We start from the raw sequence: 72,089 nt of genomic DNA, 5'->3' as shown, positions 1-72,089 counted from the left end.
CGGTAAGTGCGCCCGCCACCATGCCGGTGCTCTAGTTACTCGTTAGCCTTCAACTGGTCAAGATCGCTGCCATATCTACTGCTCATTTTTATCAAACTACATAATTTTCCTTGATAAATTACTATCATAATTATGGACAAAAAGGGAAGAAATCTAAATATAAGGAGAGAAAGAAATCTAATACTACTGTGCAATTGAAATTGGATTTGTTTTTCAGTAAAAAATAAATGTTACTGGTAATTCATTTGCATTTCTTTTATTTATTTCCCCTATTATTTAGAAAAAAAATAGGTATGATGAATTTTAGTGAAAAAAAAAATATTATGTAACTTTGCTACTTTTGAGGATTCATTATAATTATTCCCATATATTCTTAAGTTTGATTAGCCTCATTAGCACAGTTTTGCTTAACACGGTAAAACTTGGGGATTTATTAACCGCGTTATTTAACATAGGCTAGTGGCAAAGCAGAGAGTTTTTTAGACTCTCCCTCAAGTTCATTTTTGAGTCCTATAAGTAGACCAGTAAAGTATCATGCATAGTGGCAAAGCAGAGAGTTTTTTAGACTCTCCCTCAAGTTCATTTTTGAGTCCTATAAGTAGACCAGTAAAGTATCATGGATACCAGCCTTATCATACATAAGAAATTGATTAAATCTTGAGAAAATTAGGAAATTAAAAATGAACTGATTCTAAAAAATCTCTGGTTTGTCACTATGCGCGTTAATCAAGTGATTGCTGTATAAGTATATCGAGAGGTTGAGATTGTAGTATTGACCTTTTAGGCAATTAGAAAGATTTTCCACCCTAATTATAATACAAGTATTCTAATTAAAATATTTAATTTCAATCTTTAAATATGTGAATTTAAAACTAGAAACAAAACAATCACAATTATAAAACTATATAGGTATATCAAATAAATGAATGCAGTGAATGGAAATAAAATGTTTGAATTGTGCACATGTTTATTTCAAACAGTGTTAGCTTTTCTTATAACTCCAGTCTCGTTTCAAGTCGTTTGAGGTTTGTTTGGTTATCGTTCAGTTTATGTTTAGTATTGGTTTATTGATCTGAATTGAATGGGAACAGTGCAGTCAGTCACGTCACTACTAGTCGGTGTGTAAGTCCCACACTAATACAGTAGGTAGTAAAGAAGTGGCTAGCGTAGCGACTAGACCGTACGCTAGAACTACAACTCTACAAGAAAGCAAGGCTGTCAAATTATTTTTTGACACATTTACCGATCCAACTGAAAGCTGATTTCTACGGAATATCATATAACCAATCAAAATAAATTTTTGCGGAGGGCAATTTCTGTAATAACACATTATGCAACAACGAGCCACAATTTCCCTAGCCAACGACAGCGAATTTGTATACAATTTGACGTTTCTATACGTGGCTGAACGTATTGCCACTTAGAGGTGAAGGCCCCTTTCCTGACACTTCCTCTGTATGGGTCGCTAAATCGCCAAATTATTAGGCCTCGTATGAGTTTTTCTCCGTTGATTTCAAAGTTTGAGGTTTCTGAAAAACTCAGCCAAGCAATATTTGTTATGTGATTTTTCTTCATAAGTAAATCTTTGAGTTAAAATAGCCTTTATCTTCTGAATTGTTCGTAATTTTCGACATTTTGAGACTGGCGACATATGAATGCTTTACAATCATAACATTTGCGGCATGACAGGTGTCAGCTTAATAAAATCAAACACTAATCACAATCTGGGTGATTAAGCGGTAGAAAATATATGTACCAATAGAAAATTGCCCTTCGTATAAAACGCAGGTATTAGAATATAATAGAATAGAAGTGTCGGCACAGAAGAAATAGGCCCGTGGCCTGTTGCCGATTCTTGAATTTTTCGTGACTTGATTCACAAGGGATCCGGCCTTATGAACCCGATCTTTCCATAACTGACGATTGATTGAGATAGCTGCTGGACTTATTGCCTGGCCCGTAATTTGCTAGGCATTTTTAAACGGAACATATGCTCCTGCATAGCTTCGTCTATTCTTTTCTTGAAGGCGTTCATACTCGGAGCGTCAACGATGCTATCAGGGAGGCTGTTCCACATGTCGGTGACTTGAAGCGAGAAGAAATGTTGTCGCATGGATGTGTTACAACGCAGTTTTTTTAGTTTATAGCCGTGGCCCCTGGTGTTGGTTCCTGTTTCAAATTCTAGTAATCCTTCTGGGACCTTGTATACGCCATGAGTGTATAACTTGTATAACTCACACCAAAACACATTTTAATAGATTTCCAGTTAATTTTTACGGTGCTACTAAATTAAGATGAAACAGCTCCTTCTCTTTCATTTATCTATTTTAACATTTGATTTAAGCGGGTATATGCCCCCATATTTTCCTCGAAAATAGATCAATTATGAAAAAATTAATTTACGCCTAAATCAACGATCTGCACGATGACAAACAGAAATTACAAACAGGCAGCCTGGCACATATCCCAGTGAAAATTTACAGACGCGGCAGCTTCTGAGTTTGATTACCAGAAGCTGGGGCGACTCTAAATTTTGTTAGGGATTAGGATTAAACAATGTGTAGCACGAAATGGTAACGGCAACATGGCTAGTTAGATATATTAAAATATCATGCCCATCTTGAATATTTTTCAGATGAGCCGTAGATATGATTACAAATTAACTGGAAATAATGACTGTAATAAGTGTTTATATGAACTGCCGACCACAGCTGTAGCCAAAGGGACGGGAAGGTGAAATTTAAAAAATTTTCACGAGCTAAACATCACCGTTGGGATCCTATAAATACAGTACGTGCACCAAGTTTCATCAAGCTACGTTCATTTGGGAGATATTTTTTAAAATCATTGAATCTGGAGACAGGCCGCGAGTTCGGACGTAAATTTGTCCGGCACAAAGAAGGGAAGAGCTTGCAAACTGTGAAATCGGTTCATGTTTGTGTCTGTGACTGCGCTGCTTCATTTCGCAGTTTAATGCAGTTTGGAAAGTGGCTCACGTAATCTATTTATTTATAATAGAGATATTCTGAGATATATAATGTTTCCGGATATACGATATTTTCCGTCTTTGTTTTATCCTGTAACATAACTTTATGTGGGTAAACCTGATTAATGCACAGTCAATGAGCCTTGATGAAATGCAACATAGATGATAATAACAGTATTGCTTATATATGTAATAGTTAATCATATGCGTTCAAAATTACTTTTTAAAGACAACACTTCTAAAGAATCCAGTGTCTTTGATGTTACACATGTACAATGAATTTCAAATTTTATTATCAATATTGAAAACAATTTAAATTTTACTTAAAATTTTTTTAAATTTTTCCAAATTATTTATCCTGTCAATTTATACATGCATTGTCTCCGACTTTACGCAAGTGTGCAAAATTTCAGATCGATCAGACAGGTAGAAGTGTGTCAAATATCGATTATAAGAGACGTAGCAGACAAAATTATGTTTTTTCACTTTTTTAATATCAAAAATAAAATTTTTTAAATTTGCAAAATTATTTATTCTGTCAATTGATTCATGCATTGTCTCCAACTTTATGCTAGTATACAAAATTTCAGATCGATTGGAGAGATAGAAGTGTGTTAAAAATTGATTGTAAGATTTGTAGCAGACAAACAGACAAACAAACAACAAGAAGTGAAGTTAAAGAGAAGTGCTGTAAAAAGCGGCGTCAGCTTTGCCTATGCCATGTCGGCGTGTTGTCAAGTCTTAACACTTACGATTTCCAACAAAATTCTTACAATCAGTTGCGGGTTTCGAACCCCCGACTCGCTGATTGAACTGAGATCATATAGAGCGTCTACTGACAACCTGTGTGCATAGATTCTTCCAGGTGGATGCGGGCTGTCAACAATATTTAATCCGTTTACAGAAAAGGGAAGTTAGTCATTGTCCACCTTCCTTCCTCAACCTGAAGATCAGAGCCAAACATCGGAGTCGATCATCGGAGCAGAACATCGGAGCAAAACATCGGAGCCGAACATAAGAGCAGAACATCGAAGTCGAAAATCAGAGCAGAACATCGGAGTCGAACACCGGAGCAAAACATCAAAACATCATATCATATCATATCATATCATATCATATCATATCACATCATATCATATCATATCATATCATGTCATATCATGTCATATCATATCATATCATATCATATCATATCATATCATATCATATCATATCATATCATNTCTAAATGTAGCGGGCGCTACCGCTACATGCTCTAGATGTAGCGGGCGCTACCGCTATATACCTGCTCTAAATGTAGAGGGTGCTACCGCCAAATGCTCTAGATGTAGCGGGCGCTACCGCTACATGCTCTAAATGTAGCGGGCGCTACCGCTACATGCTCTAGATGTAGCGGGCGCTACCGCTACATGCTCTAAATGTAGAGGGTGCTACCGCTACCGCTACAATTGCTTAAATGTAGCGCCGCTACCGCTACTGAAAATGTAGCGCCGCTACCGCTACCGCTACTGAAAATGTAGCGGCCGCTACATGTAGCACGCTACTGCCCACCTCTGGACTAACAACTAACATGTTGGACTAACAACTAACATGTAAACAACAGGCTGAGGTTGATAACATTACACAGAAATCTTTCGTACAGTTTTATTCTGTAATTTATATTATGTATGTATCATGCTGGTTTTTAAATAATATATAATACTATTAAGTATAATCTAAAGGCTTTATCTATAAATGTAGCGGTAGCGCTGTAACGGCAAAACCTCGTATCGCTACTTAAATATGTAGCGGGCGCTACCGCTACCGCTACAATTGCTTAAATGTAGCGCCGCTACCGCTACCGCTACTGCCCACCTCTGCAAAAGAGTATATAGGCACACATTTAAGTTGAGGCAATAATTGTACTAATGTTCATTACAAGTTTAATAATTTCATGAATACAAATCTACAGGTTATAATGGATTGTTCGTCTAACGACCTTCAGTACAATCAGAGGAGAGAAGTTAGTCATTGTGCACCTCTCTTCCTCATTAATGACGATACTTCAGATTAATAATTAACTTCATAAATAATTAGATTAATAATTTATTTACTACGTCAATACTTCAGATTATTAATATATAGATGCTGCAGGTTGCGGCAATGATAGTTCGTGGTTTCTTGGTAACGGCGCGCTTGTTTTAAGCTGCAGTTAAAAAAAATATAACTCAGTACTCACTGCAGTGAGTGACAGAGAGCGCATTTTCTCGTCGACGAAAATCTTAGGTCACGGACGGACGGACGGACGGACGGACGGACAGACAGACTGACATGGCGAGCACAATAGTGCATTTTTCCATAAATGAGAACCTGCGCTTCGATTTATCTTCACTTGATCTTCAATCAATTAAATGAGCTTCAATTGATCTTCAACCGGTTTAGGAGGAGCTTATTAATTTACTATAATTTATTGTTCTTCACGTATTTGTAATCGATCTCAAGTAACATATTCTATATAAAATATATATTATTATATAAAAACTAAACTATATATACTAGTATAAAATATTCCTATATAAAATAAAGTAATATAAACTGGAAATGACCAATGAGTAGCTTCTCAGTAGTTATTAATGATTAAATGAATCAATGTGACGTTGATTTATTGACTGTGCAGACATGCAGAGCAGGTTTGGTCCACAATTAAACGATGTAATTATTAAGAATGCTTTATTTAACGACGTTCAATAATACTTGGAATATATATTGATTATATATTCTACAATATATATAACTACAAAAGATTAAAACTACAGTAGATTAAAAGCACGGAATATTAATGGTAGAGCAATTCAATCATTCTTATGCAAACACGACATAGAAAGTCTAACGCAGAACGAAATATCTCGTTCAAAGTTAATATATTTAATTAAATTACATAGTTTTATTCATAGTACTGCATCATCTGCTGAGACGTACGTACAGTTAACGACGATAGTTCCATTTATAATTAATTGTAAATGGTGGACCATCCATATAAAATCAATAATAATATAGTTCAATAGTTGGTGGACCATCCGTATTGATGCTTGCTATACTCGTGAATTTATAAAAAAGCTTCACACGAAAAAACCCTCCCACAATATTTGTTTCGTATTTTTTTTGCCAAAACAATTGTTTCTTGTGACGCTGAAGCTTTTGTAAATGACAAGTTACAGTGTAATGGAAAAATTCAATATGCCGATTTAAGAATAATAATAATTAAAAAAATATATAGCGATCGAGTGTGGAACAGTTGGTCTATTAAAATGTCTGACTTGGAAATCCATGCCGGAAAATAACGTCGTCTCCGAGTAACACGATCCGTTAATTCAAATTAAACTTATCATTATGGCAGGGTGGCCCAGTGGTTACAGTTCTGGGGCCATACTTTCAAAATTCGCTAAGTGAACGTAAGTACTTACGCTCTATTTCTTGTCTATGATTGGTGGATTTGACTTGAGAGGCCGTCAATGATTGGCTGATGAACTCACGATGTCATAACTTTTTTTGAAAGTATGGGCCCAGAGTACCAAGATTGGCGCAGAGAGGCGCGGGTTCGATCCCAGCTCTGTGCGCCAGTTTATGGTCAGAATCGGCAAGGAGGCCGGGCGGTTAAGAAAACAAAATTGGGGCAGTGAGTTGCGAGTTCGAGACCCGCAACAAGCTGTGAATATTTTGCGATTTTAAGAATTGGCGACAGGCCTACGGCCTAATAGACGCTGAAACAGCTATATTAATATATTTATTTTAATTATTTACAAAAGTTTGGTCAGATGCTTGATGTCACTACGAATGCCAGGCGGCATGGACGAAACGGACCTCCGTCCAGAAATGTTAGAATGAAACTGTCTTTATATGGGTTGCAGCGGCATAAAGTTGCTTAAACGCAATATCCTGATACTGGCGCAAAAACATTTTCTGCACAACATTACAATTGCAGAATAATTAATACTTCTCATCCAACAATATCAATTGACCAGTGCCTTCGACGGTGCAGCTATCAGAACTCGCTAGGTGTACGTGGCGGTTGATTTCTCGTCTGTGATTGGGTGGTTCGTCTTGCTAGCTGACAGAGTTACAAACAATTATTTGCAATAATAAAAATAATATAGTAGACCATAACATGCTATAATATAATATAATATAATATAATATAATATAATAAAATATAATATTAGTCTCACCCTGAGCAGCAGCTGGTAGTCGTTGAGGCGCTGTATGGGCAGCTGTAGGTGCTCCTGCAGGCGCTTCTCGTCACCGATAGAGCTGCTTAGATCCTGTGATATGATATAATATAATATAAAATAATATAATATAATATAATATAAGATAATTTAATATAATATAATATAATTATAATTTCACAATAATTTTGTAAGGTTGACCCCAGAAGCCATATACCCCGCTGTAGGTATCATTCAGAGTCAAGCTATGCTAATTTTTCCCAGAGAAGTGATTATGAATGAGTGGATGAGGTAAGTTAGAGCAGTTCCAGCGATGCTAAGTACGGTCGTGCACTTACAACATGATAATAACACGTCCTATTTCAACCAATGTCAGCCACAGTTAAACCAGAATAATTGAACCGTGATAATACACGGTAAGTCACCGTTATTTCACACGGTAAGTTACCGTGATACCACGAAAGGTTAAAAATCGATGTATTAATTTCGCACCATCATTGGACAGTATATTTCTAAAGTTATAAATGACATCCTTCACAGTGGACAAATCACATTAGTTCAACATTATTCATTCTCTTTCAACAGTAAACAAATACAATCTTATAATGTTTGAAGTCCATTAATCCAGCGTTGATTAAAACTTCCCGTAGATTTTAATTGGCCCTCAGTAATTCACGGACGGTCTCAGGACGGCCAACGATACCCGCTTGGTTGGCCACCGTTGATCCGCTTGTTGTTTTCAATAGGGTGCGCATACATAGCGGTTTACACTTGGAGTTTGATACATGAATTGTTTGAGTTTTAAGATTGGAAAATAATTGTGTCGAACTCGCAGCAAATTTTGGTTCAAAAGAAGGTTGATATACCCAGTCTCGCTTATATACGCTCGTGGTGACGGGAGCCACTATCGCGATGTTGATTTGTTCGTATTTCCTCATGACATCATTTCTTCAGATGCCTTGGTTACTGCACTTTAAAATACAATCGGTAAAAAGCGCGTTGTTAAAGAGTATCGCAAATGATAGATAAATGCATAAAATAAGATCTTGAGAATAAACAACATTATCAGAAATGTATAGGAAATAAAATAAAAATGTACAGGACACATTAAATCAATGAATAATTGGTGAAGTAATGGGGAGTGATATGAATATATTATTTAAACCATCTGTACAACATTCAAATGTAGAAGTGTCGGCACTGAAGAAATAGGCCCATGGCCTGTTGCCGATTCTTGTACTTTTCGTGACTTGATTCACAAGGGATCCGGCCTTATGAAGCCAATCTTTCCACAACTGGCGATTGTTTGAGATGCTGCTTGACAATAATAGAACTGAAAGAATATTCCACCAAAATTAAAGATTAAGTAGTCAACATTAGTGAGCCTAACTTACGAATATTGAGCATTTTTGCAATGGCCCCTACAAAAAAGTCGGAGCTCTCCATGAGGCCGGTGTAGTCTATAAATTTTGCTCCAAAGAAAGTTGTAGACTTTGTTGAAGAAAGAAAAGTAATTTCGTCTTTTTGACTGCATAGCAATACTAATAGGACTAACAACTACACGACATTGAGTAAAACAAACAAGCAACTTCATCAGGCGTCGTTGATTGTCTTCCGGGAAAATGATTCAACAGAACTTCGGTACTCTTGTTAAAAATGAAAGATGAATAGGTTCAGCAGATTGGGTCAGCTTGGCTGGTAATGGCTAATATTGAGTAAAGGTAATGAATGAGTCGGTCTCGTTTTTAGCGCATTTTCTCATGTATGGAAAAAAGGCGTTATTGTGCTCGTCATGTCGGGGTGTCTGTCTGTCCGTCTGTCCGTGATTTCACGTTTTCATCGACGAGAAAATACGCTCCCTGTCATTCACTGCAGTGAGTACTGAGTTATATTTTTTATTATTAAGCAGTTCGGGCACTGCTGCCGAGTATAACAAATAAATAATAACTTTGCCCCAACCATAGCGAGTCTGTGGCAGAGTCTCTATAATACCTTAATTTTTGTCAAGGAATGGGTAGCAGGGCATGGTGGGTCTGAAGCCAATACTCCTAATATCAGACGTGCCGCATTATTAGAGGTACATGAAGCCTGTATTGATCAAAACATCACCAAGGGACTGGCGCTGCGCTGAACATCGAATCATTTCATTGTACACTTTAACAAGCACTTAGATTAATTAGGGCACATTTCACTTAGATTAATTAGAGCATATTCCAATTAGATTACTGAGGGCTGACTAGACCTAGACTAATTAAGACTAAGTTCACCTTCATTACTCAGGACTCATTTCACCCGTATTAACTGTGGACAATATGGCACGGCTCTCCACGTGTGTTCATAGACCCACAAAGTTCCGCTAGTGATTGTAATGCATAGAGCTAACAGGCACTGAAAGAAATGAACGATAATTTGTCCACATAGCGATGCGCTTATTAACATGTGTGTCTCATCCTGACTCTGTTTTGCCTGATAAAAAAGCGTATCACTGCTACTCGCAGGAAGTGTGTCATTATTTGGAAAATGTGACCCATTACTTTCGCTGGGTGTCATAACATACATGTATACTATCCTACGTTAACTCATGAGTAGCACATGTTAATAGTCGAAGTTACTTAAAATACTAAACAATATATTATACATACATGCATCTCAATACAGTTTATTACAACACAAGCATGGTGGAAAATGTGACCCATTACTTTCGCTGGGTGTGGCGAGCTGATGACCATGCCGAGAAGTTGATGAAACCAACAATAGTACATACAAGTGGCACTAATGAAACTTAGTAATTATAACTCACACTTGTGGGTAAAAATGAGTTGAAATGCAGTGTTAGACTGGCGCGTGATGAGGTGGAGAAGCCAGCAGCTTGTTCAAGAGTTCACACACCTTTGACCGAGTACGAAGTTCCCTTGATTATTGCAGTTAAATAAATTGAAAACGTTTAGGAGATCATTTTTCACATTAGATCGTATTATTTTAGCAATAAAAGGTTGTTTTCAAAAGCTCAAGAAAAGTGTAAAGATTCGTGAGACTTGTAAATAAATATAATTCAAACAAAAATGTTATGCTATAAATACATAATAATAAACCATATAGTATCAATGTTTAAAAATAAGAGCTAAAGATGTACCACGCAGCTGTCTCATGCCAAAACCAGAAGTTTCTTGCTGAAAGTTTTTCTTAAATTTATGGACAATCTGCGATTCCAGCAATCGAGTGACATTAATTTCAGTATAAGGATTAGTATGCAAATTCTCTCCTTGGATGCATGTCTGATTTTAACCATCATCTAGCACTGTCTGTCACTATTAGATCAATTACCTTATAGCTCGACCTCTCTGCCATCACGTAATAAACTTGTTATCCTGAAGGCTGTTTGCACGAGAACAATCAGGGTCGTATTACAAATTAAATAGTTTCAATTAATTGAAGGTATTTTCTTTCGGCAACAAGAACCGACAACAAGAGACAACATGCAGGATCATTAATGTTTTTGATGTTGACTCAGAATCTTGTCGTCAGCTGTAACAACTACTTGGAAAAAAATTAATTTGGCAAAAAGCCGGCCAAATAAAGTATTTGTTTTTGCGAAATCCACACTCAATGAATTGGGGGCGGATATCGCAACATATGAGATAGAGGCTCATTGTTCCAACTAAAGAATCTATCCCGTTTTCGGAATCTTTCCTCTTTTGCAGAGTCCTTTTATAATAAAAAAGTTACCGCGAAAATAAGTTATAATGCCGACCCTCAAACTGCTTACGTTAGCCATACTTGCAGTAGTGAAGGAAACTCTAGGAGGTGCTGGTAAGTACACCTCTGTACCCTCTGTACCAGTTGAAAAACTCTTCGAAATCGGCGTGGCCTCGAAGAACTTCTCAGGCATGGATGCCATCCACTGCGCTGCCCGCAACTCCATGTCCGGCGTCCTTTACCCCACCGTGTGCGTGCACAGCACCAGCGGGCTGTGCCTGCTGTTGAACGCCACCTACCCGGCCTGGTTCAACCGGACTTATCCGGGCTCCAACGACTACACGTGCTTCATATACGAAACTTATCCTCGTTTGGAAGGTGTAGGTACGTTGACTAAAGGTGAAGGTAAGTTTAGTTAAGGTATAAAATATATAACTCAGTACTCACTGCAGTGAGTGACAGAGAGCGCATTTTCTCGTCGACGAAAACGTGGTCACGGACGGACAGACAGACATGACGAGCACAATAGCGCCTTTTTTCCATAAATGAGAAAATGCGCTAAGAAGTTGAATAAATGTGTAGGGAAGTTAGATGGAGCTTAGCACTTAACCTCAAAAGATTGTTTATGATGAATGCAGTATTTTGTCGTTCAGTTATTAGCATTTTGTGGACTTTTCATTTCACAGGATTTCATGTATTCCAAGATTTGGTTTTATCAATTTAATTTGTAGAATTTATTCTTATTTCAATTGACTTGGCTGCTTAGGTAGCGATAGTGACGCTGATATATTATGGCATGTTAATAGATTGCAGAAAAGAAATATCTTTTCAAATTATTAACTGTGTAAAGATTGTTAATATAAATCTTGAAGCTATGTATTATGCATGTATACTGTAAATACGAATTTAATTTTGTATAACATCAAATGCAGTGAGCGTAGTGACCGAATTTGAAAAATTATTCAATCGAGATTTGCGCCATATACTCATTTAAACAAAAATTTTGATAAATGCTTGGGAGTAAATATATCATGGAACAGCCTTGGGAAACACTTCTTTTAAATGACTCAGAAATTTTAAATTATGAGCATTCTTCTGCCATCCCGCCAAAGTTCTAAAGTTAAATCTCGCATCAATTCGAAATGACTTCACTAAAATCGGTCATTCTAAAAATCTAAACAAAGTGAATATTAGAGTTTTAATATATGAACGAATGGGCAAAAAGTGATATCTTAATAATCTTAATTCTTCCTACAACGTTATTTTTAACTAACCGATAAACGCCTTAAGAAAATTTGGATGCGGCCCGACTCTGCGATAGGTGCCGCCTAGGATTCCGGGAACACGTAAATCAGCCGCTAATATCCGCTTCGGTTGGGCTTGAAGTTCAGCTTTTGAACCGTTGGCAAGCTCGGTAGTACTCAACTTCAGCCAACCCTTGCCGTACTGTCAGGACACTATAAAGTCAGAAAAGAGATTTTGATCATGAGCTGAATTCGATCGAGTAATCAATCGGACCGACATAAACTCCAAGTCAAGTTTAGTGACTGCATTAAGAAATATGGCCAGCAAAATCAGCCTTCCCGAAAAGAGATGAATTTCGAGCTTGTGGCTAATTTCACGAACCCTACCAAGCCTATACCCACAGCTCCACCCTGCCCGGCCACTTTTGACTGGGTTACAGATGTCAGTTGTTGGTTGTGGTGAAGACTTTTGTGACGTACTTTAACCATACAAACTCTACCCACAGCCCCACCCTGCCAGCACCCTTCAACTGGGTTACAGTCGTCGGTTGTGTTGTTGCGGTGGAAACCTCCGTCATGTACATTAACCATACCAGGTTTACCCACAGTCCCACCCTGCCCGGTTACAGATGTCTGTTGGTTACAGATGTCTGTTGGTTACAGATGTCTGTTGGTTACAGATGTCTGTCCCCACTTCGGCTGGGTTACAGATGTCGGTTGTTCGTTGTGGTGGAGACTTTCGTGACGTAAATTAACCATACCAGCTCTACCAACAGCCCCACCCTGCCCGGCCCCCTTCGACTGGGTTGAGTACGTCGGTTGTGTGGTTGTGGTGGAGACCAACGTGACGTACGCCGTCGCCCAGGCCTCGTGCCCTGGCGGCTCCCAGCTCGTCTCTCTCTACGCTGACAACTTCTTCGAGCTCGGCGACTACGTCAACCAGAAATTCTTCCAACCATGTATGGATTTATGTACTTCGAATAACTTGCTGTGAATTCAAATTGTTACAAGGAAGAAATAAGTTCTGCTTTTTGCGGAACCTAACTTGTTAATAATTCTATTTTTTCGTACTTTCTATTCAAGATTTTTTTTCGGTTCAAGTTTGACCTAAGCCTTACTCACGAGTGTACATTTAAATTGAAGTTTTTTTTTCAAAAAGTGTCTTAATGTCATCCTGTTTTTTTGGGACTTATTGTTTGAAACTATAGTGACAAATTGTTTGAAACTATGGTGACATTGCATATTGAAACTATGGTGACATATTGCATATTGAAATTATGGTGACATATTCCATATTGAAACTATGGTGACATATTGAAACTATGGTGACATATTGCATATTGAAATTATGGTGACATATTCCATATTGAAACTATGGTGACATATTGCATATTGAAACTATGGTGACACATTGTTTCGTTCATGTCAGCGGGGAGGACATTTGCTCACTACCACGTGGGGGTTCACCGCTACAACCTCGTGTGGACTTGGCGTACTGGACAAGTTATGTTCGGCGTGCCCGGCTCAGAAACGTGGCAGTCCAACGATCCTAATGACAACTCGGACTGTGCGGTCATTATGTTCAATATGAACATGACTGTTTCTCTGGGTGACACTCCATGTACCACAACGGTAGGGTATATATGTGCACTGCAGTGATGACTGGGGAGAAACGGTCAATTAAGTACAGGCAAAAAACATTGTAAACCAATTACCCGTGTCATTGGTGAGCAAGGGTCAAGGCAGTGATGAAATGTTCATGAAGGAGCAAGTAAAATAAGCACATTCATCAAATAAAATATGCACATATGCACATATTGGGCAAAAATGTGCACAATAGGCGGCGTAAAACTGTCAGAGTCCAATCAGGGAGAGGCCATATACTGACCGAGACAAGTGCAGTTATTCTTAGCTCTCACTATGAAGGTATTAGTAATACAGTAAGTATTAGCTCTCTCACAAATACAATACCTATTAGTGCAACTGTGATTAACAAGAAAGTAACAATATATTTTGTGTGTCATAGCAACTTGGAAAAGTGGCCTCCATAACATCTCTTTGTCCAACGGCAATTATAGAGTAATTAAAAATGCCTATAATGTGGTATATCACTTGGAGAGCGTAGCCTCCATAAAACTATTTAACCAACTGAAATAAAAGCGTATTTACCAATGATTAGAATGTGTTATGACATTTGGAGAACGTATAGCCTCCATATAACTATTTACCCAATAAAAGTGTATTTACCGATGATTATAATGTGTGATGACACTTGGAGAACGTATAGCCTCCATAATAACTATTTACCCAATAAAAGTGTATTTACCGATGATTATAATGTGTGATGACACTTGGAGAACGTAGCCTCCATAATAACTATTAACCCAATAAAAGTGTATTTACCGATGATTATAATGTGTGATGACATTTGGAGAACGTAGCCTACAAAATAATTATTTAACCATTAATAAAAAAGCGTATTTCCCAATGATTATAATGTGTGATAACACCAAGTGAACATGGAGTGTGCCCACTGCAGCTATCCACACGTCAGTCAAGCTACGTTACTGATTCTGGGTTGAAATTTCAGGTACTAGTCTTTGTTGTCTGTGTGTGGAACTGATCAGGTTAGTTTTTCCGTAAATAGAAGCATTGGGGCTTAATTTTCGGGACACATCAGGACGCATTGGGACTTGGCTTTCGGGCCGCGTCGGGACTTTATTTTCGTACCGCATCGAGCTTGGTTGTCAGCAAGTCACTAGCGTCTCAAACCTCGTGAATAATGAAATTGCATTCGACATTGTATCGACGGAGAGTCCAAAAACACCGATGTATTCGTATCAAGAGCCAAGTTAATATTGTATCCCTCTAACTTTTATTAAATTTTAGTGACGGACTTTCTGGTATAAGAATCAGTTATAGATGTTTAGTGAGCATTGTCAAATTGTAAGAATGTTAGGTAATAGAGTAACGTTATAATTAGTCATACGTAAGCACTCATACCTTCAGTAGCAACACTCGCGTTACCTTTCGTCACGAGCTCGCTCTACACTCGCTTGCTTCACTCGCTTTATTGTCGATTTTGCTATCTTATCTATTCATGCACTGCTCGAAAAACGGTGAAAAAAACGGTCCTACCGGCGTTCTAGTAACCAGCCGCCCTGTGAAAATAGACCGTTTCGCAAACCGTTTCGGTTTGAAAATAGACCGTTTCGGCAAACGGTGTTTTTTTTCACGTGCCGGCCGGTTATTGAAACGCCGGTAATACCGTTTAAGGGTGATTTTCGCCTTTATATACATGATAATACATTCGCCTTTATATACATGAACTCTTATAAATACGCCTTTTTTACTTTATAAGAATTTGGTTGAGTGGTTCAGAGCAAAGTTTGCTCTGAATCACTCTCCCAAATTCTCATAAATTAATAGCAGTTTAATTCCTATGGTTTCATCGTTTGACTTCTTGCAAGCCTGTGTGGTCAGGCAAAATAATAAGAATTGGATAGCCATTTAAGTTAATGTTGTCAAATGAACGCTAATGTGCATTAACTGAAAGACACATATGTCATCTATGTTCTAAATTTTCATGAGTTACCGATCTATTTTATTATTATTCACTTTATCTTATACGGTGAGAAGTTTTTTTTCCATTATATTCCAAGTAGATAAACCTAGCACGAGCTTCAAATTGGTTTATTTAATCACGATATGTGGAATGTTTCAGGGCATGTTTATCCCTCACTTTCATTATGACTCGAACCTGCACTAAGTTGATTAACGTGATTATGCACACTCATAAATTAACGCACACATATAGGGTTTTTGCCAGTTGAGATCTGGTAATTTATTTTTGAGGCCTAAAAAGCTCACTTAATGAAAGATTTATTATATAAAGAATAATACCTGAATTTATCATTAACCACGCACCTCAAGTTGTCCACTGTTAGAAAAATCGCCGTTAAGCGGTCTCACCGGCGCTCTAGTGGCCGGACGACCCGTGAAAAGAAACGCCGTATGGCGGTTTTTATTCAAATTTAACATTCGAAACCTGTACAACATCTGAAAAAAATGGATAAATGGTTTATTTTCACGTAGCGGCCAGCTACTAGAACGCCGGGGAGACCGTTTTTTCCTGTTTTTTTTTTTCTTCGAACAGTGTATGTATTGATGATGCAAACAGTGTATTGATGATGCGAACAGTGTATTGACGATGCAAACAGTGTATTGATGATGCGAACAGTGTATTGATGATGCAAACAGTGTATTGATGATGCGAACAGTGTATTGATGATGCGAACAGTGTATTGATAAAGCGATCATCATCAATACACTGGCGTGCGATAAATTGGATCGATATATGTACCCCGACACGTGAACTTATTGCGGTGTACAGACAAGACTTCATCACACGTACATGATAATTATTCATTAATCACGTACATGATAATTATTCATTAATGACGTACATGATAATTATTCATTAATCACGTACATGATAATTATTCATTAATCACGTACATGATAATTATTCATTAATGACGTACATGATAATTATTCATTAATGACGTACATGATAATTATTCATTAATGACGTACATGATAATTATTAGCCCCGACACGTGAACTTATTGCGCTGTACAGCCAAGCCGTGCGCCTCATACAAGGCCTCCCCGCCCACCGTGCGAGGGCACAGTGAACTGATATCGTGTAGAAAATAAATAATTCGAATAGATTACTGCTAAATTTAATGAGTAGCAACATTGTTCAGGTTAAATATTTTATTAAATTTTAAAAATACAGAAACAATTTAACTATTTATTATTATTATTTATTTATTATTCATTATTATATTATTTATTTAACTATTTCTCTACCTATAATAATTTAATTCAGCAGGCAACTGGTTCCATACAAACAAATCTACATTAACGAATACAGTTCTTTAAAATTTTACATTTACTTTTGTTTCGCTAATCAATTGCGTGTGGTGTGAACAATCATTTGAACCAATTATACATGTATACAATCATATGAACATTGTGAACAATGAATTACAATCATCGTATGTGAACAATCATTTTTACCAATTATACTTATACAATTATACATATTGTGGATTTTTTCTATAATTTTACCCGTTTCTTCAATTTTTTCGGTGCAAATACCAGTACAATTAACCATATTGACATACGTTTTGCTCATCAATGTTTATTCATATTGTTAATGTTTTTAATTGGTTTATTTTGGCAGCATTATTAGATCGTAGCACGAGTGCGGGACCGCTATCTTCTTGATACGTGAGCCTGACGCTTTCTGTGTTCACTGGGGACAATGAACTGGGCGATCACCAAACTATTGTCTTTATATATTGTCTTCATATATTGTCTTTATATATGGTGTGATGATAGATGGTGTGATAGATCTCATTGTAAGCATTTGAGATAACTTTATATATTGTCTTTATATATTGCAGTAAGTACTTCGTTAGTAACAGATCCTTGCAGTTAATGGGTACTCTGATGGTACCTACAGCCAAGCCATGACAAAAACAAACTGTATCATCTTTTTACAACACTTCGAATCGATCTGAAAATTTTCACTCTCCAAACCTCTTTTTTTCCAAACCAAATTTTTCACTCCCCAAACCTCTCGAATCGATCTGAAATTTTGCGCACTTGCGTAAAGTCGGATACAATGCATGAATCAATGTGTGACATTGCATTGGAAATGATTGCATTGCAATCAATGTGGATACATGTGTGTAACATCGGAGACACTGGCCTCTTTAGAAGTGTTGTCGTTGAAAAGTAATTTTTTAACGCATATTATTTGTCATGCAGATGGCCGGCCACCCTTATGTAAAATGATCTAGTTTAATTAATGCCTTCTCGAGCACATTCAATGTTAACTAAACTGTAAAGAGTTCTAACTTGCACACTATCACTCTGTACTTAAATACCCTGTTCTGAGACCGCAAGCGCCATTATCGCTTTAATACCGAGAAACAACCTCCCCAATAAAAATATTGAATATAGAATTCTATGCGGGTTTTAGGAAAATCCTAATCTCCAGGATGATGCCTTTTACATCAGCTTTTGTCATCATGAGGCAAGAAGTAAATAATGAACGGGAAATAATACCTTAAAATTTAGGAAAATCTTAGTCTATATTCAATCTTTGGAAACCTTCCCTTAACAATATTGGTTATGCGAATTCAAGTTTTTTAATGCCTATTATTATAACAAATGCCTATTTTGATCTGTAAAATAACGGATCAAAAACTATATATTGCACGTTGTAAGGAAATTGGATGTCCCAGCACAATTAAGATACCCATGCACTGCGTGAGCTTCATTGCTCGCCTGCCAAGCCATGCCAACGGCTAAGCAGTGCACGCCCGGATCCATGTAACGTGACCGTGTTTACCGCCTCGTTATTGATTGTATCCTCACTGCGATGATTTTTTCGCCACTCTATCCTCATTTCACTTTTTAGCAACTTTTTCTTGATACTAACAGCGCAGTAATGCAACAGTGCAGTGCACATGAACCAGCGGCAAGTGCGCGAGTGCTTGCTATTGCTTTCATTAATTATTCACTAAAATTGTTTTAGCCTAGTTATTATTGTTATGATTTCTTTATTCATGTCCATTTCCTTAATTGATCTTCCTTTGTTTCAAGAATAAATTATTCGAGTTGCCAAGTCGGGGCTTTGATATTTTTCCTTCGTTTCAAGAACAAATGAGTTGAGTTGCCAAATCCTATTTCCTTGCTGTAATGAATGAGGAAAGTTATTTAGGACAGAAAGTTATTGCGCCCAATATAAAGGCGATGGTGCGACATGGAGCAGAAAGTCCAACATGAAGGAAATAGACAATTCCTCGGACAATAATGCTGCAGGAACACAGAATTCTTCTCACCAGTGACCGCCGTTGATTACTTGTTACATCAACGAACCCCACACTGGCTCACTATCTGATGACTGGCAGACCTTATGATTAAATGTGTTTAAATTGATATGATAAACTTGAAACTAACACCCGTTCAATGCTGAGACTCTTTTTATGGTCAAACACGTGCTTTCCAGCACCAGTTAGCTGCTCCGGCCGCCCTAGCTGTTCCGCAGAGCGATGATGCCGATCGGTAGACAGGTCTAGGGTGTCAATAATTATATAGGACAATACGAGCACAGCCATTACTGGCATTATCTGCCCTGGGGTCACTAGTAGAAGAGGATACCCCACAAGCCACAAGGTTCTCAAGCGCCTGGTAGCTCAAAATCCCAACAAGTCATGTGGACCAGACGGTTTCCATCCCAGATTGCTCAAAGAATTAGCAACCGTTCTGGCCGGCCCATTGACAGTATTCTTTCAAAAAACCTTGAACGAAGGAACTTTGCCGTCCGACTGGAAAGAAGCTCAAGTAACACCATTGTTCAAAAAAGGTATCTATGAACAAGGCACGAAAAGGAAAAGAATCGGCGACAGGCCACATCAGGCCTACACTTCAGCGCTGACATCACTATGTTATGTTATGTTAAGCTGCGCTTAAATTATCTTTCCGTCCTCAAATTAAATAAACTTCACAACTTGCAATCTGCAATTGCGTATCTAGGTACGTACCGCTGATGCCCAATTAAGGACATAGTAGTTAAAATCGTAAATTTCGTTGGAATATATATGAAACAAAGGGCGGGGAACAAATTGCCCGTTAAATGCTAAACTAAAAAATGTAATATGGTAATAACCACTTGGAACCACTCTGTGATAAATTTTACTTTTTTGCATTTTTAGAAAATGGTTTGAAAATTAAACGAAAAATAATATCGAAATTTTCCTATTCACACTATGAATTGCTAAATGAACTAGACATCACATCCTTGATTACATTGCTAACTACCTAAGACATGATTGGAACAGTTCTTGGACTAGAAATAAAAAATAAAAAATATGTCATTCAGTTCCCCAGGTGTATTATTACTTTGGGACTTCCTTACTTACCCAAGTTGGGCACTTCATCTAATTATGAACTCATCCCAATTATTGTGAGGTGTCAGGTTAAAATTTTATTTTTCTGTTACGCACTCAGTGGGGTTGCTTAGAATGATATCACCGTTTACCATTATGACTGCTACGAGCTCAGCTGCATCAGGTAATACAAAATATTCCGGCTTTCCTCTACGACCCAAATAAAACGTTGCATAAGTTCATTATTTTCGAATTTTCGCTTTGTTATTGAGCCTACAATATAAGTTCTTGGTTCATTGAAATCAAATTATACAAGAACTTAATCATGGAGCTTTGGTTCTCTCATCGGTTTATAAGATTTTTGAACTTTTTCCTTTGGATGAATTATGTAGAATACGGAATTTTTCTTGTGATGAAGATGGCAAAGAGCTTGGGTATCTCTGTCAACGAATATTTGTCGGCTATTGGTTACTTTCGTTTTCATATTGAGAGGTCCTGGCTTGAATGAGAAGGACCTGGGTCGTGGACACTGTCCACTGTGCCCAAAAGAACTGCCGCATTGTACCCCAAATTACTACTATGGAATCATTCGGTCGTCATTTTTATATTAATAAGCAAGTTACTATTGATCTCAAGGCATTAATTTTGAACGTATTTTTACGGATAAAAAGCTTTAGTTAAAAAGTGCACATTAAAGCTTTATTTTGCATAAGAGGCACTTTTTACATTTAATTCACAAGGAAAAATATTTAGTTGGCTTACTTTGAAACAAAATATTACTTGCTGAGTAATGTAAGACAAGGCAACACGACTCTTTGCCACGTCAATCAACGCACCAACTTGTGAGCTATTTCTACCTAATACTGTTGTTAAATATTACTTTTAATCTATAAAATAATTGACATGTTTCACCGTGCCCGTGTCCCTCTATACCCCAGTTTTCCCTAATACGTTAGTTAAAGAGTTATAAATAAGTACCGCAAATTCTATTGTGCTTTAATACGCGGGTCATAGTCATCACTCTTCGTAAGAAACGCTGAAGTTGGGTTTAGGTCCAGACTTCAATGCGGATTATGGCAACCTGACAGTTTAATAATGTAGGTTAGTTTTAATCCAGACTCCATAGTTTGACAGTTGATAAGTGATCATTAGAACTGGCAATCTTCATCAGAAGGTATTGACAAATGAAAAGAACAATAAAAGGATCTGGACCGGCAGCAGGCAATTCAGGAACGGGTGCAGTTTATACAGTTGAAAATATAAAGGAAGGTTATGGCATAAGCAGAGCTAGCGTCGACAGAGCTCGATAAGTGCACTATAAAAGGGCAATATAAATTAAAATAAAAATATTTGTACATATTTTACACACTTAAATCTAGTCGAAGTCAGAAAGTTACGATATTACAGCTTTTAATCTTAATGAATGAAACCCTAACAAAAGAAGAGTGTATAGTGCGAGGAAGGCTCACCAGAAAGGACAGGCACGGCAGTAGGAGGTAAATGACTAAATGCCCAGAAAAAAGTTGAAGAAGAAATGAAATCCTTAACCTTTATCTATTTATATTAGATATTTGCTTTAAAGCAAATATCAGGAGATATTTGCTTTAAAATATCGATACAGATGCTAGTTACCAATTTTTAATCTCGTGACCAATTTTCCAAACTTAATTAGTTACACATGTGTTACAATGACTTCAAGAGTTACATATACAAAATTATTGGTGATCATGTGGTTTTTATTCCAATTCTATCCAAGCGAATTAGTATCAACTTAAAATTAATTTATTTATGTACAATACAAAAACAAATACTATACAAATTTTATACAATACAATACAAATTTTTTCCCGATGCTCCATCCTTCACACACATTTTGAGTGGAGCTTGCAATGAATTATTTAACGTGTCGATTCCCAATCATAAATTACTGTACTTTATTATCTTCGTAAGCAAATTGAAAGGGAAAGTTAATGGAATATAATTTACCATATTTTTGCCTGCTGCTCCTGCTGTGGCAGCCAGTACTGCAGCTACTGCTGCTGTGGCAGCCAGTACTGCAGCTACTGCTGCTGTGGCAGCCAGTACTGCAGCTACTGCTGCTGTGGTAGCCAGTACTGCAGCTACTGCTACTTTTGTTAATGTTGCGGCTGTCCTAATTACTGTACATGAAATTTAGTCTCCTAGGACGTTAGCAGGTCCTATACTACAGTTATTTTTAATTTAGTTACCCTAAAAAATAAATCTCACCCATTTTGCGTCAAAACGGTATATTATTACAAATATATCCAATAAAAAAAGAAATGCTCAAATTCAAAGAATGCACCTCAAATAAAATTGCTAGAAAATTTCAGAAATTCCGAAGAATGCAACACAGTTATTTTTTATTGAATTATTTGTTCCTTGTTGGTTGATAGTTTTATGTGGCATAGCGCTTTTACGTAAGTTGGCAGTTTCTAATCAATGTCAAAATTTCAATTTTGAGGCCACTGACGGCTTTATACAATATTAAAAGAGTTTATTTAATTTTGAATGTGACTAGTTTTGCATTGTCATGTCTACGCCTTTTGTGGAATTAGTTAATTTCTTCCATCAATAATGATAATAATTGATAATGATACACATGATAAATAATTATTGATATGTCTACTCTGATGACTAAACTGATAATCATGAAGTGTTCGCAGTCTTAGTAGGTATGAACAGTACTCGGAAAATGTTCTTCACTCTGTGCATAAACTCAGAAAATATAACTCAGTACTCACTGCAGTGAGTGACAGAGAGCGCATTTTCTCGTCAACGAAAACGTGAAGTTACGGATGGACGGACCGACAGACAGACGGACAGACGGACGGATATGGCGAGCACAATAGTGCATTTTTTCATAAAAGAGAAAATGCGCTAAAAACATGTAATTCAGCAGGTCGGCAACGATCCTTTCAGATGCGAGTGACGAGTTACGCCAGGTCGGCAAGTGGGGTTGACCACTAATCCTGTTCGTAATAGATGAGCGTGGAATTTCTTACAACTATAGAATAGAATAGAAGTGTCGGCACTGAAGAAATAGGCCCATGGCCTGTTGGCGATTCTTGAATTTTTCGTGGCTTGATTCACAAGGGATCCGGTCTTTGGAACCCGATCTTTCCATAGCTGACGATTGATTGAGATAGCTGCTGGACTTATAGCCCATTGATGCAAGGAGTACTAATACATGTACGCAAGACCAATATTAAAAACAATACACATAAGACAATTTAAAATGAAAGAGATAGTCCAACATGAAGTGAAGGGAACAGGATGGGCTGTTAAATTCAAGTCCAAGATAGAGGGAACAGACAAACGCTGTCTCCCTCGTTATAATAATAACAATATATATCCATTAGATTCATGCATCACAGACAGAAAACTATATAGCTAGAGATGATTTTGGCGACATAAATCATTAAATATTCATAAACCCTCTTTCCTTATAACTTAGTTCCATTAAGATTAGATTTATTTTCCCACAAGTACCTTCTTGGTCTTCTTATGTCGTAAGGGAATATTTCGATTACTCATTCCAAATAGCGTAGTATGGGCTCTTTCTTAACTCCCGAATTCAAGTTTTCTACGAGAGGTTTGACGCAGAAACTATTATTGGGTAAACTAAATAATATAACCAATTCGCAACATTCGTTGATTCGCAAGTGAATGACTAAGGTTTGATCTCCATTCGCGAAGCTGCGGTGTGTCTAGATAATGCAATATTTATATAATATATATTTATTGTATATTAAGTAGCATATATATGCTACATAACATACAGGTTTTCAAGCGTGCGTATGAAGCGCGCAAAATACATGCCCATCTTAATTTTATCTATAATTCTGTTGCAACTTGCAAAATGACTCAATCGACAATTAAATACTTAACGGATCTGTATGAATTTTGGAATGTAAGTATTAATTATTGATACGCTGCCGCAGGAATTATTACAGATTTTTACAAGAATTATTTCCTAACCTAACCTAAAAAAATATAACTCAGTACTCACTGCAGTGACTGATAGAGAGCCCATTTTCTCGTCGACGAAAACTTGAGGTCACGGACAGACGGACGGACAGACGGGCAGACGGACGGACGGACATGACGAGTACAATAGTGCATTTTTTCCATAAATGAGAGAATGCGCTAATAAGTCATGTAAAAATCTGTAATAATTCCTGCGGCAGCGTATTGATAATTAATACTCACATTCCAAAATTCATACAGATCCGTTAAGTATTGAAGGAATTATGAGTGTCCCAGTCGCGCGAGTCCGCAGGCGAGCCGCAGGCGGGTCCGTAGAATTGTTGATTGAGTGCCCATGCGCGCACAACCTAAATCTCAGCTACATATCACCTTGCCTTCATTGGTGAAATAATTCCAACATTAGCAACTCATACAAAACACTAAGCGAGTTCTTATGAACGCTGCTGAGCCACTAATTCCCTCCACGCCAGAACTCCTGATATGTTCTACGAGAGCCAGGGAGCGGAATTGATTTTTTGTACTAATTAATTATGACAAGAATTGAAAAATAATTACTTCAACATTAAGAACATTGAATTTACTTGGTTTTTGGCAGTGAACAGTGAATACTGCATACCTGTATAATGCACAATACAACATATATAATACTACATATAATACAGAATACCATATATGTTATGCTATATATAATACAGAATACTACATATAATATCCTAAATATAATACAAAATATCACATATATAATATACATATAATACACAATACTACATATATAATACTACATAAATAGTACTACATAAAATTTAGTTTTGTGAGTGGCCGCGCGCAGGCGTGACCGCGTGGAAACATTGTTCACCTCAACGACTGTCAGATGACAACGTTTTACTTATATGTTAACTAGTAAGCAATAGGATAGAATTAATGGAGCTGCAATTGTTGATATATGCAGGAAAATTCGCTCATGTCTACAGAGTTCAATTATTTTCAATACTGAGATTTGGATTACTGAATTTCTCATTGCATTGCTGCGAGTCGTAAAAATACAGGCGATGTTGATACAGGCGAAGTAACTAAATGTACAGGACGTAGCAGCTGCACGCCACACCCTTCATGTAACGAGCACAGGACTAATTCCAGTTACTCCCTTTAGTTAAATGTTACTTGTGCAATTTTTCGTTCAACTCTGGGACGAACTAAATAAAATGATATAGTCAATGATGAAAGAGTAGTTTTCTACTAACAAATTTTTCGTTCTTAGAAAATACGAGGGTTAACTATACGATATTGACATTTGCCAATTACTTATTAATAATAATAATAGCGGTTTCAGCGTTATTAGGCCGTAGGCCTGTCGCCGATTCTTAACATAGTAGAACATTCACAGCATTTTGCGGTCTCGAACTCGCAACTCACTGCTACATTTCTGCTGTGCTTAACCACCCGGCCTCCTTGCCGATTCTGACCAGAAACTGGCGCACAGAGCTGGGATCGAACCCGCGCCTCTCTGCTCCAATCGTGGTACTCTGAACTTTAACCACTGGGCCACCCTGCCTGAGCCTGAGTTTATGTATTTATTTTAGGACAAAAACTTGTGTTATAATTGTTTATAATTTATGAACTTTATCGTAATCTTCTCATAAAAACTTTCAAAGGAACCTTATAACAACATTCTGATTAATTCAACACTTTTCTTTAAATGAATTTCCCATTGTTATATTATATTATATTTCATTATAAATCATACTACGAAATTATTTGACTATGAGTCCTCCGTAGACAGCAGGGCTCAAAGACTTCGATTTAAAAGAGTTTATTTAATATTGAATGTGACTAGTTTTCTTGTGACCCTCCAATTCGCCCGGTTAAAATATTTTATAATGATTTGATCTGGCTACATATCTCAAAGGTAAGAGATTGTTAATGTTTTAATATCTTTCTAAGTAAAACTTGCTAAGGGCTACTGGGATTTCTTCAGCACATTTTCACATTTTCTTGTCTTTTTCCGATTAATTGGCCATGAAATTTTTTATCGAAAAAAATTTGTAGTGTTTCAAAAGTAATGTGTAAAAGTTTTATCTTTGAAATTATAAAAAATATCAGTTGTCTTTTACTTTAAGCTGTGTTGCTGCTTCATGATCTCTCATTCAGAATTACTTCTGAAAATTTTTGTAGAAAGGATTCAAATAAATGTTTACCGGAAAGAATATTTCTCATAAAGTTGTCCGAAAACCAGTCTTTGGCCGAACGATTGATCATGTGGAGACATTTAAAATCAAAGTGATAAGGTAAAAGAGGTGTCTTGAGTGCTCACTATTTCGGTTGTAAGGTCACCCATGTTGCAGATAAGAAAACTTTCCTAATAAGCTAAAAGTCCTCACTAACTACTAGCCGTTGGGAATGCTTAGCGATTAGCTTAAAGGCTTTTTAACTGTAAAATTGTCATAATCATTATACTTATAGAACGAACGTCCTGATTTTTTTTCTTTTAATATTTCAGGTAAGTTTTAATTTCATATATATAGAATACAATATAGTATTATTAGTACATCTTTTGCTCAAGGTTCGGACAGTCTCTGATGAGATAAAATATTTACGAAAAATTAGTCCATATGAATGGAATGATCAAACATAGCGCCAGATGACCGAGCTCCTGCATGCCTCCACCGATATCAGACCTTAGATCAACAAGCCTCAGAACTGCAGTCCTCACAGGCCATGGCGTTTAAGCCAGGCGCTAAAAGCACACTCCAAATCTACCTTCCTGCCTAATGAGCTCGCTAATTTTCCGTCGTAATTCTTGAACAAGGGAGACATCATGAATTTCCTCCCGAGAGTCGGCCGTGACCAGGAGCTGAGATTTCTCGATAGGCACGCGTGATCCCAGGTGCAGTCCCCGTAAGCGGATTTAACCTCACATTTGCCGCAATAATCATTATCAGTTACGGCAGTGATATCCCCGGGTACTGGTACATTAGAAGTGCATGGTTCAATGAGCCGTTGCTGCCGCCGAGAACAGGGACGGCGGGCAGGGCTAGCGGAAGTTTCGATGGCGGAGCGGACGGCTGTCGTCATTGGGCTGTTACGTTTCTTGGAACGCTCGACCAGGCTGTTCCATTTGCTTAGGATACACTCATCGCCGCAAGACACACCATAATTGTCGAATAAACTGCAATTCCCATAAGTTTCATCCATAAGTTTAATTTTTTCAGCCATATTTGAATAATACTTTTTCTGAAGAAGACACGCCGTGTCTTTGACGCAGTCTCCGCTTTTGGATCGAATCTCACATATGTTCTTACATGGCAGGTAAGGGCGTTCTGCTATAAATATACCACTAATACAAGTCAAACAGCAGTCAGAATCACAAACGAATTCTCTCATGTTTTCCCATTGCCTGGGAGTGCAGGTAGCGCTGGTTTCCGAGGATCCGCCCCGTGAAGCGAATCCAGCCATGCGTGGATCGAAGGCGAGAGTTATTACAGCGGGAAATATGAGCAGAAGCGCCAGTACGAGAATACCGGCAACCGTGATGCGCATCTCTTCGTCCGGACTGGTTATCTGCCGAGAAGGATATAATTCAATTACTTCACATCTAATTGTTGCCTCTGTAAACTGAGGCAACTCTGAGCATCATTACAGAATAGGCATCACTCAACGCTCGAAGTGAATGCCCTCAACGATATTAAGATAGGAACATCGGGTTGCTATCCATCATCAAAGGTTCTAATCCATTAAACCAATAAAATATTGTCTACTTGGCAGTCATTCGATGACAGCATCATTGAACTCAAGCAAGCATTTATCAACAACGTACATTATAATTCACTCTTGGACAATATTTAATATTACTACCTATCAAAAAACCAGAAACACAAAAAAATGGTACCCAATAATTAATCTGAGAAAGCCTAAACCCCCGCAAGTCCATCAGGTTTACCGCCAAATTCAATGTTCCTTTGCATAAAAACCTATAGACGAATCCGCAAGCAAATGATTAGGAAAAACATCAAAGGTGCATCCGACAACCATCGGCTTTAACTGATGGTCTACAGCAAGAGCCGCACGGTAACAAGCCTCATATTGCATTGGAAAACAGCGCCAAACTTACAAACCGAAGCAAACAAATGCCATTAACAAAGGGTGGATAGCTAGAGGTCAGCATAGCCCAAGTCCATAATGCGATTCATATACCTTCCCGAGCGTAATGCAGCCGGGCATCTTCACGGCTTTTGACACAAAGCGCCCCCCACAACAGCCCCGTTCAGTCACAGGCCGCAGCGCATACAGGCCGGAGCACAACTGGCCGGAGCGCAACAGGCCCTACCGCAACAGCTACTCCTAACGTAACTTAACCTAACCTAACCTAACCTGCGCCGCCTGTTGCGGTAGGGCCTGTTGCGCTCCGGCCAGTTGGGCTCCGGCGCTGTGAAGCAGTGGCTGTGTTGTGCACAGCGGATTTACTGTTAGCCGGAGTTACCCACAGCTCAATAATCTGAGGCTATGTGTAGATATTGCATGCTGATGGTCGGCGTTAGGCCCAGGGCCTGTTTACGAGTCAATTTTGTTACCCACGGCTGCGCTCCCTATAACAAATACGCGTGTAACCACGGGTATATAGTTCGAGCTCTGTAACTGTTCGTATCTATCGGCATGACAACTGCAACGCTTTCAAGTCAGCTCAAAATGCATCTAGCCGCTGGAGAACCAAAAACGCATGAAATGAATAGCAAGAACTCCACATTAGCCTGGGAGGCACTAGAACAGAATACATAAAATTCTACATCTCGAACCTGACGTCGACAGACATAAAATAATTAGAGCAGTTTCAATTCAACGCAACATTCTAAACCATCACTACCAATCAACTGGATCTCAGAGCACTCTGGAACTTCAGAGCTAGAACAACTAAACACTGCACTGTACCAGAACTCTTTTTTTTGTCTCTACGATAAAATACTTAAATTTAGCTTCTTTTCTGCAGACGCGTCGCCTGATTTTACCGACGTCTCCTTCGCAGAAATTCTATGACTCGTCGACTTTGCTATCGTACGAGTTATTAGACACCTCAGGAAACAGGACTCCATTTTAATTTTTAATACAAGGGCTATTCTTGTGAGTCCAACATATTCGAACCACAAATTTTTTGTTTATGTTATGCATTTAGGGTCGACAATATGTGCTATGCAAATTATTGATATTTATTGATACTTCAATATAAGTAAATATATAATAATCTTCTAATAATAAGACGATATATATGCTAACTAATTTTTCTCCAACTTTGTCAGGGATTAAATGTGTTTTATCATTTATACAAAAAAGTTTCTGTACAGTGCACCCAATATCATGGTTGCAATTTCGGGGTGGCCGAGTGGTTATAATCACCCAGATTGGAACATCGAGTTCGAGGTTCGAAACCTGTAACTGATTTTGTAAATTTTGGATGAAATCGGCGAGATGAACGCGTTGCTTAGAATCGGCTACAAGCTACATGGCCTGATTAAAGCTTACATTACTATATCATTCTATATTATGAGATGACAATACTTACTGGTAAAAATGTAAGCTTTCGTGCCTTATCTAGGCAGCGTGGCAATATGTCGTAATAGATTGGCTTGTACCACTGGCTGCGTGTTAGCTGAAGCCAACAGTTCACTGTGGCTCGGATGTTGGAGCGCCAGATAAGAGCAACTGCTACTTACGCGCCAGAAGCTACAATGACCTCATGTCGCTCATGATGCCGTATTTATAGCCCCAAGTCCCAGCACATTAAGTTCTAGGAAAGAGAAAGATATCTTCATGTATTCATGTCCTGCCTGATCCACTATATTAGAAGTTATTATATCAAGCCAGCAAACAGAAGCGATAGAGATATGTTTGTGAATGAAATGACAAATGCTTGGGCAGAATCACGCGGGTTAAGAAAGTTTTAATGGGTTGCAGCAACACTTAAATAGTCCAAAGTAAGCAGTTTTCTCTGCGTCTGTGTTCTTCTTGCTTTGTTTCACAAGGTTGCTTACTATGTTAATCGAAAGGGTTATTTTCTGTTTTTGTTAAGGTTCCCTTTAGTGTTTGATGAGCTAGGTTTCCTGCTATATTCGGTCAGGTTGTAATAGACTCAGCTATCACCCCAAAACTGGCAATAGCTGAGGCTCTCATCATCAAGCAGGAGTCTCCAGCTATAAATTTGCAAACTGCCGGATTTGTCAGGACGATGAAACTGTTCTCGTAATTCTAGCTTTGATTCCAATCTGTATCCATAATACTTTAAGTTTGTACCAACGTCATTTCAAAATTTCAAATTCAAGTGTTGCAAAACTCTTCCTCTACTTGATAATGAACGAAGTTGCATTCGAAACGCTGTAAATTATAATAAAATGTTCATTGGAAACCTTATGTTTGAATTTTCAAGTCCTACCTGAAGCCTGATTCACCTTAGTATCCTTAGTATTTGTTTAAGACATAGCAGTCCCAGGCCACGATGGATCACCGCCTCTGATTATCGTTCATCCGCCCTCATTTGGGCCACCTGATGCACGATGCTGTTGCTTGCTTCTCGCCACTGGTAGTGTTGCAGGGGAGGTCGATCTGGGATTGTGCTCACGAACACGTTTATTTGTCTCTTGAAGGTCCCCAGGGTGAACTCCCCCTCTCTTAGATCCCTTGGTATAGGGCGTTGAACAGCCTTGGTCCTGCCACGGAAAGTGAGCCTTCCCGCAGTGATTGAAATCTGACTGCGGATCTGTTACGTAGGGGGGGGGGATCTTGCACAGTCTCCCCCTTATCTCGTTGTGATATGTCTGAATCCTGAAGGTCTCGCTCTCGAAGTTTGGCACCATTCCGGGTATCATTTTCCATGTGTACAGAATGGCATACCTCTACCGTCTCCTCTGCAGTGAGTACAGACTCAGTCGCTGTAACCTCTCCCAGTAGTTAAAATTCTCCATCCCTCTGATCCTGGAAGTAAAGGTTCGTTGGACTCCTTCCAGTTGCCGTATTGCGCCTAGTGTGAACGGAGTCCAGAGCTGGCAGCAGTATTCAAGGAAAGGTATTACAAGGGCTCTGAAGAGTGTGATCATCGGTTCCGCTTCTCTCTTTCTGAACGTCCGCCAGATCCACCCACCGAATTAAGAAAAAGAATAAGAAAACTACTAATAAAAAATAACCTTTCGTCTTCAATAAAACCTGCATTAAAGAATAACTTGTGCTGAAAAATATGTGAATGTAAAGGTTAGCGTGCTTGTTTTTTTTTTAATGAGTCTAACGAACGTGTGGTGCCACGATGCTTCAAGACCAGCGATGGCTGAAGCCCTCTTTATCAAGAATAGTTTCTAGCAACCAACCTACAAACCACCGGATTCAACATTTGGAACTATTTTCTGGGTAATTTTTAAGCTTTTCTTAATATCAAAGTATATCTACAATGCCCTTTGTTTGTACTTACGTCACTTCAAACTATAAAGTTAAACTGTAGTGAAACCTTCAATTACGTGATAATGAATATTGAATTTTCGAAACGTAATATTCTATTAAAATGTAATTGGGTAACATGCTTTTTGACCTGCCAACGTCAGCAAGAAAGTTCGTTCGACTCAGTAAAAAAATTATTAATAAGAAGCGTTCTCTGGTCTTCAAACAAACTTGCTCAATGGAAGAACTTCTGCCTAACTATACATGTAAAATTTAAACATGGACAAAATAATTTAGCACACACTCCAAAACACGAGTCGTGCGATAAATGGGAGTTTGAAAGAGCCTCTCATTAATCAACATACTTTAACAGTATAATTATACATTATATTCGGGGTGAAAAAACTCCGAAAGAATAAATCCGGGTTAACGGAATTCGTGATATAACGGGATTATAAAATTTCCAAACTTATTCCAGGTAATGGCTTAGTCAGGCTGCTAACTTAAAATACGTATATCCACATAGTTATATCCACAACGAATCAAGTATATTAATGAGCAGTTATTGAAAATCTGTCAGAAAGATTCCCAAAGCGACAACAAGTTAACCGGACATCGAGAATTTTCCTTGGCGAAAACAGGCCGCTCTTCAAGATAGCCAAGTGGCCGGGGTAGCCTCACGTCTCAAAACATCGTGAAAAGCGGTGTTCGCATCCGGTCGCAAGCAACGTTAGAATGTTAAATAAAGGTTTTAAGTAAGCTCGGTAAATGGCTGCTCAACGGACCCAAGCAACAGTATTACCAATATTTTATTTCAGAAATGACTGAACTGACATCCGTTAAAATGTAGCAGACTTTTTTCCACTTTAAAATGAATAAATTTCTAGGTTTAGGAGAATTTACAAGTTGCATAGAGATATATTAATTATTATCTCATTTCAGAAACGGCTAAACTGACACTCGTAAGATAATAACAGACCTTATTCCCGTTTAAAATTTAATAAATTCCTAGGTTTGGGAGAATTTTCAAGTCGGAAACGTCAAAACTGACACTATTGAAATTTGAACCGCATTTTAGCTGTTTGACATCCATTAAAAGTTTCAGATTAGGTTATATAAAATTTATTGTTACTAAATCAAATCCAGATACGGTTGAACTGACACACATGAAATTTTAGCAGACTTTGTCGCTTCCAGGTGGATAAATTTCCAGATTTGGGATAATTTTTAAGTTCTAAGTTTGGGATAAGTTTTAAATTTTGAATTAAATTAAGTTATGAATTGAAAAAATTATTAACACTAACTCTATGTCAGAAACGGCTAAAAGTCGTGAAATTATGAGACTTACTACCGCTTCAAAACGAATAAATTTCTATCTTTTTGATGTTAAGCGGCGAAAGGTCTGTTATAATTTCAAAAGTCCAAAAATATAATACTTGAACGCGAAGAATAGAAAAACATTTAACTTCAACGTAAACCTAGAAAAAATATTCAATTTCAGTACACAATAATTGGAAATATAATCAAATTCAACCGTTAAATCTCTATAATAAAATTAATTTTACCGTCAAAATCGACGGTGACTCGTCGATCTCATTAATGAGGCCGTCAAGGTCAGTGATGCTAAGCTAGTTATCGAGCTCCTTATTGATCTCCTTAAGCACCTTAGTGGTGATGTAGCCACCACCTGCACATCACACTTATGGGGAATATGCTCAAAGTCTGGAGTCGTAAGCCTTACCTCCCTTGTCGTAAAGTCTGGAGTCGTAAGCCCCACCTCCCTTGTCGTAAAGTCTGAAGTCGCATGACTCACCTCCCTTGTCGTAAAGTCTGAAGTCGTAAGATTGACCTCCCTTCCGCAGTTCGCAACCTTGGCATTCTGCTGGACTAAGAACTTTCAATGAAGTTCCGAGTCCAGCAGAAGGACTCGAAATGTCCAGCAGAAGGACAATGTCCAGGACTCGCTGGACATTGCCAAAGTCGCCACCGCTTGCTTTAGCGCTCTGAGACGAATACGTAGCATCAGCAGCTGTCTTTCTAGGCCTTTGTGGTGGCGCTCGTTCTGACCAGAATAGACTGTGGTAATACCACACTTTACGGACTTGCAACCACGGCACTTGATAAACTGTAATTCGTAATGAACGCTGCTGCTCGAATCGTGTTCAGTAAGCGAAAATTCGACCATGTGACGCCGATATTGCGCGATCTTCACTGCTGCGCATGCAGCAGCGTACGCAGTTCAAGGTCGCTGTTCTGACGTTCCGATGTCTTCACGGTCTGGCGCCTCCTTATCTCACGGAAGGTCTGCAGCGAGTGTTGGATCGTCTTCTAGAAGACGATAGCGATCGTCATCAACAGCGGACCTCGTCGCATCAGCTACACGTCCATCTACCGTCGGTTACAGAGCGTTCCGAATTCACTTATTTTAATTTGAGAACAAATTGTTGTAGGTCTATTGGCAATCACGCTTGACAATGTTACTAATTTCATATTACAAATTTGCGGCCATAACCTGTTACCAGTGACACGTCTCTCTCAACTCTACTAGAGATACCTTACCAGAGACATATAATTCCCGCCTACTAATTTGGTCCTATAGAATAAGTCTGGATAATGAAACATGTGCCAATCTGTGTCAACTTGAGCTAAATTGTGCCAGTCTGTGTCAATTTGCTCTTGAAAAATATAAAATTATTGCTTATCTGAAACTTCGACAAGTGTCATTTGACAATTTTCGAGCTATAGATTTGCTAGTCACTTCATGCAAGAACGATCAATATAGATCTTTATAGCGAATACTATAGGCCTTTATTCGGACCTTTAGACTTTATTCGGACTTTAAAACAAAGAAGACTTTAAGTAAAAAGATTTGAATGGCGGGAAGGTATGCACAAGCAAAGAGACGCTCAGCTTGCCAATCGTAAGTCTGAAGTCGTAAGTCACCTCCTTTGTCACAAGACTTACCACCCTTGTCGTAAGCCTGAAGTCGTAAGCCTTACCTCCTTAGCTTGTGATAAAGTATGAAGTCGTAAGTCTCACCTCCCTTGTCGTAAAGTCTGAAGTCGTAAGCCTCTACTTCCTAGTCGAAAAGTTGGAAGTCGTAAGCCTCTACCCCCTAGTCGTAAAGTCGGAGTCGTAAGCTTCTACTCCATAGTCGTAAAGTCTGAAGTCGTAAGCTTCACCTCCCTTGTCGTAAAGTCTGAAGTCGTAAGCCTCACTTCCTTTGTCGTGAAGTCTGAAGTATTAAGCCCTACCTCCCTTGTCGTAAAGTCTGAAGTTGTAAGCCTCACCTCCCTTGTCGTAAAGTCTGAAGTCGTAAGCCTCACTTACAATGTCGTAAAGTCTGAAGTCGAAAGCCTCACCTCCCTTGTCGTAAAGTCTGAAGTCGTAAGCCTCACCTCCCTTGTCGTAAAGTCTGAAGTCGTAAGCCTTACCTCCGTTGTCGTAAAGTCTGAAGTCGTAAGCCTTACCTCCCTTGTCGTAAAGTCTGAAGTCGTAAGCCTTTACCTCCCTTGTCGTAAAGTCTAAAGTCGTAAGCCTTACCTCCTTGTCGTAAAGTCTGAAGTCGTAAGCCTTACCTCCTTGTCGTAAAGTCTGAAGTCGTAAGCCTCACTTCCCTTGTCGTAAAGTCTGAATGCCTCCTTCATCTCATCATGCATGGCGTCGTCGTCATCGCTCTCCATGACTGGCAAGACGATCGCTATGAACTGATCGAAGTTCGCTTCGCCTTCCTCTGCAATATTGCAATATTTATTGTCTCACATTTATTATTTAATTATAAGTTGATAAAATAATATTTTTGCTATCTGCAATATTGCGCTATTATTCATCTAACATATTTGTTTTAACTTTTCGTTTGTCGAATAATAGTATTGCTAAAACAATTATTTAATAAGTGAGTGCTAACTAACTATCATGTCCCGTATTGAGGTAAATATTACGTTAAATGTGAAACAAATATTGAGTTAAGTGTTTCAAATTAATTCATCTATTATCCGATATAAAACAATTTTACCGTCATTTGATAACGCAGGAGAAATCGTTAAGTCGGTTGTCTTTTCATAAATTATTATAGTATATATAGTAAAATACATATATAGTACATATATATAGTACAATATATATAGTATATATATAGTACAATAGATAGTTATTGTGTATGCCTACGACGTGTTCACTTATGATGTCAGTGACGTTGCGCAGATTTGTGTCGTTAACATTAATTAGTGCGGCCCGTCATGTTCCACGTACCTACGGCATTTCTAGAAAAATGCGCCAATGAAGTTTTTTATACCTGCGGAATTGCGCTCTGTGGCATTTATAATTATTTTTCTTTGAGTGTGAATTCAAAACTTATTTCACGATAGAATATCGCCGCAAAAATTTAAATAAAGTCGATATATTTCCTTTAATTATATAAATCACTTGAGAATTTTATTTGCTAAAACACACGTAGTATAAATAAGTTGAATCTCGTTGAGCCTATTTCACTAACCAAGACCAGATATGTGGGCTTTAGTTCAACTTCTTTGAATCATCAGTCAATCAAAAGTTATTTCTGATGTATTCTGGAGACCATGTCATTGTATAAATTTTACGAGTCAGTATGCTCGATGAAATGAAAGTTATTTTGGCGAAGTTGATATCAACTGAGAACAGTAGATAAGGTAAAAGCCAAATAACATGTTAATAGATAATACTAATATTATGAGATGAATGGTAAAATATAGTAACATGAATCGCTCAATTCAAGTTACTATATTTTACTCTTATTTAGACCTCACTTGCCACCCATAATTAACCGGCCCCACCCATTGTAAGGAGGGGACGGTTTCATATGAATTGCATTGGCCGAAAACTTTCAACGATTTAAATTTTTCTTATGATTTACGAGGCTCTTGAGTTGGAAAATTTAAAACCTAATTGAAATAATTTAAGGAAGCTTCAAGAGTAAGTCATTTGAATATTAAGTCAGAATGTAGTTGTCGAAGCTGTAGTTTGTGAGGACTGTGATTTTCCAATCATGGAATCATTTTGTGATGCTTAACAGTCATATGGCGAACTGTTCTGGCACTTGGTCGTTATTCTTCTTAGAGTCCGGAATCTTTGAAGGAACTGTTACGGGAGCTGCAACATAAAATCTAGCTAGTCTTCTGTTAACCGCGTAAATGGTTACCTCATCAAAGCCGGTCGCGGCAATTGTAAGACAGTAAGCAATGAAAACTTTTTTTAAATGGCGATTTGGTTAAATGAAAGGGCAGTCGTCCCCCGTCCCCTATAGAGATAATGAAAAAACAATCTTAGAAAATTGGTAGAAAAATAATGGGTGAATCCATGAATAATTAAAGCTCAATAGAATATTTTCCTCCTACAAATATTTCAGTCGATTTCAAGAAATGAGGCCAAAAAATTTGACGTTTCAGGCACCCTATTCAGCGAATTATAAGCTTATCCTCCCAAAATTTTGTTAGTAGCCAACTTTACGATAATAAGGTAACTTACAGTCATAAATGACGGACGAATAATTCACAACGCTGAATATTAGTCTAGGAGCTCCCGGGCTACGCGTCACCTGGGAACTATGGACACTATTTCAATGTTGCCATCTATGAGCTCGGAAAGAACTAAAGGCTTGTAAATGAAAATACCAACCACTACAGGACCGATAACAAGAGGACCATTTGAAAAAAAACTACTCAGACGACACGCATTACAGACTATCATGATGCCGGTTATTGTTTATGTTTGCGTTTTTTACATATCAAAATTTTTGAAGACCCTTTGTGACACTTAAAATTTCGCTGTTATGGTTGGTTCTTTCTCAAAACAATTTTATTACTTCCATAATTATTAGAAATTCGTGGAGAGTTGACATATTACGAATAAATTTGATTTCAGAAAGCGTATCATAGGAGGTGGAAAAATTCTACACATAGCGACGGAACATTAAAGTAATATTCGAAATACTTATGTTAAAACTGGATGGGTTTCCATCGTGCCTCGTGTTTAATAACATAATTCTTTTCGTGAAGAATAGATATTCTAACTCTGTTAATGGTGTAGATAATAGGAAAATATTTGTAGGACTTTCCCCTATTTCGGGAGCTCGTCTGAAATAATGTCTTGAAAATTGGAAATATTATTTGCTATAACATTATTATGATGTTAACTTGCACTTTTCAGTTGTGAATAATTTCAAGATTGATTCCTTCTTCAACTTAAAAGGATCTTATTCCTGCCTCCATGCGGTCTAACCTGGTTGACTAATTGTTGTGCACGCTGCGCATCAGCGGACGTCGGACTGACGTCACGTAACTTCCACATCCGGTACCAGGGCCTATACTTTCAAAAAAAGTTAAGAGATCGTAAGTTCATCAGCCAATCATTGACGGCCTTTCAAGCAAAATCCACGAACCATAGATAAGAAAATAGAGCGTAGGTACTTACGTTCACTTAGCGAGTTTTGAAAGTATAGTCCCATGCAGCTGAACACCGCGGCAGGAGTTTTCGTTCGAACCTGCCACTTTCCAGGTTTTGTAACTATGCTGTGCGCCTTCGCGCTAAACAGTGCGACGTAACTGTGTCTGAAAGTGATTTATAGAAACTCGGTTCCTCTTCTGAGCTTGGGGTTTAAGGATTTTGGAATCACTGCACATTTTTAAACGGAAACCTTGACATAGTAACGCGCGCAGTTCTCATCCTCCGGAAATTGCAAACAGGTATTTGTTTCGGTTATCATTTTCACGTTATCGAGTTTTTTCTCTCAGATTTTACTTGTATTCTATAAATTTTTGATTTGATTATGGAGGTGGCCTACGAAATGTTTTTAGTGAAGTTATTGTGAATTTGCTTAGCGTTTTTCTTATTTCTTAGTTCATTTGCAATTTAATCGGATCAATAATATAACTACAGGGTGACACAAAAAAAACAGAGCTCACTAAAAGTCTTATAACTCCTGAAATTTTATTCAGTTTGAAACAAAAATTCTATGGAATTATGTACAACCTATGTAGCCAACATCTGCAAAATCTCAATTCTATACCACAAAAACTCTTTGTTCTACAGCCGCTCATAACTGCAAATGTCTTTTGCTCTGTAGTCCAAGGCATCTCGAAGCTCACACGTGGTAGACTCTTAGATCAATCCGTCTTCTTAATGAATCTGAAACAAATAACAGGATTACTTGAGTATTGTGGAAATTATTCAACTTTTTATGAGCTCTGTTTTTTTTGTGTCACCCTGTACTAAAAATCATCTTACATTTGGATGCTTAAGGTAATTTTTTTTCAACTCGATTAACCAATTAACCAACCTGGAATATTTTTAGGAAAAGCGCTCTTTCCTGTCAAGGGCTTTTCTTACGTTAAACATATAGTAGAACACGGTTTGAAACAGAGGCAGAATAGAACGAAATGCAAAATATATTTAATCTATATGCTTCAACACCATTAAATGACACTTTACCTAAACTGATTATACCCGGTCATTTGCATCCTGTATGCAAGCAACTGGCCCTTCCCAGTCTCCAGAATCGGTAAAATATGCCTTCGGAGAAATCGTGACCATGAAAATCTTTGTCCACAGTAAGTTTCGAAATTGTGCATTACACTCAGAAAAATGAGTGAGACTTCGCATAGCAATGCTCTTTTTGCGTTTGTGTGAGTCATCTTGACCCAGCTCGGCCCGAAAAAAATGAAAGTATCACTTCTACGTATATACGTCCTGTACATTTAGTTACATTGCCTGCCCAGTCGAGTTTCTTGTTCCATTAGGAGCCGCCCCAAAGGACAGACAGTCGGCTTAAAGGTGACTCGGCGCCTATCGTCCGCCTAACTGTAATCAGCGGCTATATAGGAGCCGATTTGGGGAGTCGATTGCTCGATAGGCCGAATATACGTAATTAGACCGAAAAAAAGCAGCTGGCCAAGCTTCTGTGGTCAGACGCTGTTATTTGAGCGAACCATGACCATCTCCCGCTCATCATATGGCATCGATGCATGTACACGCGTACGCTTGTCAAAGCATACGATGGAACGATATGATAATTGATTATACCAATTTTTAAGCTTGCGTGTTGTAAGATAATAATTTCATTAATTATAGGACAAAAATATCTGGATTTATTTTTGGATCTTTAAAAACCACAGGAAGCTTGAAGGCATGGAAATATGATTAAGGGGTGCAAGAGCAAAAAAATACTTTATGAAAACGTGGCAGTAAAAAAAGAAGTAATGCTTGTAGCTCCAATTGATAAATTTAAAATTATTATAATAACACATATTACTAATATGTAAGTTGTTAATTGGCAGAAAAAGCAATAGTGTTAGAAATTTCCACATTCCTTAGGATACAAATTTGTTCTTTTTCTTCATACCTTTTGTTGGGTATGAATTTGTAAATAGTAAGAGTTGGCTGTAAGACTTGGTGGTGAAAATATCACATTAATGTTGCTCCGTTAGGAGTGATTAAAGCCATTCCTTCCTAATTGCTATTTATTATTTTGAGTGATCACTCTTTGTTTTTCGTTTTATTTATTTTCGTTTATTATGCATGTGCGTGCTTTCTTTGATTAGGATAGGACCGACTCCAGTGTTGAATTTGGGATTTGCCTTTTCTTGTGGTATGACCACTTTAACTTTTGAGCTTCGGCTTTTTACTTAAGATAAATATTTGTTCCTAATCTTTTGGGAAGGCTTAATGCTTTCCTAAGCTCAACTTGCTAGTTAATTATTGGAGTCTGTCCTCCCTTTCTACTGTCATAATTTCCCTTTACATGGCCTATTTACATGCCTCTTAAAAGTTGCAGCTTAACCGCTTGGTGGCTAAAGATTTTAAGGTGGGTCCGTCGCTGTTATAGTGACATATTCCGTCTTACATTTATGTTCATAAAACTTATGATTTGATTACCAACTATCTAACGGCTATTTATTCTTTCTATTCGATAGAATAACTGCGTATCCGATGGGGAACAACATTCTTTCTATTTTGGGCGACTTTCAGCGTCACTGTTTGCGATAGAAAGAGCCTTTCGTACATCACGGTGTGTAAAACTTGTAATGATTTGCTTATATGAATGTATTAGATTGAAACTCATTGCGACACTGGAATACTACTACTGGATTGCAGAATTGTAAAATATTTCTTGCTTCTACAGTTATGTTGGGCCGGGTTTATTCGTCGGCACAACGGCGATAAACTGTATTGGAACCGCTGCCAAGCGTCACTTTTCGCGACTTGGTTCAATTCTAGATTTTTGTGAATACGTCTGCTTTCTCAAGATTTGGACCAGTCATCTCTGAAATAAAAGTTCCATTTTGTTTACTGTTTTTTTGTATCAAGCCTAACAATAGATGAATATTCGGTTATTCAGGGCTTACTAATTTTTTTTCAAATGTTTAGGTCACGATGATATTGACATGAAAGTGCTTGATATTGTAATGACAGTGTTTTGCCTGATGACAGGCAGTGAGGAATGTACCCTTTGTTATTCAAACAAGGTCTACAAAATTTCAATACTCTCAGGTGAGGTTCACAATTGTATCATATTGTGGTGCGGTTCACATAATTCCTTCTGTGATTTATGATCGTTTTATTCAATGGCGTTTGTGCATGCTGGGTATGACTCATCGCGACGTAAGTGTCATGGCACCTCGCACTTTTTGAGCAAATTAATTAATACAAACTATATTCCGTGGTTCAAACGACATCGATGACAGAACTTAGTCCATATACTTTACTGTTTTTATTACATATAATTATTTAATTCTGTTCGCTCCGCAAAATTTGTTGCTCGACAAGTAAAATATTTAGCCCCCACCCATTATACTCCCTATTAGTTAGGGGTTGCCACTACCCCGCTTTAGGGCTATGCGGGGAGAACAAGCAGACGCCGAGACTACTGGCAGGTGGCGGCAGTTGAATAGTTGCGCTAGTCTTGTTCACGCGTAAAGTGACACACTCTACTCATTTCAGTTGTGTAATCGTACAGTGGAAAGTGAAATTTACGACTCGAAAATAATTTGTTTTAAAGGATAGACATGTTAATTCTGAACATTTTTAAAAGCACAACTTTTTTACTTTCACTGTCCGGGGATTCTTTGAGGCGTTTGAGCAATATCCGTTGGAAAACCCTGGCCCCGGCACCGGTATGGCGGCATTCAAATTTTCAACTTGGGGTATGTCTACATGAGCTTGTTTTTGGAGCTGCTCATGTTTACATGCCTTAGGTTCTAATTTCTATTTTACCATAATAGATGAATCGAATTGTGGAACCGAAAGTTTAGAATTACCGGCAGTCGACACTCGACAGCGTGATTAGCACCAAGCCGCTGCAAGCAAAACGAGTACGAACAAGGATGCAGAGCGTTGTAAGTAACTAAGCTATTATTTTTCTATGATTATCATTTATGTAATTCTTTCTATCACATCATCAGGTAATTTGTGGGAGTGAAATCGAATTGTCCTTATGAATTGGGTTATTTTCGAAGAATTAAAAAGTATTTCAGGATAAATTTTGGAAATTGCCATATAGAACATGGCAATGTGAATGTTGGAAAGGAAATAAATTCCAACTGCAATATCGATGGTAGAAATAGTTCTATTCGTCTTTACAGCCGCTGTAGGCAGAATTTTATTAACCCGTTCAAAACAGTTAGCTGAACGGAACTTACTAGTGACATATCGTGAAATGATAAGTCGTTAACAAATTACACTTGATGTTAGGTACGCGTGCATGCAAAAGGAAGAAAGAAAGCGCACAGGTCTCGCCTTGAATTGCATTACTGCGAACAATTCAATATATTATAGGCATTTCATACAAAGAAACACTAGTGTGAAATTATTAGGTACTATATTGAATGTGCGCGATGTAGAAATGGTTGAAGTTGAGCCCTGTAGATGCACTAGGCTGTTTGCAAAAATTTCGGGAGAACTTTGAGGACTGATTTAAGTTATTATTGCCGGAGAATGCTTAGCAATAAATTTGAATGTTGTGTGATGGCGAATATGAGAGAATTTATAAAACTAGATAAGGTGAGAGAATGTTTTACACTGCCATACGTGGAAAATATTGGGTACCAGAAATTAGTATGAGTGTTTGGTACGGGTGAATGGGATTGAATGTTCCGTACATGGATGATGTGGTATAATGTTGAGCGGTGTTGAATATTGGAGAATGTTTCCAATTCGTTTCTCAAACAATACACGAAGTGTCGTATTGCAATTAGCAATTATTTGTCAATTTTTAAACTTTTTGTCGACCCGAAATATAAATTATTCTCTTATATTATTATATTATATATTGATTATATATTAATATCCTTCTTCTATTTCTATTGTTAAAAGTTAATTTTGGGAAAATATGTATGAATATCTTACAAACTGCATCTTTTCGACTCGCTACAATACTATAAAAAATTCAGTAATCTAAGTCTTAGTATTGAAAATAACTGAAAATTGTAGACATGATCGAATTTTCCAGGATATATCAACAATTGCAGGTTTATTAAAATTCTATCCTATTGTTTACTAGCTAATATATATAATAATTAAAGCGTTGTCATCTGACAGTCGTGGAGGTGAACAATGTTTACCCGCGGTCACGCCTGCGCGCGGCCACTCACATCACTGAACTTTATGTAGTACTATTTATGTAGTATTATATATGTAGTATTGTGTATTATATTTAGGATTATATATGTAGTATTGTGTATTATATATAGGATTATATATGTAGTATTGTGTATTATATTTAGTATTATATGTGTAGTATTCTGTATTGTGTAAATCTGTGAAGTATTCAGGCGTCGTTACCGAAAACTGGGCAAATTCAATGTTCTTAATGTTGAAGTAATTATTTCTCAATTCTCGTCCAAATTAATAAGTAAAAAATAAATTGCACTCCCTGGCTCTCGTAGAACATGACACCCATATTTTACCAGGTGAAGATTCCATCCGAGCGGTGTCATTTTCTCAGATTTAATTTACTTGATGAGTATCAACACGAGATATTGCCGTCTCAAGGTTTACGTTTTCGGAGCTCCAAGCATTTCGAATTTTTCCTGCAACAAAATGCTCTGAATTATGCTAAAATGCCTTAAGTACAGCAGAAGATTCTAAACAATTTTTACGTAGATGATTCACTGATATGGAAGTGTTGTTGAATCCGCGAAACTTGCTAGCCGATGTTAAATCTACATTGTCTATTGGTTTGGTGGATTTGATCTGACGAGTCTACACGAATTTCTATCACCGCCTGGAGTTCCATCCGCCTGGAGTCTCCACGAATTTCCATCACTGGAGTTACATCCTCGTGGATTTTACATGAAATTCCATCACGTGCACCACACTGGAACACTTGACATACAAAGTGTCGTTTAAAATCTTGGTAAGGAAATAAATTATGATGGCTTCAGTTGAATTCATGAGTCATAGCACCTGATCCTTTATAACGTCTGCAGGTACATGTTTTATTCTCTAACATCCATCTTACGTTATCAATATAGAAAAAGTTGAATTAAACTTTAAAGAATAATGCTGCGAATTTCCACCAATTCTACATTTTCGTTATTAACTCAACGTTCCATTGAGATAAGAAAACATTGAGTACCAGGAAACGGAGTATGATTTATTTAAAGTTTGAATGAAAGCGTTTTATAAGCTGCTCATTCATTCATAGCCGGCCTTGCAAATACAACTTGCAGGCAAAAATCAAAATTGCAGAACATGAGCAAACTAATATATCGTGGATCAGCAGAGTTAATGTATAAAAAATCGATGTATAACTTTATTTGGCTTGGCCAGAGGAGGGAGTAAAACAGGTCCAGTTTTCGGGGGTTTTACTTTCGTTTAATTCTCACACACAGTGGATCTGAAAATGAGGATGATTCAAAGGAATCAAACATATAACTAAATAAAGTGATTTGATATGACATTTTTTCAAGTAAGATCAATAAAATAATTTGTCACATTAAGAACGACTAGAAAATTGATTACAAAATCTGTGCTGGGCCCTATATTCATGAACCCTGAATGTGAAATTTATTCCCGACCAATTTCTTATCCCCAATTTTTCCTCCCTCTAAGCGTGCAAGTTTTATTGAAAAATCGAGTGTAATCTACATGTTATAAAGACATAAGATGAAGTTAATTTGATGTTTTGAAGTCAAAATTGAAAACGTGAAAGAGGGATGACACAAACGTCGTCACAAAAATGTCGCTTGTGCCGGGCTGATGAATAATCTCCTTGTTAGACGTGGCGGTTATTTGAATGGTTCTAGAGTGTTGTTATTAGGTTTATGAGGAAAAAATATATTAAGTGAACTTAATAATAAAGACAGGATCTATACAAAAAAAGTACTTATATTTATAAATAATAAAAAATTTATCTAAAGTCACTCCATCGATGACGGCTAAGACAATCCTATTTAAAGTAATTATCCCTAACTTCCCAACTCAAAGCAGTCAATTTTTACTCTTGCTACGCTTAGTCGGCCTGGATCCATTTATATCGTATTCCCTTCGAAATTCGACGACTTTGAGCAAAATATTTTTATATTTCTATCCAAGTAACTGAGGAAGGCGCCTTGCGATTTCCAATTCGATGCGCATGCAAGCACATTGTTTAACGAGAGCGCGAACGCTCTGAATCCTGAGTCCGTGTACAGACTGCGTATTGAACTAGCGTAATAATATGATAACTATGCACTGCCTTAGAGATGAGAGAGAGAGTTTTCAACTTTACTACTACACTTCAGACAGTAAATCTAGAGCATTTAATCCTGCGAATGACTTTAAAATAAGAGATAATGCTTATACTCACTTACATTACTGACTCTGGGAATAATTGCACGATATATATTGTTTAAAGAAACCCCATCTGTACGGGTAACTCATACGTAGGCTAGTGATACCGATAACTTGATCCTGCATGAATGGCTCCATTTATCGCGTCGTTACTATTCTGTTTCAGACAATCGTCTGAATGTCAACACGTCATTAAATGTCAACTATGCAATCTTTATATCAACAGAAGTCTCCAGTTCACGAGTGCCAGGAACCTGTATTTATCGGCATGCTTTTTTTGGTGTTACTCACTCGCACCAACCTGTAGAACAAGTTCTCGTTTAAGGAAAAGGAACAACGTTTATCAAACGTTGTAACTACGTTGGATAAACGTTGCAACGACGTTGAATAAACGTTGTTACAACGTTTAATAAACCTTATAACTACGTTTAATAAACGTTGTAACAACGTCCGAGGACTATTTCGTGATCTAATTTAAAGGTGCAATCCACAAATTGAAGATTACGATGCGTGAAAAATATAGTTGGCTAAATATTTGCAATCTTCGTAGTTAGAGAGAATGAGAATTCACTAAAGCATATAATCAATGTAAGTATCCATATTATTAATATAAGCATTAATGCTAAAAATATTGTTCATACATATAAGTATGAAATATAATAGGTATTCAGTGTAAATTTGCTGAATTAACGTTTTGTGTCAAAAAATGTATCTATAGTCACTCCTTCGATGTACTATGGTCGATACAAATTCTTCGACGTAACACGAAATTCAAATCTTTAATGACGGAGCTTACGTTCCAGTAAGTCTGGGTGAAACGAAAAAATATAATTACCCAAGTAGAAAATGTTGGATTCGTTTCAATTTGGCAAAGTTTTAATGTTAAACGAGCACATGGCTTGTATAGAAAATAATACGCGTTTAAAAAGTACTTTTTAAAGACAACATTTCTAAAGAGGCCTGAATCTGCGATGCTACACATGTACAATGAATGCTGAGGAATTAAATGAGTAGTAATACCTTAAAACGGAATTAATTGATTACCACTGATTAACCCCTTATTGGTGATTCTGTCAATTGATTCATATATATTGTCTCCGACTTTATGCAAGTGTGCAAAATTTCATATCAATTGTACAGACAAGTGTGTTAAATATCAATTAGAAGATTTGTCGCAGACAAACAAAGAAATGAAGTTTAATAAAAGTATGGTAATAAGCGGGAAAAGTTCCAAACAGAAAGCCTGCACAATAAAGAATGAAATCAGCGTGTCAAGTTTTAGCTCTCATATTTACTTATTCTCATATTTACTTAAAAGAACTTTAAATTTTACTCTGTTGCCGGTGATTTATGAATGCGGGAAAATTTTTTACCGCAACCACTATTTCACTATCTAAGTGAAGTACAATAATTGAAGCCAACTGCAATTTTCATTTTCTGGATTCCTCCGCTCAAACTAATTGTAAATTGATTAACTGTGCTTCATTTCTAGGAAACTGGGATGAAAAATCTGAGCCAATTTAATGCATCATTTAATTTATCAATGAAATCAGAGATCTAAATGAGTGGCTCTGGATCTCGAGGGGGAAGATTTATTTTGGTGATGACAAGCGAGCTTGTTACTCGCGTCTGTAGGCCATTAGCTCCCTAATTTCAAGTTAATCTACCGGGACTGCATGCAGTCCTGTTATGGTCTGCTGCAAACCATGAGCTCCCTAACTTCAAGGTAGTCTGCAGGGACTGCAGCCCTATTATGGTCTGCTGTAGACCATGAGCTCGGCGGCTTCTAGGTAGTCTGCAAGGACTGCGGTCCTCTGAAGGCTGATGAAGCGACCCAGTACCGGGGCGGTGAGGTTCTTCGTAACCCATTTCGCTGGTACGGGGGCGGGTCCAGGGAACAGCGCCAGTAGCGTGTACGAGCTGAAGTCTGGTCCAGTAACATTGGTCAGCCCTGCGCGAATCTGTCAGGAATAAATTCAGAAAAAAACAATAGACTGTGAATAACTTCACTGCATAATTCGAGAAGGCTATAGCATTAGTGTAATTCAAAGATGAGTATAGGCTGTGGAACATTAGTGTAATCCCTTAATTCAAATAGGAGTTTGTACATTGTGCAACTGCAGGCCATCAATAAGCTTGTAACAAACATTAACATACATTGAAACAAACTCGGCTCCATCACCCGTGATTTAAATCGGCTTGTGAATGTTTTGAACGATCGTATATACTTTGAAACAACCATCCATGCTTGCCACTGTAGCATTACAACGAGTTGAGCATTGGTCGTCTCTGATATTAATATTTATGAAGAAATATTTTATAACTAATTTAATTTCAATTATCAGAAGTTAGCATGATTTACTCGTAAGTTTTTCATACCTCGATGTCCTTGAAACGGTTTGATCCAAAATTTTTAAGCCTAGGCATGAGGGCCACCGCTTCGATGGCATATTCCTGCCCCAAGTCGATGACCAGGAAAGCTCCAACCTCGATCGATGAGGAGAAAAAATTTGAAAGAACGCCGTCATTTGCTCGTTCGGGACCGCTGGGAGAGATTGAAAAGGAAAAGAAATACAGTATATAAGAGATAAATAAAATAGGAAGTGTAGGTACTAAGTAAATGTCTCATTCGTCTTTTTCCTAGGCTAAATCAGGTTAAGGCTTAAGGAGATTGTCATAAATTGCTTCATATTTGAAAAGTTTCTATATAAAATTTCGTAACCTATAATAAAGTGAGCTGTTTAAAATTATAAAACTTCTCGATGAAACGACGGGTAATAGTTCAAACAAAAAATATTGGGACAGTGTCGAAAATTTTATACGCCGAATATTCAGCGCCGAAAATTTTATGTTTTGTTATAAAAATTTCATCTGAATTTCAAGACAGGAGTTAAATGTGTGAATGTTTTGAAAATGAATGAAGTTTTGAAAAATGGCCATGAGATTTTCGGATTGCACTTGACCTTCACTTCATGGATAAAAACATCTTCCTAATCTCTGTGTCTCCAGTGAAGTGATGAGTTTCTGCCATGTTCTTGCATAGCGTGGCGGTAAGCGGTTGCAGGTGTTGGCATGTAGGTGCAGTCGAGGGTATATTGCTGTTTCAGCGGCGTCCTTTACGTGTTGTGTTCCATTATCTAAGTCTTTGTCGATTGCATCCAGTTTAGGGCCAAGTAGCGTAAGACCGTCTGATTTAATGTGATTGGTTTTTATTGGGCCAGGTAGAAGTTTACTTGATGGAAGAATCGCATGAATCGGTATTGGTGTTGGAATGTGGTGAGGAGGTGTTTGTAAGGTTGTAAATTATATTTTAGAAGGCGCCTTATGCAAATGCTCGACAGGAGAGGAGAGAGAGACCATGCTATATAGACCTGTCGTTACTGATCAGTCCTCCCTTGACCAACCCATTTTTAGGTATTGTTGACGATAGCCACCCAAATAAAAATTAAGGGTGGCGCACCGATGATTAAAAATGGCGATAGTAGTTTATAGGTGGCGTAACGGTGGATGGCCAGATCTGCCAAAATCGACAATACATCATCTATAAATCGGGAGGCTGGCGAGTATAGGTGGCAGTCATAGAAGAATCATCGATGATTTATAGGGTCTGAATAATCGATAGCGCATTGCAGGCAAATCTCTTTTAAGTCACTGAAAACCGTTTGCCTACACTCTGCACGAAGGTATTTGCCACTGTAATTTATCCAAAGTAGAAATATGTTATTGGGATGCGGGTCATTCGAGATCGAGACGAAACCATGACTTCGTTCTGTGTGCTTGGCTTTTAAGATTAAGTTATGCCAAGAAAATTTAGCGTGAATTAGTTAGGTACCAATAAAACTGACAGACAGAAGCAAGGTGTTTACAAAATTTTCAAGCCAAAGATAAGCCACTGGCCATGTATCAGACTTTTCCTGATATAAATTGTCCGAGGAACAATGAAAAAATTTTGTTGCAATAAATAGTTTTTCCATAGATGAATGCGAATCAAATTTTTCATGTTCACATGAAATATTGCATAAATTTATTTCGAATTTTACGTATGCGCCAACTGGCTGTGTTGGAAGTACTGCGATCAATTGAGACTAATTATTATATAATTAAGTATAAATTGTATGGATCGATTAAGTGTGTTCCATAATATTTACAATATTCTCAAGTTGCCCCATTTATCTAAACTCAAAAGCCACGTGTACGTAGTCGGCAGTGGCTCCTCTTTGTAAAGCACAGCGGCGACGCGCGTCGGCGTTGAGCTTCCTACTAATTTCTACCATGTCCTGCTTGAAACATGTGCTTTTCGGGTAATTTGCTTGTCACAAAAGTATCCTTCTTACGCAGAGGATACGAGTAAAAATTTGGTTATCCATCCTTGACTTCGATAGCGAAATTTATTATACAGTCAGATGATTACAACATGTATATTTGTCTGAAAATGTGATACTATTGTGTGTGATGATGGTTTTCTAGCTTTAAAAGTAGTTACACAGTAGTAGTAGAGCCACAGTATCGCAGAGTTGAGTTTCTGATACTATTTTGACCTGTCGAAGACACACGGGAAGGGGCGTATTACCGAGTGTGCGGCCTCTCAGGGGGGACTTCTGACGCGTGTCTGTGCTCGTCAGAAGTCCTATGGGATTTCGCGCTCCAAGGGGGATTGTGCCTGAGCGCCCCACCGCTGAGCTCGCGGTGTCTGACTGCAGGTCTCAGTTGTGGGGTTAAGTTATTATGTAGGAAGGATACCTTGCATTAAGTTATTATGTAGGTAGGATTCCTTACATTAAGTTATTATGTAGGTAGGATACTTACATTAAGTTATTATGTAGGTAGGATTTCTTACATTAAGTTATTATGTAGGTAGGGTAGTTTACATTAAGTTATTATGTAGGTAGGGTAGTTTACATTAAGTTATTATGTAGGTAGGTTTCCTTGCATTTCCCTTCTCTGTCTCTCTCGTGCGGGTGGCCGACGTCCCGTGTAAGCGACCTCTTGTTCGAGTGTCTTCGTTTCTGTTGCTTTTCACCTGTCCCTCCTTGTCACTTCGTCTCTTTGAGATGCTAACGCTGCTTCTTTCGAGCCAGCTTCAGCGGGCTGGACAATTGAGACCTTCCTCCCCTTGTGGGTGATGATTAATTTGAGACTCTGAATAATTGAGACCTTCCGCCTTGCTGGCGATGTTAACTTTTGATCTCCGGTGCGAAATAGCTTGATAGATGGAGTGCTTGCAAACCATTATACTACAACTACTACTGAGTGCGCAGAAATTTATGTAATCCGTAATGTGGGCCGCCTTTCATGATGGATTCTCTCATGTCTATTGTCATTGCCAGCTGTAAGTACAAACGTTGTCGTAGGATTTGCACGGTAGTTAATATTTGATTACAAAGGCAACAATTATACATTGCGTTGACTGACACTGCGTGCATGCATTGCGTTGAATGTGTTTGATTTCTCAGATTGGTTGATCTTATTTATGGAGAAATCATTCCAAAAATATGCTGCATGAATTTATACATACATAAATATTCAATATTTTGATGCCTTACTATGGGTTATACACGGTGGACGCGCGGGTTGGTTTGCCGAGTGCCACGTTGATGAGAGGCGCCTGGGAGCAGCAGCGCAGCAGGAGGCTGATAAGCCCCTTTCACACAGGGCAGTAGATACTGCGCGCGTCAAAAATGCCGCGGCAGTATTTACAGCGCAATCTTTCACACGAGGCGCTTTTTACTGCTGGGATCTATCAGTCTTGCAGTGCTTTATGCTTCATCAGTCCATCTCTATGTTTATGTAACAATATTTCTTTATGAAAATACCGTATATCTCTATGTGAGAATGATGTAAATACATCTCTATGGAAATACCTATATATTTTATGGAAAATATATCTTTTATAAAATATATCTCTATCACTTCAAGGAAATTGGCGTCAGGCGTCAAATTGTACGCCGCAGTAAAAGCAGTCGTGTGTGAACAGCAGTGCACATTTCGTATGTCCGCTAAGGTTCGGCAGTAAATACTGTCGGACGCTGGCAGTATTTACTGCCCTGTGTGAAAGGGGCCTTATAGGGGTCGTCAGCGCGGCACCTCCTGTCACCATCTGACATCCATGTTCTGTAGCCGTGAAGATGTGTTTAAACTTTCGGTAAATTCTTAAAACATGAATACAAGGCAAAGATAAATAACACGTGCATTTTAAATTTCTTTCAATCGACTCTAATATATAAGAGGAAAAAAAATTAGAAGACTTGCGTTTTTCGAATAAGTTTGTTCGATGGAAATCTCTAAAATCAAGCAATATTAAGACGAATACGAATAGTCAAGCCATACGCAGACGGCGGATGTGCTCGACGAGCAGTCCGTCATTTTATTGTATAGAATTTAAAATATAGTATTTCATGGACAACAGCGCTTTTGGCTGTCCAACGTTCTGATCGCACACATAAAATATGAGATTCAATGTTGAACTGATAAATTTCATCGAAAAATTTAAAGGAGTAACATTTTATTCAACTATATTTCATTTTATTAACATCTATATATTTTTACCAATTTCTTTGGTGCTGTAGATACATTTATACTGCTGCTGCATATACGTTAATGCTGCTGCTGCTGCTGCTGCTGCAGATACGTTAATGCTGCTGCTGCTGCTGCAGATACGTTAATGCTGCTGCTGCTGCTGCAGATACGTTAATGCATCTGCTGCTGCTGCAGATACGTTAATGCATCTGCTGCTGCTGCTGCTGCAGATACGTTAATGCTGCTGCTGCTCCACAGTTACATTCCGATTGCCTTCATTTGCCACGGAACTTGCCACTCTGTATTGAAGTAAGCAGCCAGTTCATTTCTCCTTTCTGCTGCTTTTTTGGAGTGACCGTTCACTGCACGAACACTTCTTAAGGATGGTAGCTCGATAGCAGTTGTACGCCATAGGCCTGGATCTAACACACCTGTTTCAGTGTCTTCAAAATCATTTCCTCTTTCAAAGTATGTAACTGGCGATACTGTACTCAAACAGTTGTGAATAGTGCATGCAGCTTGCACAATTAAATCAACTGTGCGTACGTCAACTTCTATTTCTTTTCGAAATACTCGAAATCTTGCTGCTAACATGCCAAACGCGTTCTCAACAACTCGTCTAGCTCTTGATAAACGGTATTTTCGTTCTTCGTTCTTCTATGGACAAGTTTCTTCTTGAGAAGGGCTTCATCAGATTTGTTGACAGGGGAAAGGCATCATCTGCTACAATAATATGTACAGGAGGCAAATTCAGGCTGTTTTTGTCAATGGCAGATTTCAAAGTAAGTAAGATTTCACCGCTCAATATTAGCACACATTATGCATGTGCGAAACATTCTAACACATTCATCCGTACTAATTGGTGTATCGAACTGATTTGCAAGAGTCTATAAAATTCTTCCTATAGTGGTTGTGAAGAATAGATCAAATGGTTTCGTCGAAATTCCAGTAGAATTTGTGACCTTCCTAACATTGCCATGTTCAATGGAAAGTTCGGACATTTATGCTCTAATAATATGCAATTCTTCGAAAATCACCCAACTCACATTACTTCGATATCACTCTGGTACCAAACCCAACGATACAACGAAAAACAAGCATATGATTACAATGAACCAGCAACTTGATTACTTACGGAGTTGAGAGTTGAGACCAAAGGATTTCTCTCCTTGTTTGTACGCGTTTCTCTTGCAGCGACATTTTGACTGCTTGACTGGTGAAGACTAAGCCTAACCATGCAGTTGAACTTGAGTGAACTGGCATTTCCATACATGGATCCAGCTTTCTCGATGAGATAGAAATTAAAACCTGAAGTATATGGACACTAGCAGCAAAAACATAGCTGTCTGAGTTATACACCCCACATCGTACGTCGAGGCACACACCTACCTGCATCGTGCGCCACGTACAGACAGCTGCGTCTGACACACAGCTGGACACACTGGTTGGCGCTCAGCTGCAGGCTGCTGAAGTCTGCATGAAGTATTTTGTCAAGCCAAAGAGGGTCTGCGGCTGCAGCGGCCATCATCAACAGAGCCACGATTTTGGCAGAAAACAACATTTTCCGGAAGCACAAGGGAAAAGAGAGATGCAACTGTATGCTCCAGGAAATTATCTATTATAATTCTGCGTCAAACAGTTAAAATCAATTTGCTCCCTGAACGAATCAACTTGCTCTGGAAGGAAAATTTGCGTGCACAATGTTAATAAATTTCATGAACATCACAGGTTAGGTAAATAATATTTATGTCAATAAAGAACAACAATACCAAGTTCGTGAAATAAATTTTTTGCGGTAACAACTCAAGCAATTTTGATCGATGGGTATCTTAAATAGTAATGAATTAGCAAGATAGAAATGAATAAAGAAATCAGTCGAAATAAAATATCGTAACTGAATGCTCTAAGATATTGTCAATTTTACAGTTATGGGTCGAAGCGCTGCAGACGGATGGACTTGTAATGCGATGGATGATTAGTGTGTGAATTGATGCATTATGTGCATTAAATTTATTGAATCAATACAATATTTATTATAATCAGCATGAATCCGAAATGAAATGCACTAGTTGTCTGTACATAAATTCACTCTCGGGGCTTACTGAATAAAAAAGGCAGGATGCCGATAGAATGTGGCGGATTTTTCTCGTGTATAATGTATAAGCAGGCAATGGGGTACAATTCAACTGCTAATTCAGCCATAATGCCTCACGAATCAGTCATATAATACCCATTAAGTCGGCCCTAAGAACCATCGACTTGGCGCGGGCTCAGATTTTACACCGCTCTGCTGGTCACATGGCACTCAGACTTCGCAGCTCAGCGATGCAGAGACTCAAGTAGCAATAAATGACTTTATTGCCTGATTTGATTTAAATGCAGCCGGGTTCTATAGCGTTATGACTACATGATAGAAGGCATAATCGTATATGTAGGTTGTTGAGGCTAAATAAAGGCCTTATGAAATAACATAATAGTTAGGGCTGTTATCGAAAACCGAAAATCACGATCACGCCGATTGAACTCTAATCAAAATAGTTTTACCCATTGGATTTTTTCCTGAAGTAGCTCACGATTGAAATTAATTCCAAATTTTTGATGCAAATATGAGGCTCGGAGGAGGTCGGTGAACCAGGCACAATCGTAGCCATGGTTAAACTGCGAATTTTTGTTCGCCGAAAAAAATTTGTGCAGCATAATCATCGATCGAACTAACTCTTGTGGAAATTAATGGCAGGCATTCCACCAAACGTAAAGTTTTTAAGGCCGTGATGAAGTTTGATCGAACAAAATTAAATAACTAGATGCTTCCCTGCAGGCAATGTCATGTTGAAACAACATTGGAACAACAAAACTCGCGACGTTGAAATAACGTTGAATATTAGTTTAGAATGAAAATTGAAGCAACGTCATTTTTTCAACGTCTTTCATTTCGACGTTGTTTCGACGCTAAAATCGCGTTGACAACTGACGGTACGATCGCGAATATATATATATGCGATTTAAAGTCAGAATTTTACGCGAAACAATGTTGACATGTAAGACGTTGAAAAAATTACGTTGCTTCAATTTTCATTCCAAAATAATATTTAACAATATTTCAACGTCTTGAGTTTTGTTGTTTCAACGTTGTTTCAACCAGATATTGCCTGATGGGTTAGAGCGCTGAAAACTTTCGACAACTTTGGAATCTGCTTGTGTGATTATCACATAAAGTTGCTCAGTGTGAAATTAGCGTTGAGTTGGCAGGAAAAGTGGGGATCGACGAGGGATTTTTTGCAGTGATTTGCTGAACTAAAACAAAGCTGAACTTTGCTCTCGGAATAAGTTCGTAACATACCATACTTATCGGTCTGTGCCACGGAAGTTTATCATCATAATTCCGCATCAGAATGAGGGAGAGTGCATATTGCAGGTGACGTGGAAGAATGCATGGTGCTGGTGACGTGGAAGAATGCATGGTGCTGGTGACGCGGAAGAATGCATGGTGCTGGTGACGCGGAAGAATGCATGGTGCTGGTGACGTGGAAGAACGCTGGCATTAATGCCAGCGTTCATTAATATCTGGCATGATACAGCCTGATCAGCTGCTCTCTTTGGTTATATTACGCAGATTCGGCCCGTCGTGCAATCGACTCCCGCAATAAGCTCCAAATTAGCATATGAAATAGAAAATAAGGCCGATTTGCACCCGATTCACCTCAAGAAGCGTCAATGGAGCCCAGGGTGACTCAAAATGGAATCTGTTTTTCGACTGGGTGAGCGCCAGACATTAATGAACCGATCGCAAAATTCCAGCAAGGAATACCAGAAAATTTTCGACGATAGTAGAGTTAATCTGGACGGTAACTATTTGGACGCTTGAATGATAGCATTATAACTGTGAAAATGGGCTCTTTACAGTTCAACAAACTGATCATTACACATCGAACGTGTCAAGAGACCAATCTGAAAATTTAAAATTTTTATGAAAGGTCTGCTTAAGGATCAGGCCAACTCCGTCAATTCTATTAAAAAACAAAATTAGAAATGCCTTAGATCGTTTTGTGGGTTGTTAAAATGTCGCAAATTGTGCTGAACAAAATGTTTAACTTCAGATCAATATCTTGTCATATCTACGAAAGGAAATATTTTGAAAATGAATGTCAATTCATATAGTGATGGTTGGAAACATTTTGCCTCTACTCACTGATGTCAGTACTTTTAGTCCAGATAATTCAATAAGAGACCTGTTTCTTGAAGGGAAAACTTTTGTTAAATAAATATACAGCCTTGGTTTTGATAAATATACAGCTTGCACCCACTAAGGCAATATAATTTATAAAGTGTATGATAATTATCAAATTAGATTTTTAAGACTGGCCACAACCTGCAATCAAAAACCATTTTGAGTTCAGATTTTGAATAAAAATGTCTTGTCTGCATATGGCACAGCACGAATCTCAAGTAGCCATTGCATAACTCGATCATGGACATCCCTCCCCCTCTCCTAATCATTCGGGGACTTCGTAATGTTACGTATTTTAGCAACGGTTTTGGCAAAGTTGACGATGTGTTTATAAATCAGCCTTAGCTCGCAACTAATTTAAACCAGAAACGGTTCTACGGGGGTAATTTTCAAAATTTATCCCCTTGACGCGGACGTGCTTTATAGCACTATCAAATAAAGCTAGATAACTTCGTCAGGAAGCTACTCGTTAATCTTGAGGATGGGAATGTTAGTTGCTGAATGATGAGAGAAGCTGAGATTTCATTTAGAATCTCAGTTTTAAATAAAGAGAACTCAAATAAGATAAATACTTACATAATGAACAGAATAAAATAAATTGTGGTCTATAAAATCCGTGGATTGCCCAAATAGGACAATCCATGCCAAGTTGAACTATGGATGAAATGCGCTGATTGAACATTCATTTACTTTGATATTCAAAAAGTCACAACAAAGAAAGGACGTTAATAGAATGTGCAGAGTTTTTTGGCTGGCAAAAACGAAAATAATCAATTACAAGTGCAATGCTCAACAGTCACCATTGAGGAGATAAATTCGTACTTATTCATTGCCGAAGTGCGAATTTCCCTATTTTAAAATAGTAATAATTTTTCTGCATAATTGTATTTAATATCCAGGGGCTGACTCGAGGGATTTGAACAAGATTACAGGACAAGATACACGAGGACAAAAATACGAAGTGAACACGTCAGGCAGTCTGGTGTTCAGCTAGCGTCAGAGTGACAGCGATGTAGTGTGTTGGTGCTGTGCATGCCAGGATGCGTGAGGAAATGGAGTTTTTGTGAAGGTAAGGAGATGGTATGTTGATGATGTTGTTTTCGCGACTTCTTGTGTCGAATGAATTTTTACGTTCAGCAGCAAATTACTTTAATTAAACAAATTGTCAAAGGCTGCATGCATGGTCGTGTTTTTTCTTCCTTGGATTTACACTCTTTGCCCTGCGAAGGCCGACTTTAGTTAAGGGTCTGATAATAACTGTTGGAATGAGTTACATTGAAAGTAAATAAATTCTGTAGGTTGGATTAACTAATTGATGACTCATTCAAATGCGTGAAATGTAATTGCCTTAAATACCTTCGGTGACGAAACGTATTCAGTGGCAAGTTGTTTCTATTTTAATATTTTTAGTATATTATGTTAACGGCATGAAATTTTTTATTAGTCTTTAATACGCATGATTTTCCGCTAGCCTCTAAGTAGGTACCGACATCGTGCATTACACTCAGAGAAATAAGTGGGATTGTTCGCGTAGCAATGCTATTTTTGCGACTTTGTGAGTCATCCTGACCTAGTTCCGCCAGAAAAAAGTCGTATCAGTGCTACGAGCGCTCTATACCCGCACCGTGGTTTAAAAAAATTGCCGCTATTTGGCAATGTACACAACGGCTGTTTTTTTATACCATTTTTCATGGTCCAGCTCTCTTGAAATTAATTTCTTCTCTGCTAATTTGCTTGCAATTTAGAACATTGTTCTACAAGAAAGCTTTCCAATATATTTACTGCAGACAGATGCTCAGCAATTATTTAATTTCACATGATATATTTTGAGATTGTCATCAGAGCACCGATGGACCAACTTTCTATTACTTTGATTTATTATTAATTGAATAATTTAAGATAAATGTAAACTATTCATAAATGTTAACGATAGCAAGTCAAGAATTCTGCAATGTTAAGAATCGGCGACAGGCATACGGCCTAATAATCGCTGAAACCGCTATATTATTATTATATCATTATTTTTAAGGAAGAAAGAAATCACGCATAAGGCTAGATAACAATCACAGACTTTAAAAAGATTAAGGCAAATCTAATGCTACTTAAAATGTGGTCTGCGTTCAAACATTTAACAGAATTTCATGATACTGCTATAGAAATCTATTTCAAATTACATGAATAAAAAAAATATTGCGGTCACAGCAGTGAAGACATTTTGAGCTGGAAATTTCCCGTTATTAAATACCTTACTGAAGGTAGGTGATACATTTTGACGGACACTATTTAATAGGATACATTCTATGCAGCCTAAGAAACTGTTTCCGGGACTATTTCCAAGCCTAATATTAATGTTTATCACAATCTTAACAATTATATTTTTATCACACTAATAGTACTCGTTGTACAATTCAAGTTAAATAGATAATGTTCGACAATAATTTGATATGCACGATGCAAATGAGAAAGACGCCGCGTGACAAACCAGATTCGACAGAAACGATGGTTACACTGTGGAATCATATATGTCAGAGACATGCTAGATTACTTTCTCATCGGTCGAACAAACTCCATTAAAAACTTTTGCAGGCACTTCGCCGAACGCAGCTGCAGCCACGCCAACTTTTTAGGACCATGATAAAGTTGGGTCGTACTGAGCTTCTAGTTGAGTGCATGGATAGCCTGTCATGTGTCATTGTCCATTCCAAAAGACCGTTCCTTGTCCACATCGTATAATGGTGGCTACATTATTCGAGGATTTATAGCGAATAATCGGTAGAAACTTTCAGTGATGTCGAAAGCTGCTCAGCAAGAGTACCGCCAAATGAACACATTCAGCATGAAACCAACCATGCCTCCTTTGTGGCATGAAAATGTTCAGGTGATTTTTTGGTGTGATTTGCCAAGCTGCGTCCAACGAAAAAGTTCCCATAATATAAAACTACCATAAAACTACCATAATTACGCATAATTTGCCAGAAAAGTTTAAGTTCGGTTTGGAAGCAGAATTTAGTCGGAATAATGCATCACGTGGGGTTTTGTACCCGGTTTCAGCTCCGCCCTGCACCTCCTATCTCATGCACCTCCTATCTCCTCAATAGCTTAGAAAAACGGCACATTGTTAAAAAATAATCTACAACGCAAAGTGGGCTTGCATTTACGCAAAATTTCTAACTAATGTATGTAAATTGGAAGATCGTCTAGTTTTCTTAACTAAACAATAACTTTCTCAAAATCCACGAGGCGATAATGGTACGCTGAAAAGTTTCATACCGGGCCCTCCCTGTGAAACAGTTATCCGTAAACAGTATGCCTATGCCTCCTTGTTTTTCGATGAATGTTGGCAAATCGCATCGGATAATTTATTATTTCAGTTGAACTAACATGCAGATTTAAGAATATGGAGCCAATCTTTATATTTCGTCTGTAGCTCGCCACAATTTACTGACCACGAAGTCCCCATGGGTTGATGCGGCGTAGAAAAACTTGTTCATCACATTTCGTTTTGTTTACAATCGTGGCTCCCGGACAGCTCATGTGTGAACAGTCGAAAACTGTCGTGTTGAAAGTTCTTTACTAATAACCTACTGCAGTCAGAAATGATAGGAGAGTTGTCAAATCATTGGCATTACCATGAGACGCATGCATAAAGTTTCTCGGGTTTCGTGGCAGGCAGCGGTTCCAAATGTTTCGAATCCGGAAAGAACAGGATAGCCTAATCTTTTCACTGGCCTTGCCAAAAGTAGATTTCAGCCAAATCCAATGTGCCAAGAGTTGATGAGTTTTTATGGTGTTGCCTGAAATGGGAGCGCAGCCGTGCACCACCAATTTATGAAACGTGCACCATCAGAAATCTAAATTTATTTCTGGAAATTCTTTGAATGCCTCACCTGTTCACTATCATTAAAAGTAGAGCAAAACGAGAAAATAACGCAAAATTTATCTCCTCCAGCTGAAAAAATATCGCTTTTCTTGAAGACACTATGGAGCTTCCAATTCGAAACCCGTTCGGCAACAGACTAACCTGCCTCAGAGCAGACTGAAATATATGACAAGGCATGCGGTTTTTTATCAACCAATGAGCAGGCGAGCTTCAGCTTTTGTTTTGACGTCGTCTCGGCAACAAACAAATACCGTGTCGCTGTCCTTGGTAACTGGCCAAGGGAGCGCACTTTTAGACAATATACCTCAACCGACTAATTAATTTTTATGTCTGTAAGTTATTGATAACTTAATTTTTTGTACGATTTCGCAGCAAAATTGTGAATACCACCAAATTGGAGTGAAGCATATATCTGGGAATAGCCTGTGTCGTGAAAATAAAGTCAATGCAAGACCTTGTCTGTAACTGCTATCGACCTTGTCTTCGGTGTGTGCGTGGCGCGCTGTGCAGTTCTGAAGGCCTGCATTTTCCCTGACATCGTGACCCTCAAGCTGAGAATTGGAAAGCACACACATAGAAAAACACATAATACAAAGTCTTAAAAAATTTAAAGTTTCTTCTACAACAAATTTTTTACAGATTGAATGAGTTTGCCTCTTCATAACGCCTTTTTATAATTCGAACTAGACCTTGTTCTTTTGGGAATACTGAATCTTATTTTTCAATCGAGAACAATTCAAAAAGACAGGNCTGGTGCAGGCTTGCAGTGCTGCATGACGATGCTGGAGCAGGCTTGCAGTGCAGCATGACGATGCTGGTGCAGGCTTGCAGTGCAGCATGACGATGCTGGAGCAGGCTTGCAGTGCAGCATGACGATGCTGCATGAGATACAATGAAACGTTGAAGATCATCACATGCCATCACCAGACGCTGGTCGCGTTCTGTCGCGAGGTGCTACCAGGACCCTGCTGCATACTGTCAACTAATCATTATAATTAAATAATTATACAACTAATATATCACTATAATCATGAATAATCATTATAATAGTGAAATGATTTGCGAAATGAGTGAATGTACCAACTGTTTGAGTTTAGTGGCCCGTGGCAGGGAGCAGGTTGGTTACGTCTGGCATTGCCTCAAATTATTGTTAATTATTGGTAACTTATTGTTAAGTATTTGTAAAGATATTGTTAATTTCATTGTTCTAATTAGAGAGAAATCATAAAGGTCTTAGAGGCTCAATGACTAAGTATTATAGTGACATACAATTTGTTAAAGCAAATACTTTTTCAGCAGTAGTTCGATCAGGGTTCAGGGCACGCCGCTATACTGTGTGTGCGGTTTTTTGTAGCAAAAATTTAATGTTGATACCAACGCCACAAAGTAATATTGAAATGCTTAAACTGTATTACAAAATTGCTGACGAACAAATAGTTGGCCATCTTGCTACATTCTAAAACTGACACACGAAACGACTTTCCTGAGTTGCGAGCTGGCAAGCTCAGTGGACAATTCAACAGGAATACTATGTAATTTTCCTATTACTTTAGGTTCTACTTAAATTATTGACGGCAACTTTTGAGGGTACATTTAGGGTTAGTAGGATTTGTCCAGACTCGAAAGTTTATTGAAGTAGAGATGAAGAACGGAGGAGGGAAGTGCATTGACGGATGAATTTTTTACTCCTACGAACAAGCACAGTTATAGGAGTATAGGAACGTACACATTTATATACACCATTATAGGAACACACAATATTAGGAACATACACATTTACACAAGACAAATTATACGCAAATATAAACTCATTGGGCACAATCTATTCTGCCATAGATAATCTAGGCGCTTACCATAAGAGTCAAAACGGCTGGCTGCAAAACTAATTAAAAAATGACTTAACCATATGACATGCCCTTGAAATAGTTGGGTCGACGTTACCAGAACGAATTTTTGAAAATTTCAAGTCAATACTTACTGCGATGCTGTGATTTGCATTAATACTAGCCATTGATTTCAGAATATGTCTAGCGAAGAGTCCCTGCCAGCTTTACACACCTAACAGGGAAAGAAATGAAGTCCAATTGGGGTCTTGTGCGATGAAAATGGGAAAATGATTCGCTTTGAAATATATCCAGAAACCTACACAACTATAAGCTGAAGTAAACTTTGACGACTGAGGAGATATAGACCGATTCGTCAAAATACGCAAGCGGCTTAGTGTCATCGTGAGCGAAGTAACTGACGAGCAGGTGGTACAACGATGACTGGGATTAAATTGATTAGAAGTTAAGGAACACAAGCACTCTCACTCACTTTGAGCGTATTCATACCGTAACGGTGGGGTTTAGTCAAGAATACGTCTTTAAATAATCAAAGAGGCTACAAGTTATCCAGGATGTGTGACCTCTAGAAGCCGCGTTTGTTCCTAGAGTAAATTATTACTTGATTTCTAGTATAAATTTCGAAACATTTTGTATAACGACCCGTTTCCTTCAATATGTATTGCAGAAAATGATCCAACTTTATAATTTATAGTATTATGCATAGGTTTGAAATCCATAAACCCATAGATGTATAGTTACATTTCATTCCACTGAGTTGACGTCTCAAATTCTATTCCGGTCGGCAAACAGTTTCTTTAGCTTCGATCAAGAAGCAGCCAACCGACCGCTGACGCGCATCCAAGGAAGCTCCACGTGCTGCGGCATGCAACCTTATTCGACGGCCTCCCTCCGCCCCCCAACCAACATCTCCACTTCAGTAGAAGCTCGATTCAACCTGGATACACGCAGTTCTAAATCCGTGTTGTAGCGTTCAGAATTCTCACTGAAAGCAAAGTTTTACTATTCAGAATTGGTACATCTCGAATTTACGATGCGGATTTTGCACCAGACGACGCTCACCCTGCGACAAACGCCTCCATCACACTGGAGAGGGACTGAAGCTCTCAGATTGAGGAGCATACACACAAGTCCCCTCTGGTAAAGGATAACTTATCCGTATAAATAAAGTTCTCTACATTAGTGCAAGCAAATTCAACATCAAAGTTAAGAAATGCATTCATTTATTTTAAGGATGACAGTTTCAAAGCTGTCATGCGGCAAACATCGCATTAGCACCCTAATAATTCTTCCAAATAATTGAAAAAATCTATCAATTAGGCGGGGTTTTAAACCTTATACGGCTGTTTCTACAGTAAATCTGAATCGAGTAGCAAATAAAATAGACCAAAAACATTTCGTTATACTGGAATTGAAAATTCAATTGCAATACAGGGGGTTTTTAATGAAAAAATGAGGCAACATTCAGTTCCCCTTATGTTTACTAATGGAGGATTAGTTTAACCACTGAAAATGATGCACATTAGCTCAAGAAATGTTGTCGTAGGTATATAATGGTATAAAATGAAATGAAGAATAAAAGTAAATGAAAACTACAGTAACAAACTATTAACATATACAATTTAAGTCAAAAATATAACATGTGTTCTTTTTGCTCTAGTTCTTACTCTGGACCAAAGATTCAAAGCCTCTCTGAAGTTAATAAATAAACAAGAATTCAGAACTAACAGCAGTTGAACAACAAAGCTGATTATAATGCAAACAATACGAGCATATAATAGACTGATAATCACATTCATGAGTACCTCTAAATACCACAACTGAATAGGAACAGAAAATTATCGAAAAATAAACAGACTAAATGATAAAATAACTCGTACCTCAATGGTGGATAACACGTGTGAAAAAGTAGATGGCAGAGGTGACTTACGAGCTCACTCAAAACCAACATGAAAATGCCTGTAACCTAGTATTATAGAGAAACAATAAACGAACGGTACTCCCTTACACCGTGAATAATAAATCCTTTCACAACTATACAATTTGAGAGGTCAAATTGAGAAATATTCACGGTTCATGTTCCGTTCAATTTATTGACGTAATTATAAATAATTACCACCAGTGACTGACAGCCATTTGATGCTCTTGGTTCGATATTCAACTATTCTGAGGTTTTGGTATCCACTGAATAATGCTGATAGTTGACAACTCGATAATCGCAACATTATTGGAATTGCGTGTCGTATGAAGCTCAGAGCGCGGCTCGCAGTATACCCTATCTATTTGCACATCCCGCTTCTTCATGATCTCGAGCAGCTGCTGTCCGCCATAGCTAGTCAGACGGTCTCGAGGTAGGACCAAGTGAACCGAGTTATTTCTGAAACGAGAAATATGATTGAAAATCTGCAAAAATTTGGCCATTGTCTATGAAAGCTATATTCTTCAACTAAATACCAGGCACCACTAAATAGTACGGTAATTGCAATAAACAAACATTGCTAATCAGTGAATTGCCAACGGAATGATCTACTGACCTGGTATTTTTTGTTAAGAAGCCAGACTGTTGGAAGCTGGAAAAATATTATTTAAACTATAATAACAATATGACAATAGAACTTTTTTCTACAAATAAATGCTTCGCTTTAATTAACACTGCGAGAATATCTGCTAAACGCGCTCTATTCAGAGTCTTTTTTCACTTCAAAGATCGTACACATGCGTGCTGTGGGTTGCTGACCTCCTACGGACGGTCGTCTCGTCCGGGTCAAGCCAGTCACTACTAAGCACCATAGTAAGATATTTTCAGCCACACTTTGGACGAAGTTTAGCAGGTAAAAATTTTCGCATAGTGTAAGAATTTCCGCCTTTCTACTTACCGATAGGTATTATTATCCACGATAGACAGGATCTTTGACATCCAGCCTAAGTCGGCGTCGCTGAGGTCCGGGAAATGCCAGCGACCGATGTTCCAACCAAGGCTCTTCAAGAAAGTGCCAGTGCTGTTCGGCACCTCTTGAAGGCAGCAAACTTCAACTGTCGGAAGACACATGCCATTAATCCAGCTATATTTTATTCTTTATTAATACCCAGCTTATTGCGTCTGCGGGGTTGTTAGTACCCTGCAATATTACCATATTGCGGCATACAATTCTATTGGATGTTGTATGACGTGTCAGTTGTTTCAATTTGATAACCAAGTTGCACACTAGAGAAAGCTTACGATGAACTAACGAAACGGGTTATGCCGGAAGATATAAATATACTATATATAAACGTAGAAACTTAGAATTCAATGGAACGGGGAGAAAACAATGGATTTCAAAGGATTCCGCGTTAGTTTACAAGTGAAAAGATATCTTTCAAGGGAGACATCGCGTTCATCTAGAAACATGACCATTGAAAGTTATTAATTCGGAAAATGTGACAAGCAGTCAGTATTAGTCAGTTCACTAAGCACTAGTCTCTGCTAGAATCTTCCACGAGTCGGGCTGAGACTTTCATAACAACTGGAAGATAGCATTCGAACATGAAGTTTTAATTAAATTATGAAGAAGGAAAAATTAATGACTAACATATCGGGGGTGGCAACTCTGCGCAGCGTTCGACATCCTTCACGGAGGCGAGACGAACGCCGAGCCCGCGATGATCAAGACTTCTGGCGTTCAAGTGAGCCAGGATTTGGTCAGGAGAGCCGTACACGGCATTGATCCGATGACTGTAACAAGGAAAGCAGAACGAGATAAATGCTACAGCTAGAAACCTTAGTACCGTTTGCAGTGATAGTTTTCTGAAAATATATATTCCATCTATTCATTCAACACTCAAACGCTCCAGCCCAGCAATGATTATCATGTCAGACCCAAATTCTTTATTGATTGTCCCCAGGTCTTCGTCGGTCTGCCCTGCCGGCCTCCAGAAGGAGTCCAGAGGCAGCAAACTGATGTCGCCGGTGTCGTGCGCGGTAAGGCGGGTCAGTAACTCGCCGAGCCGCGGGATGGGGCTTGTGTGGGTGGATACCACCATAAGGTGACTGGGCTTCCTCTTGTTATAAAGGCTTGCGAGAGCTCGCTCGCCTTCGCCGTAGTCAGCCACCGTCCAAGGCCTACCAGCCGGCATGAGCTCGTGTGGAGCTATTGGTGACTGTAGATCAATAAATGAAATAGCTAAAAGGCAATTCGGGAATGAAAACAATAAATTAAATGTTATAGTGGCAGGGTGCCCTTGTGATCAAAGTTCAGTGTACTAGGATTGGAGCAGAGAGGTTCAGGTTCGATCCTACCTTTGTGCGCCAGTTTACGATCAGAATCGGCTAGAAGCCAGGCGACTAAGCATAACAGAATTGGAGCGCATTACAGAATTGGAGCAGTGAGTTGCGCATTCGAAAGTCACAAGTTTTCTTTCATCATTATTCGAGTTGCAATTCACATAATTGCAATTCACACAATTCGAGTTGCAATTCACACTCACCTTCAAAGAATCACATGTCTTGCTAGCAGCATCAAGCTGAGTTTTAATTTCCATTAACTTCATACTTCCTTCAGGCATCAACTTGAGACGGCTGATAATTTCTTTGTTTTCTTGCGTTTTGTTAGCATCAGCACTGGCTGCCAAGTCATCCCAAGCCTGGAGATCTTTCTCTGTAGAAGCTATGTTGACAAGAAGTAAATCCCTCCAACCTTCAACATCAGTCTTTAGGTGGACGATTTTCTCAATCAACTTCAAAGTGTCATTACACGCAGAGACAATATTGTTCATGCTTGCAAGTTTTTCATTCAATTTCAATCTTATTTTGTCTCTAAAGTCGATATCATCTGCCCGAACGAGGTCTTCCAACAACTCTATTCTGTGTTTGGCGTGGGTGTCCCTGGTACACGCAAAACACAGGGGTTCTATGCAGTCCACACACAGGTAGTGCAGGTCTTTTCCTTGATGAGGGCACGCTTCTTCACACTCGTAGGGCCTCTTCCGTTTACATGGCTGGCTACCAGAGGGTATTAATGCGTAGTTTACCAATATTCTGTCAGCAGGCTCCGAAATTTGTTGTCTACATGTAGGGCAGTTTCTAGTTTCAGCAACTTTGATCAAACTTGCAACGCACGAGAAGCAAAAGGTGTGACCGCATGTTAAGCAAAGCGGTTTGTGGTTGTAAGTGTCGAATTCTTCACTGCAAACACCGCACACTAATGTTGAAGTGGCCATATTCAATGCTAGTAGTAGTATTCAATGCTAGTAGTAGTCAATTATTGAAGTAGATTATGCGTTGCCAACCTTATATTAGAAGCAACGTTAGATCAGAATTCGTCAGCACGTGCACTAACTGGTCGAACTTTTTTCAATACTTATGCAACTTTAAACCTAACCTGCCTATAAACTAAGAAGCATAAATTAATAATTTTGACCAAAATATTCAGACCTACAATCGGACGGCAAAACACAGCTTACTGGGCGTTCGAAAGTGAAATTAAAGCTTAGTACACGTGTGATATAGTTTGAGCCCTTCCATAAAGTATTGTCGCATTTCAATCAGTCATTACAGTAACATTTTCATTACTTTAAGTTTCCAAGAATAGTACTGCAGTTTGAAATAAATTATTTTGCGGAGGCATTTAGTAAATCGAAGAAATCGAGAGAAATTTACTCCTCCATCCACGTCTCTGAAAAATTGACGGCCGGAATTGCGGCCGGTCTCGCGGCCACTCCCCAAATTCAATGAACGAGGAATATCATATCTATCACAGTAATTAACGTCGGTCGATGAAACGTGCTACACGTATTTACTTTGACGTAACTGTGATGTTTACCTCATGAAAATTTTTCAAATTTCTGCTTCGTGAGTTATATGGCGATACGTGCCGAAATTTGCAGTGAACGAGAAATTTCTTTCAAAATACTGAACAGATTCGAACGAAACTTTCTATAGAAATGCCTAACCTCCCAACCGTGAGGTTTGACTCATGACGAATTTTTCGATTTTGCCTTCGTTCGCGAGTTATACGGGTATACGGAGAAACGACCGGCATTTCTCAGACCGATTTTTAAACTTGCATTGACCAAGAGCCGTATCCCCATAGCCGTATAACTCGCTAAGGCAAAATCGAAAAATTTGTCACGAGCTAAACATCACCGTTGGGAGATTATGTATTCATATGCAAAGTTTCGTTTAAATCTGTTTAGTAGAATGTTGGGAGAAATGTCTTATTCACTGCGAATTTCGGCACGTATCGCCAAATAACTCTCGAATGAAGCAGAAATTAAAAAAAAATGTTCACGAGCTAAACATCACCATTACGTTCTAACAAATACGTGTACAAAGTTTCATCGAGCTACGTTCATTACTTAGACAAGTATTCCTTGTTCACTGAATTTGGGTAGACCGGCTACGAGTCCGGCCGCAAGTCCAGCCGTAAATTTGTCTGAAACTTCCTCCATCCTCACTGTTCCTGAGCTAACAATCCTTCATTGCATCCTCCCATATATACACTAGGATCATGCACACACCTGGACTGATCAAGAAATACGGTGATTCTAATTAGTTACACTAAATGTATTCAGCTCGAAAGATAGTGTACCTACTTCACCGTTACCTGCGACATCACATACCAACGGTTGTTGGGGTGGGGCCGCAGATTGTTGTGAGGTTGCAAGTCGTCTAGTGTTACATGAATCGTTGTTCCGCCCCCACTCGTCCTAGTCAAGCTGAGCTCTACCGTACTCAGAGCTACTACACCCTTTTACTGTAACTCTAAACAACGCGTTCATAACATGGAGGACTAGAAAGCCAAGGAATCAATTTTTAACTAATTGAGCACTGTGGTCACCCGACTTTCAAGATGTGAAATGCAGGTATTACAATAATCTCGATGCAATGTAGTAAATGGGTGATATGCTCCTAGAATAGAAAAAGGAAGATTTCCTGGGCTGCGGAGAGGAGAAACATGACTCATAATAAACTAACGCATATTAAAGTTAAAAGAATACAATAACACAATTTACGTCAGCATTTTCACTGCCTTGAATTCCAGCATGGCTGGCTGGTGGCACAAAATGCTTTTCCGTCTACGGACGCGGTTTAGCAACAAATTGTGCAACCCTTCTAAATGTCCCACACACGCTCAATGTTCATGCTGCTTGCCGTTCTCTGACTCGCCTATTTGGTTGGATGAAGGGAATTACAGTAGCTAGTTTCAGGTACAGAATCTCTCAAACTACTCTACTTCCAAAATTATTTCCTACACGAGCCTTATCAATGGAATGCGGAGATAGTAGGTATTATTTAATTGTTAATTACAGACTAAAAACAAACCACCAACAGATCATAATCCAATAACATTTAACTGCAATAAAATTTGTAGTCGAGATGCAATCGTGCGTAGGGAAAGGATATCTGTAATGAGCTTGCCTGCTGCTTCACTAACCCCAATATTGGGACTCGTATACAGTCTCTTCAGAAAATTCTCCAGGATAAAGGCCGCTTAGCTGGAGTTATTGTAGATAAAATTGACTAGGTTCATTGCAGAAGTAAACTTCAAACGCCATCCTATGCTTCTCTGGCTTCATCAACCACTGCGGGCTTAAATTAAGGAAGAAATTTACAGAGATCTGTCGAGACGCAGCATGGAAGAAATTAAGCATTCATAGAAATAACAGAAATAAACTCATTTAGTAACCATGATGTGCAGAATTGATTGTAGGACGAACTTGTAAACAATGATTGGTGCGTGACGTGACTCATAATAATTGGTACCGGCAGCATACGTTAACATCCATGCTCCTCGTATGGTAAACATGATCATATTACACAATAGACTTCCTGTAATCTAGCGGAACCGAATATTCTTCGACACAATTGCTGAACGAAAGTTTATGATTTAAATAATGCTAGAATTGTACACTCCGAATTTTTAACTTCAAATTCGCTCAGCATTCATGAGAGTCCCGTATCGCCACCATCGCCAAAATATTTAAATAAGTGTGAAGATATTCAAAACTATAAACATGAAGGTGACACCCGATACTAAATTGGCTGACAGGTCTGTCTATGCATTGACAGTCTTTACATTGTACAACACAAATAAATACAGTTTCCCTTGGGTAGATATTAAATACTAATGAAATATCCACACGCTTCCCATCAAACGTTCCCATTTTAAATTATACTTTGCAGTTTACTCAACACTTTTCGGGAATGTCTGGTTAACTATAACTGTACCAACAGCCATAAAAAATAGATATAACATATGTTTAACAGTGCGTAATCATAAGCACTGAGAGCAACGTAAAATTGCGATCGCATGACCTAAACACTTGGTCAATAAACATTAGACGTCATCGCCTGGCCTGCTGGCGATCACAAGTACAATTACACGGACAGTTACTGAGCGCATCAATTCTTTCTTGTTCGTTCTTTAAGAAGCCCGGCGGCCAGAAAATGACGGAAAAATTATGAGGTTTTCTTGCATCGAATCCCTGACCTATTGTAAAGAATTATCTATGAATAATTTATTTTAGTAACATCACGGTCGACTATGTCGTGATAATGGGGACATTTCGATTGGCTGCATAGATAACGTTCGTTAAATTCTATTGTTGTTCACGCGAGAATCGACATTTGGACATAACTTCGGTCATGTTCAAAGAATGTTCAAGAAAATGACACACACACAATGTTTGTTTTCTGAATCCCCTTCATATGCACATACGGGCGACGTCGCGGATATAAGCCTATAGTGTTATGGTCTAGCATGAACAACTTTTTTATATAATTAATTATCGTGAATGTGATATAGTAAAACTGCACCGTGAGTCAGAAGAGTAGGAGTGGTTTGAACAACAAACTATACTGGTTTACTGGAGCTCTACTGGCAATCAAACTGTAGTGCAGAGATTTGAAGATGCTAATTAAGAAAAAAGACTTGATTGTTCTGATATGATAGGTTTTGAACGTAACTTAAGTTACTATGGGCTTCAAGCGCAATAATACCCTAAGGAAAATCTACCCTTTAAATAATGTCAAAGGTGTGTCCTGAACAGCGTTAAAGTCCGTCAAAGATCAGAATCCGCCATAATTTTTTGACATTCAGTTACGCCAGGCTGCAAATAACGGAGCGTTACAGAGCTTCATTGATAGTAAAATTACTCTGAGACAAAGTTATTTGGTCCCTGGATAAAAGATGACGGAAGCAATATTACCATAAATACCCTGACTTTATTAAAGCCTTTACAACGTCTGTAGAAAGACAGAAAACAATCGCGCCAGGGATCTTCAAGCTTAAAGCGGCCACCTCTGACGCAGGCGTGACCGTCACAATTGACGACCCAAACTTGACGACTGCCGACACAGCGAAAATTAAACATCAATGAAAACTCGGGGCCGTGCTGAGATAAGAATGAAACACCAGCTTAATTCTCCTCGTCTCCGCACTGTTTGAAAAGTGCCTGTAAAAATGGCCCCAACGGAGTTACAGTGGCTAGGTACATACCGTAAAATGAAACGGTGGAACGTTTTCAGTAAAAAATACGCCTGTTTTTGTGCTAATACGATACGGCTTTCTATAGTTATATCCAGAATATGATAATATGATTTGATGTCAGAAGGCATCATGAATAATAATTTGAGGAATTACTGTTGAATTGTATATTAATAACACGATAATTAACTCGTATATATTAACTGTGAGCATGCAGGTAAAAAATTTCACATATAGATGCATCTTCATTAATAAAATAAACAAAAAAAAACACGTCCCGTAAATACAGGGTCATCAATATTTAGCGTTACATTTTTTCCAAAATAAATTGTTGACAATTGTCCTCGATATTTGTCATTTGTTTACACCTTCTCATTAATCTTTATCATTATTTATCATTTATCATCTTTATGGTGTCAACAAACACCAACTGCCTGCTCAAGTTGTTGACAAACACCTCCAAAGATCCAAGATTCTTCTTTCCCGCATTCATGATGGCACGCTGCCAAACCTCGTTTTCAGTGATGAGAAGATATTCAATGTTGAACACCACTTCAACTCCCAAAATGATCAAATTTGGTCGAAGAATGGGGACGAAGGATCACGTGTGGTGACTAGGAAGCAATGCCCGACCTCAGTGATGGTCTGGGCAGCCGTAACTGAGTCCTCAAGGAATCCCCTCTTTTTTTGTTGACAAAGGGGTGAAATTGAATGAGAAAAACTATCGAGATGCCATCCTTGCATCTGAGCACGAAAGCACTTCAAAAAACGTCCCTGGTCGTTCCAGCAGGACTCTGCAAATCGATTCAGGACTGGCTGTCCGAGAATGTTCCCCA

At 38.3% G+C, this 72,089-nt stretch overlaps 1 protein-coding gene and 1 long non-coding RNA gene across 2 annotated transcripts; one reads left to right on the top strand and one right to left on the bottom strand.

The window, feature by feature from the left end:
* The first annotated feature begins 40,051 nt into the window (after positions 1 to 40,051).
* LOC125179596 lies at positions 40,052 to 40,834 on the top strand. Its single transcript, XR_007157322.1, has 2 exons — positions 40,052 to 40,555; positions 40,670 to 40,834. It is a non-coding gene; the product is annotated as an uncharacterized LOC125179596 (long non-coding RNA).
* A 22,417-nt stretch (positions 40,835 to 63,251) lies between these two features.
* Positions 63,252 to 67,334, bottom strand: LOC108682420. The gene is made up of 5 exons (XM_018171581.2): positions 66,254 to 67,334; positions 65,646 to 65,926; positions 65,359 to 65,501; positions 64,663 to 64,819; positions 63,252 to 64,163 (listed from the first exon to the last, which is right to left on the bottom strand). The coding sequence occupies exons 1-5, from the start codon at positions 66,983 to 66,985 to the stop codon at positions 63,944 to 63,946; spliced, it is 1,533 nt and encodes a 510-aa protein (XP_018027070.1). The 5' UTR covers positions 66,986 to 67,334; the 3' UTR covers positions 63,252 to 63,943.
* Between the last annotated feature and the right edge of the window lie 4,755 nt (positions 67,335 to 72,089).

Source organism: Hyalella azteca, unplaced genomic scaffold, assembly GCF_000764305.2.
Source record: "Hyalella azteca isolate HAZT.00-mixed unplaced genomic scaffold, Hazt_2.0.2 contig2975, whole genome shotgun sequence".
Classification (NCBI taxonomy): Eukaryota; Metazoa; Arthropoda; class Malacostraca; order Amphipoda; family Hyalellidae; genus Hyalella; species Hyalella azteca.
The sequence above is the reverse complement of the archived record's forward strand: the minus strand, read 5'-3'. Positions and strand labels throughout refer to the sequence as shown.

Excerpts from the sequence above, each read along its gene's own strand:
- LOC108682420 (XM_018171581.2), bottom strand. The coding sequence starts at position 66,985 with ATGGCCACTTCAACATTAGTGTGCGGTGTTTGCAGTGAAGAATTCGAC. Across the intron at positions 64,820-65,358 it reads AGAGTTGCCACCCCCGATAT|TTGAAGTTTGCTGCCTTCAA; the intron begins GTTAGTCATTAA and ends GTCTTCCGACAG. Across the intron at positions 64,164-64,662 it reads GTGGATAATAATACCTATCG|AAATAACTCGGTTCACTTGG; the intron begins GTAAGTAGAAAG and ends TTCTCGTTTCAG.